This window comes from Phoenix dactylifera, chromosome 4 (genome assembly GCF_009389715.1).
Source record: "Phoenix dactylifera cultivar Barhee BC4 chromosome 4, palm_55x_up_171113_PBpolish2nd_filt_p, whole genome shotgun sequence".
In the NCBI taxonomy this organism is placed as follows: domain Eukaryota; kingdom Viridiplantae; phylum Streptophyta; class Magnoliopsida; order Arecales; family Arecaceae; genus Phoenix; species Phoenix dactylifera.
In genome coordinates, this window is record NC_052395.1 from 10,390,496 (window position 1) to 10,453,852 (window position 63,357).

At 40.7% G+C, this 63,357-nt stretch overlaps 3 protein-coding genes and 1 long non-coding RNA gene across 5 annotated transcripts in view; all 4 read left to right on the forward strand.

Moving 5' to 3' along the window:
* Positions 1-17,797, forward strand: part of LOC103707370 (la-related protein 6A) — a 22,715-nt gene extending 4,918 nt beyond the window's left edge. The window contains exons 3-11 of the mRNA XM_008791822.4: positions 6,669-6,763; positions 6,971-7,042; positions 7,130-7,209; positions 7,298-7,382; positions 9,368-9,415; positions 9,517-9,585; positions 9,664-9,801; positions 10,326-10,416; positions 17,398-17,797. Coding sequence (XP_008790044.1) covers positions 6,669-6,763; positions 6,971-7,042; positions 7,130-7,209; positions 7,298-7,382; positions 9,368-9,415; positions 9,517-9,585; positions 9,664-9,801; positions 10,326-10,416; positions 17,398-17,534 — 815 coding nt within the window. The 3' untranslated portion in view covers positions 17,535-17,797. The remainder of the gene's footprint in view (positions 1-6,668; positions 6,764-6,970; positions 7,043-7,129; positions 7,210-7,297; positions 7,383-9,367; positions 9,416-9,516; positions 9,586-9,663; positions 9,802-10,325; positions 10,417-17,397) is intronic.
* On the forward strand, positions 2,704-5,071 carry LOC113462741. Its single transcript, XR_003385791.2, has 2 exons — positions 2,704-3,868; positions 3,969-5,071. It is a non-coding gene; the product is annotated as an uncharacterized LOC113462741 (long non-coding RNA).
* A 13,944-nt stretch (positions 17,798-31,741) lies between the features above and the next one.
* On the forward strand, positions 31,742-40,831 carry LOC103707371 (phospho-N-acetylmuramoyl-pentapeptide-transferase homolog). Of its 2 annotated transcripts, none has more exons than XM_008791823.4 (8): positions 31,742-32,476; positions 32,589-32,666; positions 32,852-33,084; positions 35,133-35,583; positions 35,720-35,784; positions 36,664-36,857; positions 38,404-38,612; positions 39,971-40,831. In XM_008791823.4, exons 1-8 carry the CDS (start codon positions 32,357-32,359, stop codon positions 40,151-40,153), a joined length of 1,533 nt encoding a protein of 510 aa, XP_008790045.2. In that variant the 5' UTR covers positions 31,742-32,356; the 3' UTR covers positions 40,154-40,831. The 2 variants fall into 2 exon arrangements, with proteins under 2 accessions (XP_008790045.2, XP_038981446.1); XM_039125518.1 differs by having other exon boundaries at positions 35,436-35,583.
* Positions 40,832-45,096: 4,265 nt separating this feature from the next.
* Positions 45,097-45,921, forward strand: LOC103707372. The gene has a single exon (XM_008791825.4). It carries the CDS (start codon positions 45,206-45,208, stop codon positions 45,698-45,700), a length of 495 nt encoding a protein of 164 aa, XP_008790047.2. The 5' UTR covers positions 45,097-45,205; the 3' UTR covers positions 45,701-45,921.
* Positions 45,922-63,357: the final 17,436 nt, after the last annotated feature.

The following is a 63,357-nucleotide window of genomic DNA, read 5'->3' on the forward strand; positions in this document are numbered from 1 at the left end:
GCGGGCAAGTGGCTGGTGAATATGGAATTACCTTTGGTCTTGATTTACCCAGCGTATGGAGAGTCCAGAGCATCTAATTATAACAAAGAATGACGAAGAATTGTTGTTTATCAGGATTCAAGTGCTATAGCAGCAAATGGTTGTTTTTTTTCTTGCTTAAGTTGAACCAATAAAGCACATATTTATTTTGTCACAGTTTTGTTTAAGAATTGGTTGTCTTTTGACTTTATTTGGATTATACTGTTGTTAAAAGAGCAAGATTTTACTGTTTTTTTTTTTTCTTAATATCTTGATATATTCTCAAATGGGCGGTAGACTTTACTTGGTTATTATGTTTCTTCATGCTTTTCTCTTTTTTTTTGTTTGTGTTGGCCGTATTGCTGGAAGGAGTCATTTAGTTTTGTTTTCTTCTGGTTTAACATTTGTATTCTTGTCAAGGGAAGAGCGAATGCAGATGATCTTGTAAAAGATGACTGTCACCATGTGCTGTTGAAGGTGGCTGGTCACTTTGCTTTCTTACTAAGATGTGGTTTCTCACTTACTCTTCCAAGACCATCACTCAGTATGCTCTTATCGAACATACATACATGCCTGATGCATGCATGCATGCTATACACAGACATGATATATATGTATCTATATGTATTTTGTGGTTGTGTGTGCATCCTTAGGTGCAGAGGTGGGCAGTCTTCTGAGTGTAGTGTTGGCATGGTTGGATGTGTGCATGTGCGTCTTTTAGTTAAGATCATGTTCTGAAGAATGGAGATGAAACTGATGAAATAAAGCAGGTACTTATGACAGGTTGCCTTTACTAGATGATTCTCCTGGTGCAGCTATTGAACAGTTGTGCCGAGCATCTAGTTTAGGTGTGAATGACTTTCAACCAACTGCTATCTGATTATCTCTGTTCTTAGGAGCATTTATGGAAATTCAAAACGAGTTTTTTATCGATAAGATCTTAAGGTTCTTACCGTATTTCTTTCAAAGGTTTATTATTCTTATGACATCATCATTTTCAAGAATTATTTTACGTGGGTGGTTGATAATGTAGTGTTGTTTGCTTTGAGCCAAGAGAATCTGAAATTGCTATTTTCAATTTCTTTGTTTTTTACTTGTTATTTCCTTACATTATTGTTAAAAGAGCAGTCTTGTCAATTTCTTGTTATTTTTGTGCAAATTAATCTAGTATTTTCTTCTTTTTTTGTTAAGTTTCACTTCGTATCCTTTTTCTATATTGCTGATAAAATTGTTGTCTAGTTTCTCCTCCTTCTCGTCCTCTCTCACTCTATCTCTATAAGGGATTTTAACGTATTTGTCCTTTCTCAGCTCAATACCTACATGGTCCTCTTTTTTATTATATGACATTTGGACCTAACTTATTTATGAATGACAAAATAGTCCCTGTTGTCCAATTCTTGTCAATTTCTTGTTATTTTTGTGCAAATTAATCTAGTATTTTCTTCTTTTTTTGTTAAGTTTCACTTTGTATCCTTTTTCTATATTGCTGATAAAATTGTTGTCTAGTTTCTCCTCCTCCTCCTCGTCCTCTCTCTCTCTATCTCTATAAGGGATTTTAACGTATTAGTCCTTTCTCAGCTCAATACCTACATGGTCCTTTTTTTATTATATGACATTTTGACCTAACTTATTTATAAATGACAAAATAGTTCCTGTTGTCCAATTAATAACTGATTTTTTTGATTCTTTATAGTTAAATGGTAATTGTAACTATGGTCTGCTGTGTCGGTATCTAGCCCCAGACCGGTTGCCCGGCTGCACGGGTCGGTACGGGCCTGCGCCGTGCCGTGCCAGGCCTATACTGTCGCAGTAGAGGAGGTAGGGGAGAGGGTGAACGGGAGAGAGAGAGAAGAGGGAGAGAGAGAAGAGGGAGAGAGGGAGGGAGAGAGAAGGAGAGTGGTGGAGGCCGGTGGAGGGTCGTCGGAGGCCAGCGACCTGGGCAAGAGGCGGAGGAAGGCTCCATGGTTGGGTTTCCTATTTCGTACAAAATAGGGCCCGAGCCTCTTTTTAATTTCGCGATATTTAAGTGAAATTGGCAAGCGATTTGCTAATTTCACTTAAAAATCGTGAATTAAAAAAAGTGGCCCGGAGGAGCATTCTCCGCCCAGCTCGCCGACCTCCACCTCCCTCCCTCTTCCTTCCTCTCCCTCTTCCTTCCTTGCTCGCTCTCTCTTTTTCTCTCTTTTCTTCTTCTCCCCATCCGGCAACGGGTTTCGTTTCCGTTGCCGGAACCGTCCCGGTCTGCCGTCGGAACGGCTTAGTACGACTAGAATGGTTCCTCCGACCCTGATTATAACATTAACCTATTCTACCATATAATCTGAAACAAAGAGAGTGGATACATAGATCATTGGAGATGTTTGCATTTTATAAAAAAAAGATCAATATTATATTTAATATCTATGATGAACTTGTTAAAGGAGTTAATTATTAATGGGACAATAAGGACTATTTTGTCCCATTTGTGGTAAACTACAATCTTTTGTTTTCTTTAAAAAAAGAGTACTGCTATGGATTGTGTTGAAGGAAAGAGACTAAACCATCAAAATCCCTCTCAATAACCCCCCTTCCTTTTTCTCTCTTGCTTTTCAGTGCCTTTTCCATCTTCTATTAAGGGACAATGAAGATACAACGTAGCTGATCTTGTAGTTGGTGACTGTTGCCTAGCTTTTGCTAAAGGTGGCTCATCAACTCAGTTACTTCCAGGAAGTGATGTCTCCCTTACTCATCTGATGTCCCTTCAGTATTTTATCATTTCATGCATATATTATGTGCCTTGGTAGGTGGCTCTTGTGCATGGGTTCATGGTTGCAAACATGCATGTATGGGTTATTCAGTAGGTGCCTACATGCATTGATGTACTATTATACTTATGCATACAAGAATGGGGACTAAGTTGATTAAGGTTTAGTTAGGTAATTTTAATGGGCTCACAAGGTTGGGGTGAGGATTTACCCTTGAGGGGGGCCCAAAATAATATGCCAACTCTTAACCCTGTAGGTTCAGAAGCAGAGAACCAAAACGGAGTCATGCCGGAGAAAAGAAAGAAGAAAAATTGTTGAACCATTATAAAATTATGAATCATTTATAATTTAGAAGGGTAAATTTCAAAAAAAAAGTAAATATATTATTTATTGCTTACAATCTTTTCCTTAATTTGATAAACAAGTAAACGCATTCCTTAATGTCAAACAAAACTTGAAATGCATAGAAATTTTGAAGTCATATCACATCTTGAAGAAGAGCAGCAAAATGAATGATTGTTGGCCGACTGCTATTTTTTCCAAAAGTAAAAAGAAAAAATCAAACAAAAACAAGAATAACATAAGTTTGTATTTTAAAGTAATCATAAATGATCATAAATTCCGTAATTTTTTTTAAATATTCTTATGAGTTGCAGGTCACAGCCAAAATTTCATGAATTTACTAATAGTTCATACTCAAATGTTGAAAAGTGCAAGCCATTCACATAAATGAAAGCTGCAAACGAAACATATAATGGCACATTATCTGTGGATTTCTAGCAATGCTGTGGATGGAAACCATCATGAAAGTGTATCAGCTCATTATCTGTGGATGTTCTAGCAATGCTCTTTAAACTTGGAAGATGCTGAGCTCCTCCACTCGATGTCCCATGGGTGTGTTACTTGGACTTGTGAAACATGTGTCAAGTGTCCAGAAGAATCTAATATGCGGACCTTTAAAAATCAGATACATGGACATACATGTCTATTTCTTATATTATTTATTACTACACAGGTAGCAAGCTGGACTTATTGCTACTTTAGATCAAAAATTGATAAAAGATTTGCTGGTTGATATGTCAGACCTCCTTCAGTTCACATAATTGGTAAAATATTTGCTCATTGATATGTTACACTTAATAACTCTCATGTAGGAGTACCAAAAGTAGCAATGTAAAATGATGACAAAATGATTTCATGGTGCAGAGTGCTGAGTGTCATGAGGTGCCCGAACTATCGAGTATCCTATACACCAAAAAACCCAACATTTGGATTTTGGAGTGTCTAGGACATTGCCCCTGGGTACTTGATGTACATTTTAACTCCCATAATATCTTTAGTTGCATTGGATAATCTTTTTTGGTATTCTAGTTGGATGGAGTTAACCACATAGCTATTTTCAGCAAATAAAGAGCCTTTTATGATTGAGTTGGGGTCCTAATTTGGAAATGGACAAGAGTATTCTTGTTTGCCAATGATGGATGTCTGTGTATGGCACAGTGGCTGTGATTGAGCGGGCCCCTCATGCTTTTGTCATAGCCTTGCTGGGCCCACTCAATCATGGCTACTGCACTAGACATGGACGGCTGTGATTGATAAATAAGACTTCAGTCCAACCTGAAAAGATAGGATCCAAACTCTTTGATTTCCAAACTTATCACTTCCATTTATATAGGCAATGTTAATATGGAATTTGACTAAGTCTATTACAATGGAGGTTTGTGCCTTACTAGCTGGAATCTTCTTCCTAGGTGACACACCCGCTTTGGAATTTTCCTGGACCCCAAGTATCCCTGCACCAGCACCTGCTTCCAAATTTGGCGACTAAGGAAAGAACTCAATGGGAACATATGTATCAAATCTAGGGAGGGCCACATGGGAAGAAGGGGGGCATGCTAATCTGAAAAAGGCTGGATTATATGGATACAATAAGATTTTTTAAAAATCTTGGTGGAGACTCTCCCTCCCCCCAAAAAAAAGGAAAAAGGAAAAAGAAAAACACACACGCAGAGTCCACTTGTGGACTTGTTTGTTATCCAATGCAGCTACTTTGCTGTCTGCTAAGCATCTAAGTTAGGTCAGAGTGGCTAATTAGTCAACTACAACCTGATTCTCTTTTCTTAGCATCGAATGTTTGTCACTTAATTCCTTCTGGAATTTGTTATATTTGTTGATGTCATTTCTTTCAACATTTACTTTTAGTCAGTGATCTAATACAGCGGGCATATAGATATAGTCTGGTTTTATGGGTTTAAGATATTTTAATTCAAAGCTTAAAGGAGTTCACAATATGCTCCTATAATCTTTAATTCTCATTCTTGTGCCTATTTTTTTATGTAATGTCTGTGGCCTGATTTCCTTTCTACATTTATGATTATTTTAAGCAAGTGACCTTAGCTTCCAGCCATTGGTGTAAAAGTGTGGTTATTCTGAGCAAAGTTTTATGTACTCAATGCATGTAACCTTGTGGCAAAAAATGAGAAAGTTTTTTTAATTTATGATGACAGAAAATTTAATTTAAAACATTTGTGGGAACTTAATAATTGCACCAGCAGAAAGGAACTGTTGGGATTGGTGGATTATGTGTGGTAAGGACCAGAGATTGTCTGAAACTTGTGGTTTAGGATGATACCTTAAGATAACTATGACGGGCATTGATGAGAGGATTTGTGAGGTGTCATGTGATCGAGTGCATGACAAATAGCTGTTCACTTGTGCCAACATGCACTGGTTATTTATAATTTTAGGCAACACGGATTGTGATGACTGATGTGTATTATCAATTCTTATGCCCTTCCATGCATTTCAGTTTTAGGTCATAAAAAATTAAAATTATCTATATTACACCATGCACCAGCATTCTAGGTTTGCTACATGCTGGCAACATCATTAGACTGCAAGGCGGATTTTGTTATTTTGAAGATGAATTGTATATGCCGGTTTTTTGTGCTTGGGGGTTGTATGAAAATACTCAATCTATAAATGGCATTTTTTCTAATTTGGAGAGAAGTTATCTTTGCCTTTTTTTCCAAAAAATAAAAATTTGCAAGGGAGAGATGTCCATGGCATGAGGCACGCCAACTGTCAGTGAACCTGAATGTCTTTGTGTACATGGATGAGTATGTGTTTGCATGTGTGTGTCTCTTTATGTGTACATGCATGTGCACGAGTATGACCTGTTATACAATCTTAGTCTATATTTTTTAGTCTAAGAAATCCTAACACTTCTAGAATATTAGTGGCAGTTTGAAATACAAGCTCTTGACTTTACTCTCCACCCGAGATTAACATAGAACCCTCAAGAACTCCATACCAAGTAGTCTTTTTTCTCAATTTATGTTTGTACGAGAATATGTCATATGGTAAATTCAGATGGCACAAGGATTGTCCGTTTTCATTGATTTGATGTACAAGGGACGTTATGTTGTTCTTCTGATAAATTGACTTGGAATATTAGGATAAGCCCTACATGTGTGAAATGTATCAGTGCCTACAGTTTTCAAACTTAAATTCATCTCAGACTTGTTAATGCAAAGCCGGTGTGGAGGTTCATTCACATATGGAGAATTCAACTAACCAACTAGATGATTTCATTTTAAAAATATAATGATATAAGCAGCATAAAAACTTATGGAATAGGAAGGTATTAATCTTATGCATGAAAATTAGAAATGGACACATAAAAACCGCGATTATTGTTCAATCGAGAAAAATACAGTTTGTATGGATTTCTTTTTGTAGAAGAGAATTTTTTTGAACCTTTTTGTTGGTGGAATGTTAAATTGCTAATCCAGTTGTTCTCTTCACCGAAAAAAGGAAAGGAATCAAGTTATTTCTTACGTCGTTTCTGAAATACATCGTAAGGTCAAGCTGTTTTCAGTGGTTAATGGTATTTTGTTGTTGCAGTTCCTATTGCAATTATTGCATCCTTTAGAAGAATGAAAAAGCTTGTTCAGGACCTCTCTTTGATAGAGGCTGCGCTCAGGACATCATCCCAGCTTGTGAGTTCTCATACATGGTTTTAAAATGATATTGGTATGCAATACTTGTTGGATATCTTTTTTGGATGGAAAAGGTTGGGTACTTTATCAAACTTGCATAAACTCTGTTTGTTGGGATTGTATTCTGGAGGTCATTTTGCAGACTAGCAGCTGTCTATCCCCTGGAGCTTTGCTCTGACTGTATTTGCATGATACCCTTATATGCAGGTTGTTAGTGTCGATGGGAAAAAGGTGAAGAGATTACATCCATTACCAGTTACTGAAATTAAGGATACAAAGGTATGTCCTTCATACTTTATTTGCATTGTCGTCTGTTGCAGTTAGAGATTGGTCTGAACATCTAAGACGTGATCTTATTACCTTCAGCCATGCACTGTTTTAGTGGAGAATCTACCAGAGAATTACTCAAAAGATAGTATCCAAAGACTCTTTGGTAACATTGGAAAGTATGTCATTTCAATATATTCTAGCCTTAAATTGACGTTTCATTATTTAAAAGAAATTTACAAACTTACTTTAGTTTTTAAATTTCAGCATTTTGAATATTACCATTCATGATCCACATTCAAAAGAGGAATCTGCAACAGCCAGGAAGGCCGAAATTGCAATCAGTAGTAAGGTATGATCATTAATACATACACACTGTTTCTGAAACTTATCTTTAATACATCGGGCCCTTCTTTACTAGCTTCTGGAATTTTATTGCTTCAGGTATAGTCTCCCCATTATGAAAACATATTTATATTTTGTGTGTCCCAAGTCTGGTCAACTTAAGACATTTAAGGAATTACATAAGCAATCAGAAAAGTTATTTTGTAATCTTTGTCGAGGTTGTTAGAGGTGGCCGCTTAGGCACCTGGTGCTTCCAGGTTGCCCAGGTGGGCTGCTTCCCAGGCACTCGACTGCCTGTAAACTGCTAGTTTTCCCAGTGGGTTCCTACTTGTGATTTTATCTACCTCTTCAAATTCCAGCCTTTTTATATATTTTATAAATTCTATATTTTATCTAGTAATGTGGATGCATTCATTGAACCTTTGTATTAATCTTCATATTCATTTGTCGTCATGTCGTTTGTTATCTATATGATCATATTTGTGTTCATGTTTTTGTGTTTTGTCATCTATGTGACTTCTATGTGGGCATGTACCTTAATGTATTTCATCATCCATGTCACCATCTTTTTGGACGTATGCTGTCATGCATTTTTTTTTAACCTTTCTGACCATTTCAGTGAACACGTGTTTTTAGTCTATGCGACTACCCTATTCAAAAGTACTGTTTTGCTGTTTATAATCTGTTTTAGAAGATATACAGATGGATGCTAGATCATATTATGAATAGTCCACTAGTAATGACCTACCATTTATGAATATGGCCTCTTTTTCGTGCATGTTCTCTTTGAACGAAATATGTCTTGTGATAATTTGATGGACAAGGCTATTATATTAACTTCATTAAATCTCAAACTTTTTTATAAAAGAAACTATTTTTTATAATTCCATGTGCCTGCCTAGTCACCTGGGTATTCTGCCTGGGCATTTCAAGCCTCAAGGGGCTACTTTCTAGAACCACTTAGGCGTGTAGACAACCTTAGTCTTTATCAATACTTGATTTGAATGATTTAGCATTATTCTTGAAGCTCAAGAGGAAACTATATTTATTTGTATAATCTTTTTCTTCATGGCCAGGAAATCTTTGAATGATTTAATTTCTTTTCTTGAGCACTTGGCTGTGGAACTTGTATCATTGATGAACTGTTCTTCTGCAATGCAATCTTCCTTCCATGAACACTTCTGGATCTTGTAGTTCTTAGTTTGTTCATGTTTTAGATTTCTTACCCTCCTTATGGCTGGACGTAGATGATCATAAGGTGCACATGAGCCATCTGAGCAATTCTTGCCTTGTTGGTTTTTTTAAACCCAGGTCCTCTATATCATGTTTTATTTCCATCACTGAGGGGTTCTTTTCCGTGATTGCTTTCTGGATCTGATCATTGATCACCATGTTTATGCCTGTCACTTACTCCTAGATTTTCTAAGACCTCTGTTAGGTCACCCCTATAATACAATTTTCTGCTTGAACCTACATCACTTCTGATGCAATTTTCATGTTCCAGTTTATCTCTGCTAATGCTTTATTGTTGTTGTTGTAGCATGCCCCCCAACTAAATCCATCATAATGAATTAACAAATCTGGCATTTTTTGGCGGAATGGTGTAACTGTGCTTTACAAAGCGAATTGGACTATTAGTGACATTAGTGAAAGAAAAAAATTCCCAATTTGTTGTCATGTTTGCATACTCTTTTTCCCTTGAAAGTCAGTTGATGCCCTTATGCTGCTCGTCCAATTGTGGCACCAGTCTCAATGTCTTGTTTGAGACCGTCAAAAGATGGTTATGCATTGTTTAAACCAGATTTACAGCAAAAAAAAAAAAAAAGAAAAAAGATGGTGAAGACATAGATCTTTGGAAGCTTCTTTATCCTTCTCCTTTGGATCTGATGGCTTTTTTTAACTTACCAAGAACTAGCTTGTCTCTATGTTAAGTAGAGGGATGTTGCTATAGATAATTTCTTAAGTTGTTCATGGTGTGTTCTGATTGTACAGGTTCATGCCCTTGTTGAGTACGAGACAGTTGAAGCAGCTGAGCGTGCTGTGAGTGTCATATATCATGTGTTGCAATAGTCGGGTGCTGAACGTCTTGCGAAATTAGCATCATATGAGAAAGAAATATGACTCTTGTTATTCTGACTCAGGTGGCCACTCTGAATGATGAAAAGAATTGGAGAACTGGAATGCGAGTTGAGCTTTTGCTCAAGCGAATGGTAACATGCAGACTGCCCTTCTTCTTTAGGGTTTTCTTTTTCTTTTTCTTTTTTGCAATTAAATGTATTTTGTTTCAGGAGAAGTATGGACTAGTCCAGCAAGGACACAGAGGGACCTTTTCCGAGAAGAACAATGATATTCAAACAGCAGAAATGGCTGGAAATGGGAAGAAGATGAAATCTGTTGACTACCATGATGAGATGGCTGAGAAAGTGGTTGGTATCTTGTGATTTTAATTATGAGCAATTCATGATGCTTCTTTTGTATGCAAATCCCAGTTTAACTGCAATGGTCCTTCTGATTGGTATGAAATGAAGCTTTTTGCGTGTTCACTTCATATGGTTGTAACTGAGCGAGAACTTTTTGTGACATCACAGTTTCAGGGAAACAGAATGCTGAAGAGAAAAGTTTATCCCATTGAAAATGGTCGAAGTTGATTTTCTTTTTCTTCACTCTTTTTGGTTGGCATATAGATTAGTTAAACATGAACTGGTTCTTTGGCTCTTTGCTTTAAGAATAATTTGGTGCAACAACCAGGTCCAAAAAATAAAAAGGAAATGAAGACATAAAAATGTTTTACCGGACTATTTTGATGTAGCTGTTCTATTTCTTCTGTTTTGGTAATAATATCTTGATGTAACAGTCATTGCTAACTATTATACATTCTCAATGTGCTTTCCAAACATCCTCTTTTGAATAATTATGTTCTTCTAACATTTCCAAATTGTTCTCCATGTAGGAAGAGCAATCTGCTATTGTCAAAGGCGGGCGGAGGAGTCGGTACAAGAATCGAGGAAAGGATCACAGTCAACGAAATGATGATGGGCATGGTACCATAAAATAATTTTCTTGATTACAGATCTTTAGTTTATTCTCCTTATCTGACTCTATTCTACTTTGTAATCTTTTGTCATATTTTTCCAATTAAGAATATTCCATGAAAGGATTAAGCTTCATTGATGAGTTTGCCAACCAAACATCAATATTGAACCAATTCTGCCAGCATTCTGCTCATAGGCTAGGTTCGTGGGTGGGATGAGAGACCAGATGGGGAGCTCTTGAATTGGGATTACATATCAGGATTCCACCGGACCATTGTCTGACCATTAATTCTATAAGAAAAGCCTCTTTAGATATTCCAGTCCATGTCCATTTATGTGATATTAGGCCTACCACCCTTCAATTTCTTTTACAGGCCTGTCCCTCATCTAGTAGACACTTTCTTTTGATTTCATCAAACTATATTTCATGTATAAGTAAATCTAGGGATGGAGCCAAAGGGAGCAGCTCTGGGGGTGGGGGTGGGGGTGCGGATGGTGCAGGGGCCATGTACCCCTTGCCTCCAAAAGATCACATATTATGTTTCCTCTACAATTCTTGTGTGAAACCCTGATAAATACTGTGCTCCCCTACTTAGAGCTCTACTATCTTAATCTAAGGTACAGGAATTGACCCCTTTGTTATGTTCACTATTTCCTAAATAATAACCAATATATAACTTCTGAGGAAATCTCTCCACGTCAAGTATTTGATTCCTATTATAACTCCCAGTAGTACAAAGAGGCTTCTTATAGGCTGTTTGGAAGAACACTGCTTCATAAAGAATATTAAATGATACTTCTTTAATTGGCTTTCTGTGCAAAATGATATATTTCGAATTATTTGTATGCTGTTGGATGTTCCTTTAAATTTGGATTATAAATAATACATTTACTCATCATTATTCTAGATATATATTTTGTTTTTCATTGATTTTAATATAGTACTCGTGTACTCTTTTAATTTTTTAAGCTTAAGAAAGCAATTGAGGAGCTTAAGAACATATATAATCATGGTCTGCCGTACCGGTCCGGCCTGGGACCGGTACCGGATCAACGTGGAATCCGGTACCGGTAGTTTATTGTTGAAGAACCGGTACGGGACTGGTTCGGACAGGTTCGGACCGGTACACCACCGGTACGGACCGGTTTGGACCGGTACGCCACCAGTACGGGACCGGTACCAGTATGGCGGACCTTGTATATAATGACAAGTTGATATTCAATAGAAATGGATTAAAATTCTATTTTGTCAGTTTAATTGGTGAGATTGTTCATCTGGAACAATCCTTGAGAAAATACTGATACAATTTTCTATCATATTTGGATTTGCTTTTCTCAACACTATATTTTTGTGCCCCCTCTCCCCACAAAAAAGAAAGAAAAATCTTGGCTTTATGCCTAACAAAATCACATCCTTTACTCATGCATCTTATAGGCTTTCTATGGTTTCTTTTCATTTTTACTGCATATCCTCCTCAACTCCCAAATCTTTTTTTGTTTTACTACAAATCCACCTCAAATTGCAATCTTTACTACTATCGCTATTTGTATATTTACTTCTATTTTTCAAACTTCAAAGACTCCAATCTGGTGTTGTTAAAATTGCCCAATCCACAATCTGGTTCATAAAAGTACAAATTGATCCGGATCATATGCCGAGATTGATTTTTGAAAAGATCAAATGATCCAAATTGGAGCATGCGATCCAAATCATGGATCAATAGGTGCCATGGATCGTCCGATTCACTAAAAAGGGCCTTCGGATGCCTATTTCGGCACGTCTCTATCTTTGTTTGAAGCATGAAACAAGGATGCCTCATTGTTTTATGTGAATAAAATCTGACACCCAAAAAGTTTATCTTTTATTTTTATTAGAAGTTCTAGTACTCTCTCTTATCTCTTCGGTTGCCATCTAAGCACTTTTCAAATATTATTGTTGGGCTTTCTTTCTCTGCAAGAGAGTTTTTTTTTTTTTTTGGGGGGGGGGGGGGGGGGACGGGGGGACGGGGGCTCAAAATTGGATTGAGCAAAATCGTGGTTCCTTTGATCCATGGATCATCGAATCCACTAAAAAAGGGTTTTTTGTACCTATTTCACATGGAGATAGAGAGATGCCTCACTATTTCACATCAATAGTGCATGATGTGCCAAAAATATTTTTTATTTTTTGTTTAAAAATTCTATATGATTCCCTCCCATCTCTTCATCTGCCCTTTAAGCACTTGTAAAATATTATCTTTGAGCTCTTTTCTTCTCCAAGAGGGAAAAAAAGGTTTTGGGGTGGGGAGGGGGTTGGAAGAGAAGAGGGTTCAAATCCGAAGGTTTTTTTGATCCTAATCCGCAAAATATTCTTTCCATGTGCTTCTACATCACGGGAGAGCCAAAAATATGTGCTTGGTGAAAGATTTGGCTTAAGTTGGGTAAACCTACCATAACCTTAAGTAACTAAGTATTCTTACCATTATGCTAGTATTGGCTCATGTTCTATTTTGTTCTAAAATTTTTTTTGCTTGTTTTGTTCTTGGACTCTTTATAGTGATTTGTATCTTGTTTTGCCTTTTGCTTTTGTTGTCATGAATTTTGGGTTGTGAGATATGGGGAGAAAGAAGAAGAAGAATGATGATATTACATGAAAACAAGGTCTCTCATACCGCCCAATATGGGATGTACCATACTATAATGGAAGAAAACTGGTACGAAACACACATTCAAGTCGATAAGCCCTGTACCGCCTATACCAAAGTGCATACCGAGGCGTACCATATCATACTGTACCGAACTGATAAGGTACCGATACGGTACCAATATCGAGATTGCGGACCTTGCATGGGAACATTGCAAGCAAGTTAATCCTGATAACAAAAAATATTTGCATTGTAATTATTGTCATGGAAAGTTTTGGGGAGGGTTTTTCTGATGAAACATCATCTTGCTTGAACACATCAAAATGTTGGAGAGTGTTTGAAAGCAAGTGATGAAGTTGTTAGTGGCTTCAAGAAGCCTTTGCAGGTTAATCAAAATGCAAAAGAAGGGAGGAAATAAGATATGTTGTTAGTTGTCCAAATTTTTGTTACAACAATAGGGAAGTTCAAGTGAATGATAAAGGGAAAAAATGTGGCAATGGATGACTACCTTGTCCTAGACAAATAATGTTGGAACAAGAGGCATTCTACACTTAATGACATTTGAAGAGGATAGGGGATTCGGTTCTGGTGCAGTTGGAAGATTCTTTTATGCAAGGTCCATCTCTCTTAATGTTGTTTGAAGTCCTTATTTTGTAAAAATGATGGAGGGTGTTGCAAATTTCTGAGAGGCACTAAAACTACCAAGCTACCATATGAGGTTAGAAACAAGTATCTTGAAAAATAGTTGAGAATGTGGACTCTTTGATGGCAACACAAAAATGAATGGGAGAATTGCAATATCATATTGGATGGTTATGTGGGTAGAGCTAATAAATCAATTATCAACTTCTTGGTGAATAGTCCATGTGACACATACTTTCTAAGGTTGGTTGGCACATCGAATATCTCCAACAATGCGGACATCGTGTTCCTTCTCTTGGATTCCATTATGGAAGGAAATGGGGAGGAGAATGTAATGCTAATTGTAATGGATTGTGCAGCAATGTTGTTGGAGAAGCGGAAAATGTTTTCTTCTTCTCCTTGTGCTGTATATTTAGTTAATCCAATGTTGGAAGATATTGAAAATTGGATGTTCATGCAGCCACCATTGCGGAAGTCTGAATCATTATAGTCTACATTTACAAGCATTCATGGGTGCTCAATTTAATGAAAAAATTCACCAAGGGATCTAATTAGACCCACCATGACATGCTTTGCCACAAGTTTTCTCACTTTTAAGTGTGTTCTTGAACAAAGTGTTGGACTTAGATCCAGGTTTGCAACTAAAGAATGGGAGACTAGTCCTTATGCTTAAAAGGATGATGGAATGAAAGCTAGAGATATCATATTAGGTAATACAATATTTTGGCCTTCCTTGAAATATTGTATTAGAAGTGTCGCACCTTTGGTAAGAGTACTAGGAAAGGTGGATTTGGATGAGAAGCTGGCCATTCCCTACATGAATGAAATGATGGATAGAGCAAAGGAAGCAATTGCAAAAAAAATTAGATGGTGTTCAAAAGAGGTACATGCCCATTTGGAATATTATTGATGAGTGGTGGAACTACAAATGCATCGTCCACTACATGCAACAGGCTACTATATAAACCCGGCTTTTCACTATGAAGATAATTTGGTGCGGATAGTCAAGGAAAGGTTATATGATTGTATTGAAAGGCTATGGCCTACTTTCCAGGGGAGAATGAAAATTGATTCTCAACTTGGTTGCTTTCATATGGCGTTAGATAATTTTGGTAGAGGGTTGGCAAAGCTAACAAGAAAAACCAAGCACCAGTTAATTTTATTATCTAATGAAGCATGTTTTTTTTAAATATTAAAATAATAGATATCCAAACTAATCTTTTGAACTATGTTCTAAAAATCTAGATTTATGGTGGGAAAGCTATGGAGGCTAATGTCCCAAACAAAACTTGGCCATTCATATTCTAAACCACACACGTAGTACTAGGGTTGTGAGTCCAATTGGAGCACTTTTGAAATGGTAAACTCATTAGTTATTATTTGAAGATTTTCAATATCTCATTATTTCCAAAATTTATGAAACCAAAAGAAATCTATGGAGATACTTTCAAGAAAAGAAGTGTTGGACTAGAACAAAAGAGATTGAATGTTCTAGTCTGTGTGAAGCATAATCTCAACCTTAGAGGCAAAAGATTGAGGGAAGCTAACAATTCTTTTGTTCCAACATCGAGAAGGAAGGCTCCACACTACCAAATGTTCTAGCATGGATGGATATGGTGAAGTGATTTGTAAAATCTAGATGTTGTCATTAGCTCTTCAAGGAAGAGAAGAAGTGTTTCTAAGTTAGCCATTAGTTAATATAGCGCACAAATTTGCTAAACCATCAAATTTAAAATGCATTTAACAATTTCATAAAATTTTAATTGTAGGACCAAGAAAGCTCGCATTTAGGAGGCCTAACAAGATTCAAGTAGTAGATGATGAAGAGGAATATCAATTCTCTCATGAAAGTGAATAAAATGATGAAGGGTTGATTCAATATGTGGAAAGCAGTGAGGATGATTATCATGATAATTTGAGCACCTGAATGTTTATAGACTTTATAGTTCTTTTGACTACATTTTTGCTATCCTTTTTGGGTTGATGGCTTGATATGCACTTGTGTTTGTATTTGTCTAATTGGAGTTTAGGTTATTTGACTATATGACTCTATATTTAAGCTATATATGATTGTATAGACTTTTGTGTTTTGCCTTTTGGAGATATATTTAATGGCTCAAATCCTTGTGTGACCTATGGATATACAAATACAAGGCAATGACAGTGTTGAGTAATTATTTCTATAGTGATACAAGTATGCTATAGCTTGGTAGAGGTGTTCTAGACTTCTTGTCCTCATGGGATTCAAAGCCATGACCTTTGGCTTTTGGCCACTGCTCTAACCAACTGAGCTATGGGACTTTAAATCCTCATGTTTAATTGCATATTATAGCTACTTAGATGATGATTCTCATATTATTTAGTTTTTTGATTTATTATATTTTTTCATATTTGTAACATATGTGAAAAGGTCTTATAACCCACAACCTGATCCAATCCTACCCCCTCTGCGATTTACGATCTGAGACTAATCTTAACAACATTGTTCTAATCTGTAAAACATAACCAGGCCATGACCAGGTTTTTAGTTCCCTTGTATAATTTTGTCAGTCAACCTAGGTAGTGCTCTTTTATTTCACCCAGAAGTATCTAATTCTCATGAAGATATCTTGATCTATTTCCCTCTGTATGACATTTTTAAGGTCATGGAGATCATTAGTGGATACTTGATGTTCATCAGCAGATCACCTATGTAAGCATGCATGTTTGCATTCTATGCTGTCATCTGGAATTCATTAATCATCGCTTGACCCATAGGTTGTGCACATTATTTTTTTGTGCTGTAGTACATTTTTTTTGGTATAAATAAATATTTCATTAACTTAATTTAAACATCACATTTACACAAACAAACTTCTGATGTACCACTAAGACTGGTGGTTAGGCCAATCATGCAATCTCAAAACCAAACATACCTGCCGTAATTATCTATCTTGCCCTTGGACTACCAGTCAGCTACTTGTTTGGCTTTCTGCCAACCTTTGCGTTAACACAGTCGACTTACTGTTGCAATATTTACATTTTCAACTAAGCCATGTATTTTTTCGTCTGTCCATTTATCTCTGCATCTAGATGACTCTGTACTTGTGGAGAAACAGCCTACTTTACTCTCATGCATCTACCACACACATCACTAAAACCATTTTGTCTGTCCTATCTAGATATTTTTCACCAATGCTTAAGCAAGGAAATTTTTCGCCAATCAATTTTGCTGTGATGAAGCAAAATTGGCTTATCATGTCTTAATTTTTGACAGGTCGCGCGCTGCCCCTCACATAATCTTTGTTCTAATATTTTTTGCTTATATTATTAATTTTCTAAATATATCTGACCAATTAGTCAGAATCTTGTTTACGATTCCAGCTCTTTGGAAGCTGATAGATCTCTTACATGCTGATACTATGTTTACAATGTTCATAATTAGGTCTTACTCCGCCTTCCTCTCATAGGGAAAAATGTATCTGAACAACTTATTATAAGAATCTTCTAATACAGCTCCTTTGCCTTTTTAATTGCATATATAGATTTTCTACTCTTTTTTCGGTAATTGGTAGCCTTTTATCTTTCAAACAATCAATATTATTGAATTAAAGCAAGACCATAATGGTGCTCATTAGTGAGTCGAGCTTCTGTCTTTTCATATGTTTTTAGCTATAAAATTGTATATTTATTAACACAACTGAGGTTTGGAATGAATATAATCTTCATTTGTTTGTATTCTCAGGACCTGGAAGTGTGGCAGCCGGCTCCGGCTGCGAGTATATGAGCAAGCCCGTTCCTGGGCCGAGGATGCCAGATGGAACGAGGGGTTTCACGATGGGACGGGGTAAACCAATTGTTTCAGATCACGAATGCACATAGCATGATGTATGAAGGCGTTTCAAAACTCTGACAACGATGAGGTTTTCTTACAGTAAAAAAAAGGCAACGATCAGGTTTTCTTTGGATATCTCGTGACAACCTTTGGATGAAGGGGTGGTGGGGAGTGGGGGACAATGTAAATACAGTTGTTAGGTAGACTGTTAGATTTGATGTTAATGAAATTATCGTTTCGATTGCAGCAATAACTTTTGGAAAGATCTCACCATGTTTCACCTGCAGCAATAAATTAAATTTTAGAAGGATCTCACCATGTTTCACCTGGAAGCCAGCGAATGGGGATGGCAATGGGTCGGCGAATACCAGTGCCCGCCCCAGAAACCTCATACAACACGAACCCGCCTCGTACCTGCCTCGAGTCAGGTCGGGTCAGTAGGGAAAAAAGCAAGAAAAAGGGAAACCTGGTTTTGGGGCAGCGGTCCTCCTTTAGGTTGGTGCTTTCAGAGCGCGTTTCGTTCGTGAGAAAAGAAAGAAAAGTATGGTCCAGAAAAAAATAATGAGATGTCTTTTGTTTTTTTCTTCCTTTTTTTTCTAGAACGGACATTTCATACATTACAGGTACGTATACACCTAATAGAATCAGAAAACAAAAGGTTCCGAAGTGCTCTGGACATATCTCTCTTCAGGTCATAGGGTAACTTCTGAGTGGTTCGCTACATAAGCTGTTATTCAGTCGGCCACTCCATTGGTCTCACGATATACATGTATAGCCTGGAATGTGACACGCTTCCTCACCATCTCCCAAATGTCGCGAAGCAGGGGATGATCTCCTTCATAACTGCACGGGCCTCTTCAGACCCAGCTGATCACCGTGACCGAATCTTCCTTCAGTAAGATTGAACTTGCCTGAAGCACTCGCCGCGCGTAATACATACCCATCCAGGCCGCCTGCAGCTTTGCCCCAGGAATCGAGGTATCGAAGATCTGACAGCCCCCCACTGCCACCGCACAAGAACTCGGCCCCCTGATGATGAATTCAACCCTACCTCTCCTACCTCCATCTAAGACTGAGCCGTCAAAATTGACCTTGAGGAAACTCGGGGGTGGGGGCTTCCAGGTAAAGAATACCGTACGTGGAGCTGCCGAAGCAGTATGGGAGCCTCAGATGTTCTGAGCTGTCAAAGGTCTATGAGCTGGATCCACATGTATGATCTCTACTGCCTGAGCTCTAACCCGCTCCATCACGAACCTCGGTGATGGGATGCCCTCATCAAAAATTCGAGCGTTTCTAGCCAGTCATATCTGATAAGCTGTACAAAACGCCCAAATAGCCATGCAACGCATTTGAGGGCTACCAGCCCATCGCCGAACTTCCTCCAAAAAATAATCCCTCTGACTCCAAGTGTCCCTCGGGATCCCAGTCAGACTCCAAGCACCTCTCGCCCATACGCACTGGAAGAGCACATGATCCATCCACTCGTCCACCCCACAATCCTAGCATAGGGGAGAAATGCCCACTTCTCATCTACTCAACACTGAGCTCGTCGGCAGACGCTCCCAGGCCACCTTCCAGAGGAAAAGAGCAACCCTCTAGTGTAGCCTAAACCCCCACACCCAGCCACAATCTAAACCCGGCTCTGATCTTTGCTGAATAGCCCGGAAAACATCACCGACCTCGACACTAGCTCTCTAAGTACTGCTCTAAACCTTAACATCTAGACCTGCAGCTCTCGGAATAGGGAGCGCCCGCACCCACTCTGCCAAATGCTCTCCAAACAACTGGCCCGGTTTGTCTCCATCCCACTCCGCCGCCTCCGGCCTGAGAAGGTCAGAAACCTGGAGCCCTTCTGCCTCCGCACCATTAATCATCGTCGGCTATAGTCTTAGTGGGAGCGCATCCACCCACGGGTCCTCCATCACATTAATGCTCCGTCCGTTGCCGATCAACCATCTGGAATGCGCCAATGCTATCGGCAAGTACCTCTTAATCTCTCACCACATAAAGAAACACCTCCGGCTGCCTACCGCCTGCGCGGTGAATCCAGCTCGACCATATCTAGTCGTCATGACCTGACTCCAAAATCCATGCGACTCCAAAACAACCTGCACTGCCCGCCATGCTAGAAGAGCCTCGCGCTGCATCAAAAGTGATTGCACCCCTAACCTGCCCTCCCGCAGAGGCAAACATACTCTCTCCCAGGCCACCAAATATACTCCATAACCCCCTCCATGGGAGCCCTAGAGGAAACTCCTCATGAGCCACTCAATCCCCTCCAGCACCGTCTTCAGCACAACAGTATGTGCCATCAGATAAATGAGTATAAAACATAGAACTGTCCTGATCAGCGTCAATCTGCCCATCATGGAGAGTGATGATGCTCTCCACCCCTCTAGTCTACTCCGCACTCTTTCCAACAAGATAGAACACTCTTTCCTCTCGACTATAGTTGAATGGAAGTTTCATTTCCAAAGTCTCAAATAAATTCTTTTATTGAGTCGCCCGGCAATACTGACTTGAACCGGCTCCCGCTTTGAAGAAAGTTGGAGAGGAAGATTCGTCATTCCCGTAGCGGTGACCGAGTCTCACGATCGGGCATGAGTGTCCGGAAGTTTTCATTGTATACTCCCGCGGGTCGGAAGGCCCGCAGTCTCCTCCCTGTAAGGGGAACCCGTAGGTAAACCAATGCCCCCTCCTCCTCCTGCATCCCCAGAATCGCCCTGACATCCCGTCGCACCCTCCGCTCCGTGCGCGGACTGAAATATATAGCTGATTTTTGGAGGTTGACTCTCTGCCCGGACATCTCACAGTACTATGTCAAAACACCCTGAAGGGCTCTCGTGTCCGTTACCCTCACCCTGGCGAGCAATAGGCAGTCGTCTGCAAAAAGTAAGTGAGAAATAGGGCGGGCGCTAGGGGTTGGACTATAAGCTGCCAACTTCCGGTTCCCACAAGCAACATGTAAAGCATGCGAGAGTACATCAGAGCAAATGATAAATAGATACAGAAAAAGAGGACATCTCTGACGAAGCCCCATGTGGCTTGAAAGAATGGCGATGGCGTGCCATTGACCAAAATGGAAAAGCTAGGCCCCTGCACACATCCTAGTATCCAATCAATCCAAAGCTGGTGGAATCCGAAGCTCTCGAGCGCTCGCCGAAGAAAGTCCCACCGAATTCGGTCATAGGCACGCTCCATGTCCAACTTCACTGCATCAAGCATCGCCTCCTCGAGGCTCGCAGTAGGTCCCCCATCATCTTCCGAGCCAGCAAAATGTTATCAAAAATACTCCTCCCTCCCACAAAAGCTCCTTGCTCCTGACTGATGACCCTCAGTAACAAATTCTTTATCCTTCCCACTATGATCCTCGCCACCACCTTGTACATAGTAGTGCATAAACTAATAGGTCTATTGTGACTTGGCTCTGAAGCATCCTCACGCTTTGGTATCAATGTGATATAAGTGGCCTTCCAATCATCTGCCATCACCCCCTGGCTGAAGTAAAGCTGTACTGCCTCTACCACTCTCCTCTGAATAATACACCAGTACCTCCGAAATAAGAAGGATGGGAATCCGTTCGATCCAGGGGCCTTATCTTCGACAAGACTCCATACCGCCTCCTGCACCTCCATCTCTGATACTGGATGAATCAAAGCTGCATTCTCTGTCTCCTCAATTCTGACCGCCGGCCTGGGGAGCTGACCTGTGACATAAGTCCGCCATCCTCCGTCCACCTAGATCTGAAAAACTCCAATAATACCTGTCTCACTGCATCCTCCTCCTCCACCCACTGGCCTGCCCCAACCCTCAAGGAGCAAGGATCTGAAATTTCCACTCACCATCCTTAACCCACTGTACTCTGAACTTTTGTCTCCAAAAGATCTCCTGCTGGCGTAACAATGAGTGATGAGTAGCTAGGGATCGCCGTAAGTCCGCTATATCTACCTCCGTAAGCTCCTCTCCCTGATCCTCCCGAAATCCACTATCAGAGCCTCCACCTCCTCTAATCTCTGGAAGACATTGCCGACTACCTCCCGGTTCCATCGATGAAGATGCCGCTTGGTGAGCTCCAGCCTACGCGACACCCTCTGCATAGCATCACCCCGTACTGGCATACCCCAAGCCTCTCTGCCTCTTGTTTGGTTGGAGTTTTTAAAGGAAAGAGACGGAAAAATTGTATTCCCATGGGAATATGATTTTCACGCTTCATGGAAAAGTTTTTTCCATGAGAAACATGGAAAAATTACTTTTCCGTGAGCTGGAAATCACTCCGTTTTTATTTTTTTCCAAAAAAGTCCTTCAGCATTAAAGAGACATTAAAAACCTAATTTTTATTATAGATATAATAGGACGCTCGACGCGTTTGGGGCTTCCTGACTCATTAATCTCATGGTCATAACTCAGGCGCTTCCTCTAGCACCAGAAATGTTGTGGTTCAAATCTGGCCCGAGGGTGACCACGCCGGAGGAGTTGAGGGAGTTGCTGGTCGTTTGGAGGATGAAGAGAGGGGCCACCTCCTGTGCGGCGGCAACGACGGACCTGCACAAAGCCTCACCGCTATTTTCGATGAGGGCCCTCCGACGATCAAATGGGTCCAACCAAAAGTTCCTTAGAAGTTACTTGACCGGGCTATTTATAGACCCGATGGAGAGGCCCAAGTGGCAGAGGCATTATCCGCCCTCATCATAAGAGGGGGTGGCTCTAAGTCGAATAGCGCGCAGCTAAAGCTGCCGGTGGTATGTGGTGTTGTCTACTCTTGAGAACGGCAAAGTGTTGACAGTCGTAGCAGGGTATGGCCGGAGTAGTCATGGTATTGTCCTTTGACTGTCGAGGGCCAGCTATCGAAGCGTGGCGTGGTGGCATTGCAATTAACGACCACGTAGGAGGGCATGGGTGCGGCTGTTGGCGAGCTCAAACCCATTGAGAGGTCATATCATGTGTTTGGCAAGGTCGGCTAAATGGGTGCCGAGGATAGCTCGGCTCTCCGGGTTCCGAGGTGTGCTCGGTGGAGCACCCCGAGCTCGAGGATCAGGGCGTACTACTGAAATGGGCACCTCAAGCTCGGTTGGGGCGGGTCGGCGAATATTGGAGATGCCCCGAACTTGGTCGGGCGAGTCGGCGAATATCCGAGGTTGATGGAGCTTTTGGCGGAGTCCGAGGCCACGCTGATTCTGGGCAGAACTGAGGATTCAACCGGTCGGCATTGGCGTTTATTGGGCCAAAACTGGGCGGCCTTTTTGCTATGGGCTAGATGATCCATTTCGTCCCCCATCATTTGCTCCCCACTTCCGAGGTCGAGTTGCCCTTCAGCTCGGGCGAAGGAAGTAGCCAAACTATTGATCGTCCAGCGCTTCAGTCGAGTGCTCAGGAAGAGGTTCGTACCGAGCTAGACATACCTTGGTGCATTTCATAGCTGGGAGCTCTGAATCGGGCTTAGGTGGCTTGAGCCGCCGTATTTTCCTAAGCAGGATCCGCCGTAGAACTTTTCGGTGTTCCACGTGGGCATTCTTTTCGGAGGGGTTGCTGGAAAGGAACGAGAAGGGTTGACTATTAATACCCCATCCCCTGAAGCATCCCGCCTGATGGAATGCGAGAAACCGGCCATTAATGCTCCCTTCTCCTAAGCGTCTCGCTTGATGGAATGCGAGAGGCAAGCTATCAACGTTTTGATCTCCAGAACACCCTCCATAATGACCAGCATTTAGTGCCACGATTCGGAAAGATTTGCTGAAGCCGTTTTGAGGCCCGCCATGTGGCGGACCCCGGCTCATCTGATCGCTCGAACTATCCACTTAGAGCCATTGTATTGGGTTATATAAGACCTGAGAAGGGCCCTAGGATTGTTATTTGATCTTCTTCTACTCCTGGTTCTTTTCTCTCAGCCGCCATTGCCGTGGTGTTCAAGCTTTCCTTTGGGTGTTCCGGGAGCTTTTCGTTGACCTCTGCATCGGGCATTACTTTCACCCGCCAGCAGTCATTCTTCTTCTTTTCTCGATCGTCTTCTTTGGCGAGCTTTTGGGTAGGCATTTTATCCTTTTCTCGATCCCTCGAAGAGTCTTTTATTTTCTCCCTCTTTGTAATCTTGTTACCAAGGCAATGGATTCGCCCATGAGGGCCTTAATATTTGGTGCAAGTCCGTTCCGAGCCCAGGCCTCTTCTGACATGGGGGAGGCTGAGCTCGAGGCGGGCCCGAGCCCATATGGGACCGGCTCGCTCATGAGTGATGAAGATCTGAGCTCGGTCCAAGCCCGATTCTTCATTCCTTTGGAGTTTGTCCTTGAACTTCCGGACCTCGGAGGGCGAGTCACCAACCCGCCTAGTAGTTGGATCGAAGTGTACGTAGAGACGCTCCGAGCAGGGCTAAGATTCCCTCTGCACGGGTTCGTGGGGAGCTTCTGATGGCTTATGGCCTAGTGCCTGCACAGCTCGCCCCGAACTCGTGGAGAATGATTATTGGCTTCCTCGCCCTTTGCCTTGCACACAGTCTATCCTTCTCGGTGAACGTCTTAAAGAGTTGCTTTATATTAAAAGGCAACTTCGTGGACAAAGGGTGGTGGTACTTCTCCCTTAAGAAGGTCTCAAGCTTTTCGGGGGCATGCCTACTTCCATCCATGGGTGGAAGGATGACTTTTTCTTTATTTTCTCCGAGCAACTGTAGGGATTTAATCTGACCTGGAGCTTTCCGCTGGCTTCGGCGAGTAACAGACTCCCGCGGTTGTTGCAGTCCGAGCAGGGGGTCTTAGATAGTTTGCTCGGACTGCGAGAAATTCCTCGGCTCCCTGACCTACTCAGCGAGGAGGTTTTAGTGAATCTTGGCCTGAGCCCAGCTCGTCCCGAAGGTAAGAATAGCTTAGCCTCTTCTTTACCCTTCTCATGCTAGATTCTGATAAGATCTTTTGTCACTAGACATTGCAGGGATGATCTTTAGCACTGAGACACTGATGGCCACATACGGGAAGAAAAAGGCCGCCCCCGAAGGGGTTCGACCTGAAAGGAGGCCAATGAAAGCTAGAGTTGCCTCTGGCTCTGAAGCTGAGCGGGGAGAGCTTGAGGTCGTCGCCCCTATTCGTGCCGGATTGAGCCAGGGCCTCGTGGTAGAGGTCGAGGTGCCCCAATCAGTGGTTAGAGGAGATCCTTCTGACCAAGTGGCGGTCGCACCCGCCGATCATGTCCCAGAGGTCGGAGCTGTTGCCCAACTATCTGAATCGGATCTCGGGTTCGGGAGCAAGCTTGGGGCTTCGATTTCCTCCGCGGCCCCGACGTGTGCCAAGACCACGACTTTCCCTGAGGTTCTGGCTTCGGCAGGGGTCAAGCCTATCCTTTCCGAATCTGGTGGGGGGCAATTGCTGCGCCAGCGTCATGCATCTAAGGACGGCACGGCCCTCGAGTCCGAGGACGTTGCTCACGAGCTCGTGCGCAGCATCATGCTCTCGTGAGACCGTGCTCTAATGGAAGAGAACCTCGGCGACTTCGTCCATCACGTCTACTCGGCGAGTGTGCGGGTGAGTAATGCGGCCCTTCCGTTCCTTATCTATTTTCTTTGCGAATGCTCAACCTTTGCTGACACTTTGTCTTTTCATGCCAGTCTCTTCATGTGGTTGACATGTTAATGTCCAGCATGCTCGCCGACCGAGAGGAGCTGAAGGCGGTCAGGCCGAGGATGGGGCGTGCCGAGCTTCAGGAGCAGAAGGCCAAGGCTTGGGGGGCAACTGCTGCGCAGCGGCAGCAAGAGGCCGAGGAACGGGCGGCGGCCTTCGAGCGGCAGCGGTGCGAGGCCGAGGAGAAGGCTACAGTTGCTGTGCAGCGGCTTCGAAAGGCCTAAAAGAAGGTACGGGCTACCGAAGGCCTGATAAGGGACAGGCTCGCCTAGATCTAAGATATGGAGGCCGAGCATTCCCGGGCTTGCTCATCTGCCGCAAGCTGCATCTCCGAGCTCGAAGTCGCCGCCGGGATAGAATTGGTAGCCATTTCTAAAGCCGGCATTGAAGCTGAGGTCGCCTCCAAGGTCAGCGGGGACGCCGCTTCTGGGGTTGCGATTGGGATAGAGGCCGCATCTGACGCCAATGTAGAAGTCGTCCATGTCAATTAATTATCATTCTTATTTTTGTAAAGTCGGCCGTTTTGGCCTTTTATAGTCATTCCGACCTCAAAGTCGGACACCCTTGTATTTGGCTTTCGGCCTTTGTTGTCATCAATGAAGTCCAAATTCTTTTCAGCATGTTGTGCCCTTGACTAAGTATTTGAGCTCGTCCCGTTTCACGCTCGATTATCGAGATTCAACCTGTGTAGCTTAGGTCCGAGCCTATCTCGCATAGCAGGAGCCGCATTTGGCATTTGCCGAAATCCTTGGGCTCGACATGTGCCTTCAATTCAGAGATAATCCTTCCGTAGGACGAGCTTGTAGCTCTTTATCTAATATCACGGGTCACTTTGAACCCCACCCAGGAAGGCAATGTTGGAGGAGAAAAGAAACTGACTCGAGACTAGCTTGAGAATAGGAGCCCGCCCGAGGGTCAACGCCAGCTCGGGAATAGAGGTGAGCTCAAGAATAAGCATCCACCTGAGAGTAGAAATCCGCTGGAGAGCTAATGCCGACTCGAGATTAGAAGTCCACCCGAGGGTCGACGCCAGCTCGAGAATACAGATGAGCTCGGGGATAAGCATCCACCCGAGAGTAGAAATCCGCTCGAGGGCTAATGCCGACTCGAGATTAGAAGTCCGTCAAGAGACCCCGTTAATTGGTGCGGCAGCGACTGTAGAAATTCTTCGAAGAGTCATGTCGATGTCCCGAAGTTAACTCGAGGGGCGCCGTAGTAGATTCCTGCGGTCGTAGAAGCTCTGGGGCTCGCGATCGACACAATGAAGGGCGTCCCGAGCCAGACTCAAAGGACGACTTTATAGATGCCCCCCATCCAGATCGGGGGCGTGCTTGTAAAATTCTGCGGATGGGTGTGCTCTTCCTTGGCTTCCTGTTGACACCGCAGGATATTCCGAGCCGAGCTCGAGGGATAACTTTGTAGATGCCCTCCGTTCATATCAGAAACATACTTGCAAAATCCTACGGACGGAGGTTCTTTTCCTTAGCGCCCCGTTGACACCGCAGGGCATCCCCAGCCGAGCTCGAGGGATGGCTTGGTACATGCCTCCTGCTCATATCAGGAGCGTACTTGTAGAATCCTACCGACGGGGGTGCTTTTTCTTGGCTTTCCGTTGACACCGCAGGTCATCCCGAGCCAAGCTCGAGGGATGACTTTGTAGATGCCCCTCGCTCAGATCAGGGACGTACTTGCAAAATACTACGGACGGAGGTGCTCTTCCTTGGCTCCTCGTTGACGCCGCAGGGCATTCCGAGCCGAGCTCGAGGGATGACTTTGTAGATGCCCCCCGCTCAGATCAGGGGCGTACTTGCAGAATCCTACCGACGGGGGTGCTCTTTCTTGGCTCCCTGTTGATGCCGCAAGGCATCCCGAGCCGAGCTTGAGGGATGACTTTGTACATGCCCCTCACTTAGATCAGGGGCGTACTTGCAAAATTCTGCAGACGGGGGTGCTCTTCTTTGGCTCCCCATTGATGCCGCAGGGCATCCCGAGCCGAGCTCGAGGGATGACTTTGTAGATGCCCCCCACTCAGATCAGGGATGTACTTGCAAAATCCTGCAGACGGGGGTGCTCTTTCTTGGCTCCTCGTTGACGCCGCAGGGCATCCCCAGCCGAGCTCGAGGGATGACTTTGTAGATACCCCCCGCTCAGATCAGGAGCGTACTTGCAGAATCCTGCGGACGGAGGTGCTCTTCCTTGGCTGCCCATTGACGCTGCACAACATCCCGAGCCGAGTTTGAGGGATGACTTTGTAGATGGAACCTGCAGTTACGAGGCCCTCAAGCTCTTGCTAAGTCCTGCAGGGCGCCCGAGGCAAGCTCAAGGGGCTACTTTTTAGAAAGATCCTACATTTGCGAGGCCCTTAGGCTCTCGCCAAGTCTTGCAGGGCACCCCGAGGCGAGCTCGAGGGGCGACTTTATAGATAGAACCTATAGTTGCGAGGCCCTCAGGCTCTCGCTAAGTCCTGTATGGCACCCCGAGGTGAGCTCGAGGGGCAACTTTATAGATAGAACTTGCAGTTGCGAGGCCCTCAGCTCTCGCTAAGTCCTACAGGGCGCCCCGAGGCGAGCTCGAGGAGCGACTTTATAAGTTTATCGGTATATAACTCGTGCCGCCGGGGCAACCAGAGCGCGTCGAGCCCACTAGGGTGTTTCAGAGACGCCTTGAGGAAATTCCAGAGGGTAACTTCATTAATTGACAGAGTCTGGGAAAAAGAAAACCCGACCTAGAGGGGCTAAGGTCCTTTTCAGGAGGAGTAATTTACATCTCGAGTCGCCGGACCCGAACTGATGAGAGTGTGGCATCTTCCCTGCCCCTGAAGCCAGGGTGCCATTAATGCATAAAATGCGCGGACGAGGCATTGATGGTGCCCACACTGGGGCGATTGTCGTCGGGCCCATCAGATGGTCCTGAACTCTGTCTGTTGAGCTCCATTCTGTCGACCGGCCCATAGATGAAGTGACTCAGTAGGCCTTGGTGGACAATCACTTCAATCTTATCACGGATCTAGTAACAGTCCTCTGTGTCATGACCGTGGTCTCTATGGAAGCGGCAATATTTATCCAAGTGCTTTCGTGACTTGGATGGTCGCATCTTTGGCAGAGATCGGTGGTAGCCACAACCCTCAATTTTTATGAGGATCTCGGTTCGAAAGGATGTGAGAGGAGTGTACTTCTCGAAACTTCAGAGGGAGACGTGCCTTCCGGACCTCCGGGGGGACCTGCTCCTCGATCGATGGCGCCCCTCGTGGCGTTCCGTGACTCGATTCTAGAGCATCTGGATTTGTTGCCCCGCTTTCTTGACTTTTCTGTCAGTTCGACGATTGATGAAGCTCCGGCTGGATGAAGGCTTTGAACAATCATGGCAAGAGCTTGGACTTGCTGGGCGAGCAGATAAAACTGCTCTAGCTAGACCGAGAAATTTGGTCCGTTGGTGCAGGCGTTGCAGGGGGTGAACTTTGAAGGGAACAATCAGGCGCTGATTTCCGGCCGCTCGACGTGTCTGGAGCTCCCTGACTTATTAATCTCATGGTCACGACTCAGGCCCTTTCTCTAGCACCAGAAATATTATGGTTCAAATCTGGCCCGAGGGTGACCACTCCGGGGGAGTCGAAGGAAGGGGCCACCTCTTGCGTGGCGGCGACGGCGGACCTGCACAAAGCCTCACCGGTGTTTTGGTGAGGTCCCTCTGATGATCAAGTTAGAGTGGGGTAAATTGGGTCCAGCCAAAAGTTCCTTAAAAGTTACCTGACCGGGCTATTTATAGTCTCAGTGGAGAGGCCCAGGTGGCAGAGGCATTGTCCGCCCTTATCATAAGAGGGGGATGGCTCTAAGTCGAATGGCGCGCAGCTAAAGCTGCCGGTGGCGTGTGGTGCTGTCGATTCTTGAGAACAGCCTGTTGACAGTCGTAGCAGGGTATGGCTGGAGTAGTCATGGTGTTGTCCTTTAATTGTCGAGGGCCAGCTATCAAAGCGTGGCGCGGTGGCGTTGCAATGTACGACCACGTAGGAGGGCGGGGCGCATACATGGGTGCGGCTGTTGGTGAGTTCGAACATGTTGAGAGGTCATATTATGTATTTGGCGTGGTCAGCTAGATGGGTGCCGAGGATAGCTCGTCTCCCCGGGTTCCGAGGTGTGCTCAGTGGAGCGCTCCGAGCTCAAGGGTCGGGGCGTACTACTGAAGTGGGCGCCCCGAACTCGGTTGGGGCGGATCGGCGAATATTGAAGACGTTCCGAACTTGGTCGGGCGAGTCAGCGAATATCCGAGGCCGATGGAGCTTTTGCTGGAGTCCGAGACCGAGGATTCAATTGGTCGGCGCTGGCGTTTATTGGGCTAAAACTGGGCGGCCTTTTTGCTGTGGGCTGGACGATCCATTTCGCCCCCCATCACTCACCTTGAATTCATTGTACTTCGGATGGAGGAGCACATCTAGGGCAAAGTAATGGATGGATGGTCAAGGAAGAACAAGAGCTTGTGATTTAAGAAACTAATGGATATATCAAAGATTTTGTGAGACGAGAAACATCAAAAACCCAAGCAAGAAAGCATAAACTCAAGTCCTAGAAATGAAGAAGAAAGGATCACCAAGTGGAGCCTAGAGGTGATGAGCTTTGGATGGATGGAGGAACACGGAGCGTCGGATGGACGGAGGAGCGTGGGGTGGGGAGGGATAGAGTGTGGCTAGGACAAATGATGGGACGAACAACCAAGGCAAATGGGCTATGAGCTTGTAACAGCTATCGAGTGAAAGGCGGGCTGGAGGGAGGAGAGGAATTAGGGTTGTATTACATTGGGTTGGGTTTGGGGCATGCCTCACCATTATTCGCACATGATTTGAATCCACTTCGGGTATTATATCTAAAACCCATATCTATCCTCGAGTTTAAATAGGTCAGGTCAAACCAGTTCCATTAAGATCGGGTCAGGTTGGGTATCCGATGGGTTGGCTAAAATTGCCATATCTACCAACGAAGCTTCTAAACAACCTCCAAATCAGGAGTCTAGAATCTTGTAAAATTTTTCAAACCTTTTGCCATATGATCATAGCATGAAATTTAACCAAAAAAATTTTCTTGGCTTGCAGTCCTTTTTATTTTGAGACATATGCATGCACACCAGGCATATGTTTGCACAGAAATTGGCCAAGAGCAGCATAGTAAAGATGCCAAATTTACGGTTGTTTGGCTTGCATTTGGTTGTAGTTGAAATGCATTTGTTCAAAACAAGTGTTGATGTTGGTATGTTCCAATTCAATTCAAAAGGAAAAATTCTCAAGTTGTAAGTAAACTGCAGCCAAATTAATTGTAGTTTTAACTTTAAATAAGAAATTCCTCAAGAAGGGTCTCCTTACTACCGTTCCTTCTCCTTATAATTAAAATAATAATACTATTATTATAGTATAATTATTAAATTAATATTATATTGTTAAAATATTTTATCAGATCATATTATTAGTATTATCTTACTATAGTAACAGTAATATCATATAATTATAATAATATAATTATAGTATATTTAATATTTAATATTTTAATATTACTAAATATTATAATTATTATTATGATAATGTTATTATTACTAGAATATAAATTACAATATTATCTAGTCATTGTAACATGACTACAAGATTATTATAATATTATTTTTCAATATTATAATATCATTAATATATTGTGATCTTTATAATATTATTATTATAATAGTTGCATTTAGTAAATAATATATAACAATTGCTAGTTATTATAATGCAAATGATAAATAATATGTCTAGTTATCATTAATATGAAATTATTTTAAATTTACACAATTACTTTAGTGTTTATTAGTATTCTTATAGTAATCCAATAATAATTTAATAACAGCTATTGTGACATCCGTCGCTTACTGTATTTTTGCAGAGAGTGATAACTTGGTGTCTTGGAGTGGCTTTGGGAACCCAAAAGTGCAAGCATCATGGCCTAGCAGCTTGTTTGAGCCCTTGTATCTTTCTTTTTCTTGTTATACAAAGGGCGCAAAGTTATAGTTCTAATCCATGTAGACTCATGCTTGCCTAGGTATGATACTTGGAGGACAACGTTTGCGGGGATCGAAGACTGAAGGAACCGTCCATTTGGAGGGCTAGCAATATGGCATCCAGATTGGAGCTGCACCATCGGACTCTCTAGGTATGCTTTCTTTTTAGGATTTTTTATATGAATATCTTTCTAAATATCGAATTTTGCATGAATATCTTTCCAAAATTGATATTTGCATGTATATCCTCGTAAAATACTTATTTTGCTATTCTATTCTTTTTTTTATTTTTGTTTTTGCATATGTACATGCTATCTAACAACATTAAGAAATTAATGGTCTCAAATTAAAATGACTAAAATATCCTTAATGATTAGACATGCAAATAGATCGCAATTTCGATAGCAAAAAAAGAAGACAGAAACAATAGAGTAATTTTAAAATTTTATTTTATTTTTAATTAATATAAATATGATTTTTTTTTTAATACCGTAACCGTCATATTACGGGTATTTATATAATAATAGAGTTTTACAAAAATATATATATATATAAATATTAATTTTGAAAAGATATTCATGTAGCAATAAATTTTTTTTTAATAAACGGAAGCTCCAGGAGTAAAAAGCACAAACGAAACAGAGATGGCCATGCCAATTCGTTGATCTCCGTTAAAAGAACTGAGATTGCAGACATGGAACTCCCAGCCTCCAACCTCAACACATGAAGGAAGCATGTAAAATATATTCCTCTGATCTGGCCATACAACATCTTGCATTTTTTTATGATCAAATTTTAATGCATCATTCCGGATGGTGGCAAAATTTTCCTTAACAGAAGGTTTAAAAAAAAAAAATCGTGCATGAGTTCTTAGACAAGCATACCTGATAGGTTCCTTGAGGGAAGAAGATCACCAATGGCCATCTCAACCAATGACCTGGTCAGGAGATCATTGGTTACCGTCTTGGATGCCCCTCCCACCGAGGCCGACCACAATGCGAGGCCACCATGCCGGCCATTTCCCTTCGTACGACCATCATCAGATCTCGAACGTGTTTCGCACTCGAGATCTCTCTGGCCGCCTCGTTTCGTGGATCAGACCCAGCGAGGCAGCGAGTTACCGCTAGGACGGGCGGGGTCTGGGCTGGGCGAATTTGTTTGAAATCTCGAGGACCTTTGCTCCTATAGATACCCCCGGTTCCTCTCCCTCCAGCCTCGGTCTGACCTCCCTCCGTTTGCCGTTTCCGTGCGCCCTCATGTCTTCCGCAAATCCCCATTTCGTCCGCTTAGGGTTCGAGAAACCCCAAGGATCCTTCTCTTCTCCGACCGCGACTAGATCACTGATCTCCTCCCCTGCTTTTCGATCCGGTCCTCTTGTTAGTGCCTCGAGCTCTCCATCTCGATCCTAATTTTTCTTCTTATATGAACGATTTGAATCATCGCGGTATTAATCTTCTCTCTCTCTCTCTCTCTCTCTTTCCCTTTTAGCGGTCCGGTGGATTCAAATGTGGCCTCGGAAGATGCAGCCTTAAGCGATTTTCCGTTCTCATGCTGGCGATTGATGAGGTTTCTACTGTTTCAAGTTCAAAACTCTCTCTCTGAAAAGAAAAAAGAAGTCCTTTTACCCCTTCTTTTACCATTCAACCATTTCTTTTTTTTTTATTGGCTTACTGTGATTTTTAACGAGTTATTTAGTTCGGTGCAAGATATCAAATTTTTTTTGATATGGGGCTTTTGTTCTATTATTTTAGAATTCGATGGCTGTTTGCACGGTTATCGAAGAGAGTAATGGGATTTCTGGAGGGAAGTCTTCGTGCATGCCATCCTCGAGTGATGGTGGGGAGAGCGACACTGAGCTACTTGTTTATCCTTCTGTGGATGTAGACTTGCCAATAAACAAGGATCGTGTGGAAACACCTGATCCTTCTTTAGCAGTTGCGGGCCACCATGTTGCAACCCTTCAACAAGGACGCAGGAAGAGAAGGTCAAGACTAAACCTCATAAATTTTTTCATGTATGGAATTTCTTGATCACATTTTTTTCATGCTGAAATACGCATGAAGTAGAATTGTAGGGAAGATGTCTTCGATATGCATTGCTGACAATAACACCTTGTACCTTTTTTAACCATTTTCACCAGTAATATCTACTTGTTTGTTAGTATGGGAAGCATATCAGTTTGTTAGTAGATTTATGGAGGGTCTTGACAAAAATAGGAATTTAATTTTTTTTTCTGCAGAAAAAAGTGTCCCTGCAAAACTCAAAGATAAATATGACCCTACTTACAGACAACTTTCTGAACAGGTTTGTCATATAGGTGGGGCTTCAAAAAATGTATGAAAGAGATGGTGGTTGGTGGAGTCAAGGCAACACAAGCCGGAGAGAATAGAGGAGGCAGTTGGATCAGCTGCAGGAATGAGAGGAGAATATCGTTAGCTTTAGAAATCTTTTTGTTCTCTCTAGTTTAGATATAAGACATAAGATGCGATGTGTAAACAGTGAGAACGACAAAATAGTAGTATAAATTAGGTATGGGAATTTCTCCGCTCGCTTAGATCACCTAATCACTCTTTCTGCCACAATTTTAAGAACCTATTGGGGGCCATCATTGGTTTCTTTCTCTTCTCTACCTCTAATTTAAACCTGTTTCTCTAATTATGCTTATGTGTTATGTAATCCTGAGAATTAATGTTCTTCAGGTTGCCTTTTTTTCCTCCTTTATATACCTTTATTCTTGGAAGTGCACGAAGTAAGTCTCCCGCCCCAGAAGTTACCAAGTGTGGCTGTTGATGTCTCATTGTACTAGAGGTTGTTTGCTCCACCTTATCTCTAGGTTATTGCCTTTCACGACAATTGAAGAGCTAATTAGGTTGCAGCAAGTATTGCACCAACAAATGAAGGGCATCAAGATTCATCTTCTGTACATATCCAATTTTTGGATTCATTCACTTTTCTATATACACATGGAAAGCAGATCATAATCTACATAAAATCATGTACTGTTACAGTGTCACAACTTACTGAGTGAATTCTCATGTTCTAATCCCAGAGTTTGTGATGGGTTGTTTGAGTGTTTTTGTGTGTTAAGAGTTGTAATAATATCATATGGTTTCTATAGTTATTTGTCTATTTGCTGATGCTAGTGATTTGTGTAATATATGTGTGTGGTGTATGTTAAGGACTTCGATCTATTTTGGCTCTGAATATCAGTTCTTATCCTCAGAGCCGATCCCAAATAGTTGGGCAAGGGCTAGAATGATTATACCAGTTCTTATCTGTCCTTAGCAGACCTATATGCATTATTTCTGATTAATGCTCTTCGAGTTACATGTTGTGGATCGCATGAAACTTTAAAACTTAATCTTTCTTCATCCATCTGATTGGTGCTTAACTCCTTTGATGGTTCAAGCATGATCCAAGTTTCAATTAGAAATCAAAGAGCTCAATGTGCTCGTAATGTCCTTACTCTTTCGTTTTACAATCTTTAGATTGGAAAGGCAGGTTTCTTTTCTATTCTCTTATTGCGTCTTACCTTACTATATTTCTAATGTATACATGTGTTTAAGTGATGGTACACTTGCTTCTCAAGTTACAGTTCAACTAGAAAAATGGCATCTAAGACTAAAGCACTAAATTCCCTTTATTCTCCACAGCCTTGCAAATTGTTTCTACCATGGTTCAAGCATGATCAAACTAATTTTCAGCTAATAATTATGTACTTTAAGATACCTGTGCTGTCTTTACTATTACAATTTTTAAAAAGAGAACATCATTCTGTCATTTTCTCTCATCACATGTCTTAGTCACATTATTTTTTACCAGCTTGCGGTATATGATAAAGTTAATGACTAAAGTGTAATCTACCATGTGAGAAATGCCCAAACTAGTTAAGATGCATGGTCATTTTAAATCCTTTATCTTAGCATCTAATTTTGTCTTTATGTTATTGTTTGTTATGAATTGATATGGATATTAGCTCTTCATGTTATCTGGTCACTGACTTGGATTTGTTTTTGAATGTTTTAATGCCAGAATTCAAACAGGAATCTTGATTAATGTGTGTTTGATAGCCTTCTTAGCTGTTTTTCTTTTATTCTTCGACTGGTGTTCATGGCGGATCATTAGACAACCCTTAAAGCCTTTTCTTTTGATGCATCCTTTCACATTATCAGCATTTCTATCAGCATTTGCTGGATATTTATATGTCCCACTAGTTGATTGGATGAAGATTCATCAGATCCTTAGGAAAGAAGGGCCTACTACACACTCCTCTAAAAGGGGAACGCCGACTATGGGTGGACTATTTTTCATTCCTATTGGTGTCTTTGTTGCTAGAGTCATAGTTGGCGGCAATTCCATTCAACTTAATGGAGCAGCAGTAGCAACTTTTGCATTTGCAATAATTGGGCTACTTGATGACCTTTTGAGTTGCATCAAAAGTCATAACTATGGGTTGCCAGGTTGGGTAAAACTGAGTTTACAGGTAATATCTTCCACTCCCTCTCTGCGGCCCCCCAACCCCCACCAGTGCTCCCTGTAAAACATAAATATTTTTATCAAGTAAATTATCAAATACATTTCATAACAATGTATAATGTTTTCAATGGCATTTTTAACAGGTAGCTGTTGGGGCATGGTTTTCTTTTTGGTTGGACTCATCTAATATATCAACACCATACAGCAGGTATAGTTTCTCATAACCAGTAAGAGCAATACTTTGTGCGGTAACATATTATGAATAAATGATCAAATTAATTTACTGGTTTTGTTTTTATTGTCTATAATAGGATAAGACAAATGAGAATTCATAAAATTGTTCTTTGACATTTGCGACAAGGCTGGATAATTAGGATCGTGATTCTTATCGGTCATAATGTCTAAGCGAAACTCACCTTTTACAAAGGGATATGCTGTGAAACAGGAGATTAAATTATTTCTAGTGTGTAATGTTGTACAATAAAATTTATCCTATTAAATCTTTAAGAAAGATGCCCATATGGACACAATGTAGACATCCACACAGTGGTAACATAATAATAATGGGACCAGCATATCTCAAATGCTATGAAGGATAAATGATCTGCTTAAGTTGTTATGCTTTTAATGAAAAACATGATATAAGGATTTCAAGAAGGTCAAAATCAATCTTGATTAACAAGATTTATCCCATTTACATTAGAATTTTAGTGTGACGAAATCAAATGCTACACTTAGACTTGAGGCAGTCAGCTCTGTCGTAAATCATAATACATACAATTGCCAGATACTTCACCTTAGCTGGGGCTGGAAGTATTTGGAAGTTGTTCAATTGTGCATTCAGGGATCGCCATTGGTTATCCTTTGGAGAGGTTAATGCATTGTATCTAGGAGTTTCTTTTTGCTTTGTTGGTGATGGAGCTGGCAAGTCGTATAGTTGGCCAAAAAAGCCCAGGCCTGTTTCTCTTTATTTTTTCTTTCATTCCGATGTTTCTTCGTCTCATTTTTCCTCAACATAAAGCAAAATGTCAGTAGTTACATGCAGCATATATTTTGCTGGTTGTGACTTTTTTCTAGTTCATTGAAGGAAATGGTTGGTGCCTCTTCCTCCACCATTTGGCCTTGTGTCTCTGGGAAAATTCTATCTGATTTTGACAGCATTCTGTTTTGCTGCAATGGGGAATGGCGTTAACCTGACTGATGGACTTGATGGCTTGGCTGGAGGGTCTGCTGCATTGGCATTTGTAGGGATGTCTGTTACCGTTCTTGCTATATGTCCTGGTCAGTATTGATTATATCACAAACTCAATATTATAGATATTGTAGCCACTTGACCTGAATTTCTAATGCATTAATTTGTTAGTCATATCCCTCTCTTTCCAATTGATCCATGCTATGTTATAGTAGCCTGCAATTTATCAGTTTTTGTCAGTACTTTCTTTTTTGTTCATGATTTCATGCTATATGCTTAAAAAAAAAAAAGTAATGGCAAAACATATGGATCAATATGATAAAATGCTATTCGAATGATCATCTGAGGGGCTTAGAAGTAAATAATTTGAAAAATTGTCTTGCAGACTTATGCAAAAAAATCTAGTCAGTGATTTCATGTCTTTGCAATTGGTTGAGCATGGTCTCAGGAAATCACTTTCTCAGCATGCCTAGGTATTAGGCATGGACTCGTGGGCTCCCACTAATTAGGCCTATGCTCCCTTCTTTGTCAAACGTGCTCATCTTAATTCTTACTCTAGATAAATTTTTGAAAGCTAGAGACCAAGAGTAAATTAACCAAAACTTGGATATATCTAAAGAAATTCTTCTTGCAGACTAACTGGAAAAAATTGATATCCTCTTAATCTTCAAAGGATTTGGGAACCATAAGCTCTATTATTTCAACACCAAAATTGAAGTTGGTGTCCAAGTGGCTGTTTCCACTCCTCTTAACTATTATTTACAGCTCGTAAGTGTGCCCTTGCATTTTTTAGCTACTTTATCTGCCTTTCTGTTTAGAGATCTGTAAGGGACTAAAAAGGGTGTCAATTGGGTTTGATGATGAGAAACTCTATCTGTTTGTCTTTTTCTTATGCAAGAGAGTAGCTTTACTTGCACTAGTGACGCCTTTAGCAAACTCACAGAGTAGGTCTTCTGGGATAAGAAATTTCACTTGAACTTTCTTATTCTCTTTTTCATGAAGAATCACAATAGCAGAGGTATTATGCAACATGTTGAAACTTCTATCTACCATTGTTCTGTGGGGAATATTTTTGTACATACATATATGTATGTATACTTACATATATATGTGTGTGTTATATAGAGAGAGCGTGAGAGAGAGAGAGAGAGAGTAGGGACTATCTAATTTTCAGTTATACCCTGACTATTATGTTCATGCATCGGTATTGTTTGGATACCTTGTAGTAGTTGCTTTAACTTACTGATCTTTTTCGCTTAATTGATGTCATGATTTATTGTTAGTTTAGTTCTGACTATGGTTTTTATTCTTTCCTTCTTTTGGTAATTTTCATGAGTAATGCATACATTCTGCTAGTTCATTTTTCAATCTATCAAAATGATTGTTTTCCATACAACTTGTTAATCATATACCGTTCAAAAAGTTTTATATTGTGATGCTGCTATGTCATAGATTTTTTTCATTGACTTTTTGAAATCTTATAATTCATGTGGTGTATATGGCGGATTTCAATAGCCTATCCCTTAAAAATCTAAAATTTTATGACTTACGAAGAAGCATAAATTGGTTGCATGGATAAATTTTATTCTAAATTTTATTGTAGCTAGCGCTTACTATATGCTTATTGTGAAATAGAGCTTGCTGTTTTTGGAGCATCAATGGCTGGAGCTTGTATAGGATTTCTGTTTCACAACAGGTACAAAGCTTCCATATTTATGGGTGACACTGGATCCCTGGCATTGGGTGGAGCACTTGCTGCAATGGCTGCATGCACAGGAATGTTTTTCCCATTGTTCATTGCTTCTGGTATATTCGTCATGGAAGTTTTGTCAGTCATCATACAGGTAAAGTCATATGTCTAGGAAGGCTAGCATATCCACGCAAAGGATTAGCACTCATATTGTTAGATTAAGTTTTCTATTCCTAGACACTTGATAATTTATTAATTTTATCATTCTCTGAATTACTTTATTCATTCGAAGAACCTGGATTTATTCATTTTGAAGGAAGCCACCTAATCTCTTAGGACTGTGTTGTCTAAGTTTTGTTTGGTTCTGAACAGATATAGTTTTTTCTTTGGAAAAAAGAAAAGAAAATGATACATTGGCTTTTCCAGGGTCAGTTTCATTCTTAGCTGTTTAATAGAAAGGGTATCTTTTTGAGAACTCTTGAATCTAACAATCAACTCCTAGGTTAAATGATTGGGCCTGTCGAGCTGTGCTTTTTATCCTGGTGTAGGTTTTATACCTTTCATAGACTAGTTGGGCACTTGGGCTTGGGCTGATAGATATGTTCATTGTCATCAATGCTTTTGAGTGTCAGAGAACATTATTCCACTTTTTATCTTTATTTTTTGGCCTTTTCCCCTATTTTTTTGGAGTATTTTAGAGGGTCTCTTTAGTTTACTTTCTAATATTTAATAGCCCCTCGCTTGATTAATGAAATGTCTTTAATTCTTTTATTTTTGGCGCGGGGGGTGGGTTGAGGTGCGGTGGGGTGGGGGGACATATGGTGTTACTCTGTGTGCAAGTATATTGCACATACATTTATTTATTCAGATGTTATGTGAGGTGATTTCTGGCTTTGCCTCCCAATGGTGGTTTCACTCTAGTCTTGTAAATTTCCAATTTTTGTAAGTGGATCAAAAGTCTAGAATATGGAGCAATGTAGGTCTGTCACCTACATAATAAATTCCTACAATCAGTTTACCTCAAAGCCTTTGGAAGTTGGTTCGCATGTTATTCTTGAAAAAAAAGGCATCCTGATGTACAAGACTCCCACCATTGCGGGAGAGTCAGATGTATGCAACCTACGAACCCACCATTGCGGAGCAACCCTTTGTTTCAGGTCATTCTTGGTACATGGCAATTACGTACATCCATTTTATAGTTTTGACTCAAGACATCTGAATCGTTCCTTTGCACTATTAAACACCTACATTTGGAAGACACCAAGTAGACACATACGGTCATCATTTACCTCAAAGCTTCTGTAAGCTGGTCCGCATGTTACACTCTTGGTGCATGGCAATGGTACACATTCATTGTATAGTTTTGACTCAAAACACCTGAACTATTCCTTTGCACTGATGCTTATATATATGTCCATTTTTTATGCATGTTCTTATTATAGCAAGTTATTGTGACCTTCATAGCTGATGCCGGCTGTATTTCTTGGACTAAAGGGCTGTTATATTTGTCAGGTTCTTAGTGTGAAGATCACCAAAAGGTTGTACGGGACTAGCAGACGAGTCTTTCGAATGGCCCCTGTGCACCATCACTTCGAACTATGTGGTTTGAAAGAACCCATCATCGTTGCAAGTGCATACGTTATATCATACATCTTGGCCTTGCTTGCTGGATATATTGGTTTAATTTCAGCTTGAATTGCTTCCATCTCCAGTCCGTGCTGCTCTCTCATACCACCTACATTTCCTTTCTCTGATTCATAAATTATCATTCTGGTATAATTGGTCCCAGTCTAAGGTGGTTTCTGAGGTTCCAGATGCCAAAGAGTCCTCTTTTTTTTAATATACCAAATGGTTCTGCTTGATAGGTAGGTGGCTTTGGTCCCAACAAGAAAGAGTGGTGTTGTGGGTGAAATGACTGATGTCACAGAAGCCGGAAAGTTGTTACTGAATGGTTGGTAATGGGTATAGCTGAAGTAATTTGTTCGGTGCTATTGACTTGTGTTGAAAGAAAAGGGTAAACGGGACGGCGAGAGCTTGCGATGCATGGATGGCTAGTTTTACCACCATTGTAAGGTTGGAATTGGAGCTGATGACTTCTCAAGGTCATGCAACAGGTCCCTCACGAGAGCTATCTACAGCCCAGTTTAGGGCAGACTAGAGTAGTCTCAATGGAAGCCAAACACACTGGATCTTGCCTTCTTGTATGTCTTGGATCCAAAGTCGTTCATTTATGTTCAACCATAAGTGTAGGGGTAGGGCATGTGTGACGCATTAAGAGAGGGGCATGGATGGTTGTGATTTACCCACTTAGTTGAACTTTTTTTCTATTATGTACATCACTGTTATTTTCTCAAAAATATATATTCACTGTGATAACTCAGGCAACCCAGGGTGAGACATGCACACATTCCACCCCCAACTTTTGATCGTCGATATCATGCTCAGGCGAATGGCATATGAATCTTCCCCCATCAAATTATTATTACATGTAAACTCTTTCTATCTGGAAAAAATAATAAAACATATTCCTTTGAATTCATTTGAATGATTAATGAAGTAAAGGGCATAAAGTATATAAGATTAAATGAGGAGCATCCTTATGTGCTCCATTTAATTAATCTTGATCAATGGTCATTCATCAGATGCTCTCTTTTTCAATAAATCAATGCAACGCACTTACGGAACACTAGTGATTTGATAATATTTTTGGCTAGTTCCAGCCGACAGGGTGTATGATACCAGGATTTCTACAGGTGATTTAATACATGAAAGGCAGCTCATGAACCATTCAGGATAATATGCTCCTTTTCTTGTAGCATAGGGTTTAAATCTGGCTGGGCTGCTTGAGCCTTCACACCCAACCTAACCCGAAAATAGAGAACTCAGGTATGGTTCAAGCTTGTATCCGCTATCACTCCTATCTTTCTTTTTTTTTTTTTTTTTCTTCTTTCTTTCTTTTTCCAGCGATGCTTGCTGTCACCGGAAAATGGATTTTTTTTTTTTTTTTTTGTCATGACCACTATGGGTGCACCCGCGCGCGGGTTGCGTGAGGCACCGTTGTATCAAAAAAAAAAAAAAAAAAAAAAAAAAAAACAAAAAAAAAAAAGCGCCTCAACTGCAAACACTGTCGCTCACTAAAAGATGGGGACAATCCATCTAGATCAGTTCAATTGACTCAAAAAAAAGTTATCTTGTGATGAATAAAAAGTGCATGTAAAGCATCGTCCGAGACCATGGAATTTGGTATTGAAGGACGCACCAAGACCCTTGAAAGTGGGTTGGCTTTCACCTGCTTGTCAAGCATTCCACCGTGGAATGCAACTTCCCCTCTAATCATTCCCTTATAAGATCACAAATGCCTTCAATTATTGAGGTAAAATGGGTCCAAAGCAACTAATATGCACCATTAGTCACATCTAATATATCTTGTCGTCCACGTTAAGTTTATATTTTAGGTGTTCCAGGTGTGCAAACAGGAAGTGATTCAGATGTTACCATTTTGTTTTTTATCTTGAGCAAAGAGCATTTTAAGAACCATCTCAATACAGATTAATGAGATATTTCCATGAAGTCTGGACCAACTCAACAAGAACAAGTTTTATTTATATTACTTTTAGAAGAAAAAAAAAAACTTCAGTGTTCTTTGTTGTTACCACTCCATTGCGAGATTAAAGGAGCTCGATTGTAATTTATCACGAAATCCATCTTATCCAGGAATGAGAACCACCAAATCATCTAACAAACATTGAGTAAACATCTCTATCTGAATTTTCCTGGGAAACAAATAGATCTTTGCATTTCCTCAAGCTACCTCCATTCATCTACACTTTCTAGATGGATGGAATTGATTCTATTTCCAAAATGAATTCTTTTTTCTAGAACCAGCATGTTGCATGGGAAACATATCTTCTGTCGTCGACTATTTTTAATTGAAGAGAACAGCAAATCTTGGTTCACAGCAATGGCTCAAAATGTCGACAGTCTCACATCACTATCTTTTTTTCTTTTCTTTTCTTTTTTTTTTAATTATTGTTGCTGCTGCTGCTGCTGGTAGAATCACTTCATTATCATCTTTGAAAGTGGGTTGGCACCTGGCTAAGTATCCAAACTCAACCTTCAAAGCTTTTGGTCATCATACGCATTAAATAAGTAAGTGAGAAAGTTGTGCAACCTTTTCTAATCGTGTTCAAAGCCAAGACAAGGTCCCCTGCCCTTAGTAGCACACTCATTATTCCCTTTAAAAAGTATACATCCAATGGGCCCTTTCTCCACTACACAAGGTAAAGCTATGAAAATGCCCACTAAAATGGAGTGCTATAGATTTTTTGACAGAACATACCTTTGTCACTTGTCTAATTACAAAGGGCCATGAGGCATTGGGTTTGTTTAGTTTCAAGGAAACATAATGGCCATTGCATTACTAGCCATGCCATGGCCAACATGGAGTCCTGCACTTACAATTATTTGCCATGATGGTCCACAGTCCATTCAGTGGGTTCACCATGATGAGACACAAACCCGGACGTACGCTTGAGGGCCATTAGTGAAGGGCCCTGGAGGCCTACATAGCAGTACTGGATCCAAGTGTTGAGGCCATTGGAGTCATTTCCTTGAACCAACATGATGAGATTTGAGTTGCATGTGGGGTTTGGTTTGGAGTCCAGACTCCAAAGAACCACCTACTAAGGATAAGGAGGCGATTGGGAGAGATCATAAACCCCACCCACCCCCCCAACATCACCATGTGCTCCACCAGAAGCATGGTCAGAACTCAGCCACCGACCCATTGAATAATGAATGTAAAGAGGTTGGGCTCGATCGGCTCTATCCAATTGCATACCGGATAACTTACTTAGGTTTTCATTATTTGGTTTGATCTAGATTCAATTCAGTATATTAGCCGATGTTCCAAAGAAGCAGAATGCATGTATCTTCACAATTGTCGATCGCTCTGGCACGTTTGATTTTATCACATATAGCTGCATAAGAGAGAAGCAAGTCAATTTAATTACTAGTATGTTCGTAACTCTTATCTTAAAAATAAGATGGATTTTGTCTAGATTTAATTTATAACAAAAAAAAAATGTGAATGTGTAGGTAAGGTATACAATATATATGTTGGCGTATAAGAAGTTTCAGCAAAGATATTTTCTTTAGATGAAGCAAACTCCGACAACAAATCTGAAGTTATTGAATGATTGATTATTTGATGTATATATTTTCTTGTTCTATATACATTCACCTTGCCAGCTTTTTCTCTTTTTATCTCATAGAGAAACAAAAAATGCGGAGTAAATAAAAGGAGCAAAATCTCATTTTTAGCATGAAATCTAAAATATCTTAATGTCGAGATCGCAGCCATTTGTGCTGTCCCTCTTGACTACAGCAAGTGCACAGTGCTAATAGAACAAGATGTTTTTTTTCCCATCTTGTTCTACTTTTGAATTAAAGTTGCTGGTTTGATCATCTGCCAACCATGCACTAATTAACCATAGATAATTGAACCGGTGACAAGAAACACCCACTATTATTTGATTCGATCCCTATAAACTATTGTGTGGATGAGCGGTGAGGAATCCAGCTCTCACAACATTAATTGAACAAGATTTGAACTCTCCAATAATTAAGCAATATATTATAAATTAATGAATTAATTTCCCCCCTTTTTATGGAAACGATACGAGATCTACCAGATTACTGAGAGAATAAATCTACCTTTAGTCCGTCACACCCCATCCCCTATCTGGAAATGATGAGAACCTAAAAGATTTTTTTTTTCTGCGGTGATAGAGGGGATCTGCGAGCGACCCTCTGAGTAGGACGGGCAGCCCTTGCTCTTTGACATACGGTGGATGGCAGCGGACTGCGACTCCTTCAGGACCTCGCATGTGTACCGGAAGGCCAACTCAGCTGCTGACCGGGTGGTCTCCTACGCGGCGCATCACTCGGAGGAGTTCCTCTGAATGAACCAAGTGGATGTTTTCCTTTCGTTTAGTTTGCTTCTATCTTTTGATTTCCTTTACTGCACTCACATACGCACAGTGTGAGGAACCGGTGTACCAAAAAAAAAAAAAAAAAAAAAAAAAAAAAAAAAAAAAAAAAAAAAAAAAAAAAAAAAAAAAAAAAAGAGGCAGAAGATAGATTAAGGATTTGGTTAATGGGTTATTGGTTTGACCAACCCAATATGCTCATCATTTCCAGTTTTAAGATCTTAGCTTGTTCATTATGTTGCAACACCCACGCTCGGACTATGAATCATCATTTACAAGCACAAACCCTCCCTCTAATTATGACATCAAGCATTCATATCTCCACCTGTCCATCAGTCTTACTTACCCCACCTCTTAAAATAAAATTAACTTTGCTTCCTGAGTCCTGACGCTCCCTCTCCCCTGGTCCCCTGTCCTTGTTTCCCTTGCCTTCATTTCTTAGCTGGAAAGTTAGGTTGGTTTGGTTGGCCAGGCGCGCCTCGTGCTCCAACTCTGCGCCGCGCCATCCATCCACATGGGGAGCCGGTGGGTTTGGTGCGACATGCCTTCAGGTGTGGCCTTGGAAGTTATCCATCACGCCTCCATGGAATATCATATCCCAACCCCCTCACTCCCCGCGTGTATATATACATATATATATATATATATAATCCAACCCTTGGGAGTTGGCTGTCACCAAGCTCCTCCTCACCTTCTCTTGCTTCCCGTAGCGCTTTTAGCTTCACCTTCTCTTTGCTTCTGAGCATTTTTCTTGGCAATGGCATCCTTGGCGGCGGAGTGTTTGGAGAGAGCCAGCGAGGAGGGGATGGACGTGCCGGAGATCGACAGCACCCTTCTCATGGAATTACTAGATGAGTCTCACCTTGAGGAGCCCGAGGACGATCGGCTCGGCTGCGTGATGCGGTCTCTCGAGGCCGAGATCAACCCCCCCGCCGCCGCCGCCGCCGCCGGCATCATGGCGGTAGAGTCTATCCATGCTCACGAGGAATGTGAGGATTGTGGGCTGGATGACATCCTGTCAGATCTCGACAGCCATGACTGCTCGGGATCCCCCTCGGCTTACCTTATCGATGACCCGTTTGATTTGGTGGAGATGGAGGTGGTGGCTGCAGGGTCGCCTTCGGGTGGCGACATGGGTGGTTGGTACGTGGATGAGGGTGGGATGGTTGGGTATGGAGATGTGAGAGAGAGCTCTTTCTACTTCTATGGGGAGTCTTCCATGGAGCAAGCGTACAGTCCCTTGTGGGAGTGAGCAATTCAGTATATCCTCTATTTGTATTGCCTTCCTTGTGCTACTTAACAAGCTGGGTTTTGTTTGGATTAGAGAGCCAGTGGATGCTTGTGAGACTGAGTTATTAAAAAAAAAAAATGTAGAAATGGTTTAGTCATTGTATTTTTTCAGCAAGTGAAACAGAGTTACCATCCATTAGTACAACAATATTTGATTTACTAAGAGATTTTTGGGGGAAAAAATTATCAGCAGCTCAGCCAGCTCTCTAATTTATATTGTCTACTGGAAAGCCTGACTCACACAAGGCACCAGTCATGCTCATCATACAACCATACAAGTCGCCCCTTGAAACATTAGTCTTCTGAATTATATACATTCCCTTACCAAAAGAAAATAATTAATCTATGATATATAATTTGCATGCGTTGAAGATGCCAGCTTAGCATGGTGGTGAAATGTTATGTAGCCAATTGCCCAGAGCTTCTATAAATTGGAGAAGAAGAAATTGCATTGCTGCTATAACTGCTGTTACAAACACAAATTGTGATTACAAATACTTCCCTTTTTTTCTTTTTTTCCAAGATTTGGAAGCTTGTGTTCTTAATTAGCAAAGTCAACAGAGAGTAATGCTCCTTGTTCATGGCATTAGTGATGCTATTTAGCATTTTTCTCAAAATAAAAATGTCGTTGCAGCACAGAGCTTGCAGGTGGTGCATTTCGATCCTGTGCTTGTCCTTCTGGCATGTTTACAATGACTCAAGATGCAAATTACGATCAGTTAAATAAACTTATCGCGTGTTTTGAGTTAATAGAATTTAAGTTTTAAATCTAACTCTAGAATCTAACTGGACTGGAGAACTATATATGTACAATCTGGCATAGCGGTCGAAGTATGACACTGGAAACTCTCACATAAATTTTAATGAATCTTTGAAAATTCCGTGAATCATCATGAACACAATTTCCAAATCATGCATTAAGACACGGGTTAGAGATATCGCAAACACGCATACAAACATATATAACTCGTATGATTTATGTCTGGAAAAAGCATTTTATTTCATGAATAAATGCGCATGTTAACCGCTGGAGCTTATCATGAAATCTTTTGGCAGCCTATAAAAGAAGATATCTTCCAAAGATTGGTGGACACCTACTCATCAGATTTCTATTTGGCATTCCTTTATGCAAAGGTGACTAGTTTTTTTTTTTTTTTTTAAACTACTTTTAAAAATTCTTATTGAAGAATAAGGAGCCTAGGCATCTAGTCAAAAAGGACCCATCATAGGAATTGTGGGTCCAAGGACCCTGAGTTATGGCTCACTGGCCTATACTAATATTAGTGCTGGTAATGATATGCCAAAATAAAAGATTTCCCTGCTTTACATAAGTCATGTCTAGTGGCAAACTTTAAGAACCGGACATCCATGGGCATTTGGTCGTAGCCACTATTCTCCAAACTGGCCTACCAACCTTAATCTACAAGTCTTGTACCATCAAATATTAATTTTATATTAAATATTGATTTATCGAACCTATAACCAACTCTAATATTTGTTAAATTTGATATACAATATTGATCCATTCTTTATATGTTTTAAATTTTTGGAGTCACATGAACGGCTAACATGGTATTACAATTTGGTTTGCTAGACATTACCAGAAAACATGCATATAGTGACAGCGATTCCTGTCACTATACTGTGTTTCTGGTTACTAATACGGAATTTGTGACCAGAGCTTCCGTCACTAAATTGGTTACAAAAATACGCACCACTAAATTCTCAGTGAGGCGGCGATTTCCGTCACTAAACTCTGTGACAGAACCGCCGTCACTAAGCCGTTACAAATCCAAAAATCAAATATTTTAAAAATTACGTATTTTTCATTACTAACCAGTCACTGAGTTAGTGACGAAGGTAACTTGGCCATTGATTTAGTCACAAGTTTGGTCACTGATCTGTTACAACCTTCAGTGACAAATTTAGTCGGGTTATAAATTTTGTCACTAAATTTGTCACTAATTTCATCACTGACCTAGTGACAAGGTTACCTTCACTAATTTGTCACAACTCACTGAACAAAATCAATTTTTAGTAACCAAAATCATGTCACTAAGTTTATGGCTGCTTGTCATAATACTTGGTAAATAATTCAGTAACCAAATTTGGTCACTATTCACATTCCAATAACCTAGTACATTTAGTACATTGATTGGTTCATAATAATAATAATACATTAATAGCAAAAGCATTCAACATTACGCAAAAGTTATTTAACATGTTATTCAAAATAGGTATCAACATGTCCTAAATCGATCAAATTCAAAGTCAAAAAGTATGTCATAGAGATCAACAAAGATTATATTCCTCCTAGGAATGCAAAGACCTATTATCTAAGGCAAAAGCAATCATAATGAAGCATAATCAGTAGAACTAGAATCACCATTACTCCCCTGATCTGCATGCCTTGGTCCAAAGCCAATCTCTTCTCTCATCTTTTGAAGAACCTCCTCTTGCCATTTGTTCTTTTTGTGCTCAAGAATACTTAGAAGGTCTTCACACATGTAAAGCTCTGGAGCTTGACTTGTAGAGGTGGAAGAGGATGATGATTGCCCAATAATTCCAGTGAGATCCTCTAGGGGACTAAAGCCATAGACATGGCCATGAGTTGGGACACCAGTTGCCTCAAACCACAAGTTATAATCACGTGGTGGAGCATCTGAGGTGGAGGCATCACCATATTTTTTGGAGTATTCAACTGAATACTTTATCTGCCAGTTAATTTGAAAGAAGAGAAAAACATTATGGTGGATCAAACAAGAGATAAACATGAGCAAGCTCAATAATATTTATGAATCATAAAAAAATTATGCTTACCATGACAGCTTTACTTCTCTTTTCCACATATCCTCCCATGTCTTGCTTTGTCTTATGCATCCGATTAAAAGATTCAACTATTGTTGGCTCCCTACCGAACTTTATTTTCTACAAAAGAGGAAAAAAAAATTCATTAACATATAATGGGCTGATTTGAGATGATTGAACAATAATATGAAAATTATTATAGAAATCTAATTGAATAAAGATGTGTACCAATTGTTCGTCATGATTGATAAATGCAATTGATCCTCCACAGTGTTTAGAGATGTGACCATTCTTCATGGTGTTTTTATTTTTTTTATTGGCTTCTGATTTCTTCTTTCATTCTGCAGAAATCCAAATGTTAATTAGCTTATTCCAATTTTCTTTAGAGATCCAATCAGGGGGTTTATCACGGGCTCTATTTAAATCTCCTTTTGATTCCACAAGCTTTTCGCTTATGACCCTCCCTAATGAGGTTATCAACCATCACTGACAATGCTTGTTCCAAACTTAATGCACATGATGCAATTATTTTGAAAGAATTGTGTATATCTCCTAATAATATATAGGTCGCAAATAATCAGACTTACTAATTGGCAAGTATAACAAGGGCAAAAGTTAATGATAAGAAATATAAATTAATTACATCACCTCAAACTTGTTCCACATTCCAACTTTAGCATGTGCAGGGACCTCCCTCCATGACAACCAAGGACCATTGAAAAATTGGCGCATGATAGCAACAACTTTATGACTGACCTCATAATCAAGAAACCTGCAATTTAAAAAATATTTATTAAAAAATAAACTAAATACTTTAATTGCAACAAACACATAAATTCAAGTTAGTGATGAAAGAAAGTGATATTTTCATATATTCTTTTTGTGCACCTAACAACCACTTTTCCATTTGCATCAATAAAGGCTTTAAGGGTTGGCTCGCGGCCATTGCTCTATCTTGGATCAGCCTCAAATTCATCATTCATTTGATCCCCATTCATTGTATCCTCATGATTTTGCACTGCACTATTCATCTCATCATTTATTTCTTTATCTGTATCCACCTCTTCATCCATGTCCTCATCAGGGATGTAGTCATCATCATCATGACATTCCTCGACACCCTCAGGCAACCTAGGAGGTCGAGGAGAAACTTGAGTAGCAGCCCGAGATTGAGTAATAGCTAGTACTAAAGCCGCTTTTCCATTACCTGTTGATTTTCCTTTTCTTTTGGCCATAGCTGCACAACAATAAAAAGTTATAGTTATTTTCCAATATGAATGTCAACAAATCCAATCAAACTAAAGAGCAATCAATGGATCTGTTGCTTTCCCTTTGCTCTTTCCCTTGTCTGCACAATTATAATTTATAAGTCTAAAATTAGTTATATTAGCATTCATAAATATACATGTTGTATTTTAATCTTCCTCAGCCTCATGCTCCTCTTCCTCGGTTTGTTCATCTTCAAAATCTTCTTCTTCATCCTCAAAGTCCTCTTCTATTTGGTTAGCTGTCAACTCAATTTCTGTTGTATCAAGTTCTTCTGCATCTCTATTAACACCAACCAAAATGTCTGGATCATCAAGCTCATCTGTCATCGAGATTGGGGTAGGAATCTTGTGGTTCTCTTCTTGATAAAAATCAAGAAAATTTACTTCTGTCCCACTAGAAGGAAACCTACGTCTAGCTTTTGTCTTAATTACTGCCCACCACAGTCTTCAATTCTTCTTCTTACCTAGGTAACCAGTGTAGAACACCTGATGTGCTTGTTGAGCTAATACAAAAGGATCATTGGTTGAAAGTCTTAGTTTGTAATTGATCTCAACGAGGCCATGTTGAGGATGCACTTTCATACCCTTATCCATATCATACCAATCATATTTGAATAACACTACCTTATTACCAAACCTAAAATAGTCTAACTCGATTATGTCAACCAACATCCCATAATAGTCACTCTCAAAGTCATTGTAACTGTTTCCCTTAATGCACACACCACTATTGAAAAATTGGCACCCACCCAATCCATGTATTCTGTGATCGGTCTATCACTAATTTGTCACTAAGTTCACACCACGGTGACCAAATTCCTGTCTGTCACTAATCCGTCACAAATAGTGACTGATAATGGGCTATCACTATGCGCTTGTTTTGTGGTAGTGAGATATCATGAGTTTGTATTCTCTCCAACTTAACTATTTAGTTATCTAGATTTTATCATACTACATCTTTGAAACTTTTGAATAAAAAAAAGTCCTCTCAAGGTTGCATGGTTTTTTTTTTCTTTTTAACTATTAATTTGTGTGTTTTGAATGAGAAAAGCTAGACTACCTGTGGCTTCTCTTTGGAGATTGCCGATGGCTCGTGCCTCATCATCATCATTTCTTGCTAACATTGGTTTAACTTAGTGTAATGTGTGACTACAGTTGAATATGGAATTGTCGGGCTAGTATTATTGGCCTAGAGAAATTTTTGGTGTCTACTTAATATGCAGCTGAAAGCATTTTTAATCTATATTACATATATCATATATGTGCTTGTCTACCTAGAAGTAAGACCATTATTCTTGTATTTGTATTACAATATATAATTGGTGAAATTAATTCCCCACCCTCCCCATGACTACACCGTAACAAAAAGTGTCTATTAACCCAAATAGAGTTTTCCAGTCCAAGAATGAGAGATAATCTTAATTACTGGTCCTTAATAGAGGTTTGTTTTTTTTTAAATTCTGAAGATGCCCTTTCATTGCCATTAAGGTTCAAAACTTGCGGAAATGTTTGGGAAATGTTCCGCAAATAGGGCTTTTGTTTCCGCTCCCTCTTTTCTGTTTCCTGTAGCCGAAAAAATAGAAATAAAACCTTATCTATTGGCAGAGGGAAGAGTTTCTCCATTGGTAGCATGGCCAAAGAGAGTTAGAGTGTTATAGGTGAACCAAAGAAGAAATAGAAAAGAAACTCTCTATTTCCTATTGCAGAAAATTCAGATTGCTTGGTTTTTTTTTCCAGAGTCCTTTTTAATACCTTATCTTTTTGCAGAGATTCGAGGAGAGTTTCTCTATTGGGAGCGAGGCCAAAGAGAGTTAAATGTTATAGGTGAACCAAAGAAGAAACAGAGAGTTTCTTCTCTGTGAGTTGCCGAAAATTCAGATTGCTGAGAGTTTCTTCTTTGTGAATTGCCGAAAATTCAAATTGCTCCTTATTTGTTTGCAAAGTCCCTTTTGATCTTTAGCGGCAATGGTGTTGCCCAAGGAGACAACCCAAGAGGGGGGGGGGGGGGTGAATTGGGTTTTAATTAAATCTTGACCAATTAAAAGTATAATGAGTAATTAACTAAATCTAATGCAAGCAGAATAGTTAGATTACTAGATGCAGTGAGTGAAGGGAGAGAAAGAGACAATTAGCCAATGCAAACACAGTAAAATTTATAGTGGTTCGGAGCCAACTCTTGCTCCTACGTCCACTTCTCAAGCCGCACTTGGGAGTGTACTATAATCCCTAGGATTACAGCCAGTTGTTTTACAAGCTCACAACCCAACTTGTTATTTTCATGAGTTTACAATGAACTCGGTCGGTTTTCACAGGCTCACCGACTAGAACCATCCGATTATTTTTTCGGATTCACAATCAAACCCAGTTGGTTTTCTCCGGTTCACCAACCACAACCTTACACCGTTGGTTTTTTCTTTGGCTCACCAACAAACCTTACAACCCTTAATTCAATCCCCTGATTGAATCAAGTAAGAAAAATAAAGTTTAGGATTTCACAAAGAAAGCTTCTAAAAAAGCAGATGTGAAAACAATAAATGCAAAGTAAAGTTAGAATCCCTCAAACAGATTTTAGATGGAGAAGTAGAGGGCTTCTCGATTTCTGAGTCTCCTCTTGAAAGGACTGAAGATTGGAGGACAGTAGTAGAGCCTTGAATGCGAAGGAAGTACTTCTCAGATTGAGTTGAATGCACCTCTTCCTTTTTTTTCTTGTATTTACTCTTAAGAAGCTCTTGGTAGGTGGAAATGCCTTTTTGTTTGAATGGAATAGCTCTCTTGTTGTCTACTACTGTTCATTCTGGTTATTTAAGTGGTTCCCTTTGAAAAATAGCCGTTAGAGACTGATTCATAGCCGTTCTGTCTCGTCTGCACATCCTGACAATGTATCCGTTGGGATCGGAGTCGACTCGTGCGATCTGGAGTCGACTCGGCTGTTGCTGGAGTCGACTCGCTCTTTACAGAAGACGACTCACCCACTATTCAGGATGAATTAAAGTGCTTGTCCCGTCCTGGAGTCGACTCGGACCAAACTGGAGTCGACTCGCCAACTTCTGGAGATGACTCGGGCACTTAGGAGTCGGCTCGTTCTCAGGGTTCCAGAAATCCATCTTTCTGTTTTTCATCCTCGAGTTGACTCGAATTTTCTTGTAGTCGACTCGGCTGTCTTGAGAGGCGATTTGAGATCTTCTGGAGACGTCTCGTTCTCAGAGGTCGAAAAATTGATTCTCTGTCTTTTGAATTGAACTGCCTCGGAGTCGACTCGCGCCTTGTTGGAGTCGACTCGGCTGACTTGGGGGTCGACTATGGAACTCTTGGAGTCGATTCGTTCACAGGGTCTCTCAGATTAGTTCTCTTCCTTTCAGACTGCTTTCCTCTGGGAGTCGACTCAGACATAACTAGGAGTTGACTCGCCAAACTTCGGAGTCAACTCGTAACCTTCTGGAGTCGATCAGTAATAGGGTCTAAGATCCAACATTCTGTCTTTCTGTCTGTTACCTTTTGGAGTCGACTCGGAACCGTCGAAAGTCGACTCGGCAAGCATCGAAGTCGACTCGAAACCTGTTGGAGTCGACTCGGTGATAGGGTCCAAAATTCTTCTTTCTGTCTTTCTGTCTGTTCTCAGTCGGAGTCGACTCGTAGTGTACCGGAGTCGACTCGAGCTTGTGCCAGAACCTTTGAAGCACATGGAGTCGACTCGTAATCTTCCGGAGTCGACTCGAGCTTCAGACTTTGGTTCAAATTGAGTTCAACACTTTGCCAAATTACTTTGAATCAAGGCTTGAGGCACTTAAACAGAAATTCACATATATTTGCCTGAAACACTAGATTGAATTCATTAGAACAACATAAAATATACTCAAATGTTTTGAGCTCATTAAAATCAAATAGGGGTATAATCAATCACTCCACAATCTTCTCCTTTTTGATGATAACAAAACATTGAGTATTTGTAAAGTAAATTGCTCATACAAGAAGTGATTCATAGTAAAGTTTTAAAATGAATTCAAATGTCTAGTTATTTAATGTATCCAAAAATTGAAAGGTATGAGTCAGTAAATTCTGAAATTAAAGCTCCCCATTTCATTTGGAATTATATAAGCCTTCATCTCATGCAATCAATTGTTTGGCTTATATATTTTTAATGAGTATGCTTTCTTATAATTTCAGATTCTCCCCCTCAGCATGTGCATTCAATTTTGTTTAAACTTTGTTCAAGTTTTCTGAATTTTCTTTTAATATTCTCTTTTATAGAAGGGAAAATTTGTATCACATTTGGCTTAAAGAATTTCTTGTTTAGTGATTCCTTTTACATTTTACATACACGTATCATACTTTCTCTCCCTTTTTGTCATCATAGCAAAAAGGTGAAGTATCAAAGAATCAATGTAGAAGCACATAACACACAAAGTCATAACACAAAAGACAGAATGCACAATTTGTCAGAAAATGACTTCAGTTCATTGATTACAAAATTTGAATACATGATGGAAAGTCCAAAAGAACTTTGAATGATAAAATAAAAGTACAACTCTAAGGACTTTTAGCAGAAGAGGATGATGCACCCATGCCTCGCCGATGAGCCTGCATAACCAGGCTTATTCCTTCAGACACATTTTCTAGTTGTGTAATAATCTCTGAGGTTGCCGTAGCATGTGTCTGGGTCAGTTGGGTCACACTTGCATTGATTGTATCCAGCTTATCTATCAATACATTTGCGAGCCTTTCTGCACCTTGACTTTGTGTTAGCAGCTCAGCTCTAATAGAGTCGCGCATTTCCTTTGTGTCTTCCTTAATAGCTGTGAGGCTCAAGTACTGACCCTGAACTAGACTTCTCAGACTTGACAGCTCCTCTTTTACTTCAGCTATCATCATGGAGACTGCTACTGTGAAAGGAGTGATGTCAGTGGAGGGTGCACTGGAGGTACCTCTGAGCTCCCTCACTATGTCATCCTCAACTCTCGAAGCTGTTCAGGACAAATCCTAACCTCTAGGGGCTGCTGAGGTGGTGGAACTGTAGAGGGTCCAGCTGAAGTAGATGGCTCAACAGGGAATGAAGGACCAGATGTGGATGGGAAGGTGGAAGGATCTGTGGAGTGGTCTTGGTCATGGTCAGAGATAGGTGAGTGATGAGTAGTGGGGTCAGATGGTGTAGATGTGAATGTCCTCCTAACCCAAACACCCTCCACCTTGTGGAAACTCATTCGGTGGAGAGTCCCCTCACCCATGTGGTATGTGTGTCTGAGGGAGCGAGAGGGTTCTCCCTTAGGGATAGGAACTTCTAACTCCCTAAAAATGAGTGTGAAAAGCATACCATAGGGGAGACTCAACCTAGGTTTGTCTAGGGGTTCACAGATATAGCTGTAGATAAGTTTGGGGAAGTTGATGGAAGTGTCATGTAGAATGTGGAACATCAAGCCTAGGTCTCTCTCAGAAATGATGTCAAACCTTCCGGTCTTAGGAAAGAGAGTCCTAGAAATGATACTTAGGAGGAGTCGCATTTCAGTTGAAAGCTGATTTGCAAACACCTCCTCTATGGGGGATTGAGGTGGGCTCCCTAAGATGGTCGTAAGGGCCTCAGTCATATCAGTGAGATGTGTGGGAACAATCTCCTCTCGGGAGAGATGGAGGACTCGAGCAATGAAATCCTCCGAAATGAAAATAGGAACATTTGCTACAGTCCCTTGGATACCACCGCCACCCCGTGTGACGGTCCCATAAAATTTTCTAACCAACCCTGGGTATGTAGGGAGGTCAAGTGAACAAAAATACTCTAAACCCTGTGCCCTAAGACAATGCCCTAAGGTGAAACCTTCCTGGGAGAGGAAGTCAAAGTTGACCTTCCTTCCGGTGGAGACAACCCTCCCAGCACACAAACACGAGGGAGTCGGCCTAAGCGGAGAGGGAACCGGAGGTGGTGGCCTCACAGGTTCATTCCGCGCCTTGGACCGTCTCTCGGTGACGCTCGCGGTGAGAGATCTCTTCCGGCTCGGGACAACGGCTTTTCTAGGCATTTTTGACCTAAATTCGAAGGAAAGACAAGAAGAAAGGGAGAAAATAAGGAAAAAACGACGAGAAAATGGGTCGGCGACGAGGTAGGAGACGACTCTAGGGCTTTTATGAACAGTGGCGGCCGAAATAGAAGTGGGGAAAAATATTTCGATTAGAGTTAAAAGATGGATTTCCGACCTTGAGTCGACTCTGGAGTTAACTCGACCTCGAGTCGACTCCTGAAAAAACGCGAGTCGACTCTTAGATTCATTCGAGTCGACTCGAACTCTGGCACAACCAAAAACTCAGTTAATTCCGTGCCAAAGGAGAGAGATATAAAAATCTTTAGAACTTAAAGAATGATTTGATGACCATAGACGAGAAATCTTATATCCAACATAAGCTAATCATCAAAATCAATGAATTAGAGGAGAGTATCACAAGAATGGATCAATCACTCCTAACCCTCTTCTAAGAATACAAAATCGATCTTCACTCAAGGATTTTGTGAAGATATCAGCAAGTTGATCATCAGTACAAACAAAGTCAAGCATCACATCACCATTTAACACATAATCTCTTATGAAGTGATGTCTTATCTCAATATGTTTAGTTCTTGAGTGCTGAATTGGATTTTTAGTTAGATTTATGACACTTGTATTATCATAATTTATGAAACTGTTATCTTGTTTAATGCCATAATCTTCAAGTTGTTGCTTGATCCATAAAATTTGAGCACAACAACTTCCGGCAGCAACATATTCGGCTTCCGTCGTAGATAGTGCAACCGAGTTTTATTTTTTGCTAAACCATGAAATTAAGTTCTCTCCTAAAAATTGATATGACCCGCTAGTGCTTTTTCTATCAAGTTGACAACTAGCGAAGTCGGAATCAGTGTACCCTATTAAGTTTATGCTTGATTCTTTAGAGTACCATAGACCTATGTTTTTTGTTCCTATTAGATATTTAAAAATTCTCTTAACCGCAATTAGGTGTGATTCCTTAGGATTAGATTGATATCTAGCACACATGCATACACTAAACATGATATCAGGTCTACTCGCTGTAAGATATAATAATGATTCTATCATACCTCTATACAGCTTTTGATCTACTGATTTACCTGATTCATCTTTGTCTAGCTTGCATGATGAGCTCATGGGAGTGCCAATTGACTTGTTTCCATCCATATCAAACTTCTTTAGCATTTTCTTGATGTATTTAGCTTGATTGATGAAAATCTCTTCCTTAGATTGTTTGATTTGAAGTCCGAGGAAGTAGTTCAATTCTCCCATCATGCTCATCTCAAATTCACTCTGCATTAATTCAGCAAACTCTTCGCAAAGACGATTGTTAGTAGCACCGAAAATAATATCATCTACATAAATCTGCACTACTAATATATCTTTATTTTCTTTTTTCAAAAATAGGGTTGTATCAACATTTCTCTAGAAAATTAATGGCCTAATAGAAATTTGCTAAGTCTTTCATACCATGCTCTAGGGGCTTGTTTTAGACCATAAAGTGCTTTATTTAGTTTATAAACATAATTGGGGTATTGATGATTCTCAAAACCAGGAGGTTGTTCTACATAAACCTCCTCATTAATATACCCATTCAAGAAGGCACTTTTTACATCCATTTGAAATAATTTAAAATCTTTATAACATGCAAATGCTAGTAACAATCTAATTTCCTCAAGTCCAGCCACAGGAGCAAAAGTCTCATCAAAGTCTATACCTTCTTCTTGATTATAGCCCTTTGCTACTAGTCTATACTTGTTCCTAACCACAACTCCATTTTCATCAAGTTTATTTTTGTATATCTATTTAGTTTCAATTATTGAGTATTTAGTGGGTCTTTCAACTAAGTTCCATACTTTATTTCTTGTAAATTAGTTAAGTTCCTCTTGCATAGCATTTATCCAATTTACATCACTTTCAGCTTCTTCAATATTTTTAGGTTCTAAATGTGAAACAAATGCAAGATGATTATTTAAGTTTCTAAGAGAGGCTCTAGTTCTAACAGGTTGAGATGGATCATCTAAAATTAACTCTTTAGGGTGACCGTGAGCATACCTCCAAGCCTTTGTAAGCCCATGTTCGGCAATTATCTCTTGGCTTGTTGAAGTTTCTTCAACTTGCTTGGGTTCATCCTCTTGTAGAGTCATGTGATCCATCTTTTCCTCAAGTATTCCTGCATCATCATCAAAAGCTATTCTCTTGCTAGAGGAAGCTGATAAGTGCTAAATAATGCATAAATTAATATCCTATTCATAGCACTTATCATTATTTTAATTCACATATTTTGTAAATGTAACTAAAAAATGTGTTACCTTCACCATTGCATTTTTATAAACTATCAAAGTTTGATTTGATTATTTATTAAGTTTTATATATGCAGGTCAAGTCAAATCCAATTGAGTGATTGCCTAAGCCCACACCCCAACCGTGTTCCCAGCCATATGAGGTTAATTCCATCTTCCTAGCCAAACCACATTAAAATAAGCTCAACCCCTCACCCGGCCGACCACACCCATTCATAGTTTAGCCATGTTCTTCCGCTAGATCCTAACCCAATCCCATTCTTTCCATGTCCACATCCTCATCCCAACTTTATCATCCCGTTTGTGAGTTCGTTCCAGATCAGCCGCATGGATCCAATTCCATCCTCCCAGCTGCTCACCCATGGATTAACCCAACGTCCACAAATCACTCCTTAGCTTCATCTTCCCGCAACCAATGCTCCACATCACAGCCGTATCCTTCTTCCAAACCATACGCTCGTGATCTATCTCCATCCCATGACCACATCTGAATCCTCAGCATCTTCCCTCTCCCTCAATTCATCCTTATTTTCCGATTCTTCCGGCACCTTATCTAAGTCGTGAACAACACCCCAACGTTCACAGTTCCGCATCCCCTGTTTTAGCTTCAAAACAGAGCCATGCTCATCCCGATTGCCTTCCACGATTTTCTCTTTGAATCAATCCAACTCCTTCCGAACTCTCCTGCATTCACGGGATCCAAACAGAATTCATCCTCATCACCCGTTCGCATATGCTGTGAATCTCCCCTGTTTCGGAAACAGAACAGGCCAATCTTCCCTTTGCGATCAACCTTCCAGCCGTTCCAAGCACCTGAATTCATTCTTATCCACAGAATAATCTCAGCATCCCTTGCATCTTGGTCCACGTCCTCGCCATCACCTGCAGCCGAAGATCAAGCAACATCCCATGGATCACGGATCATCAACTTCTTCCCAACGTCTGCTATCATCCCGATTAACCCCAGCTCCTTCATTCTGTTTTCTTCCCAGTGTCTATATCTCCACGGGATAAAATCAAATCCCACAGACTTCCCAGCTTCAGCCGAGTCCCAAACTTCATCATCTCCCAACCGTATCACTCTTATCTTCACCTCGTTCCAATGCCTCCCCAATCTGTGAACGCGTCCCAGCATCCCGCTTCTTCTGGATCATCTCCCATTCACGGACGTGATTCATCTTTATCCAAGCAAACTTCAGGATTTCATTCCTCCCAACGGCTTTCTTCTCATCTTCCTTATCCCACCGCGTCCAAGGATCAAGGAGCAGATTCATCTGCCTTATCCCATAGCTTTTCATCCTTATCTGCACTCGGAACAGGGGAGGAGAGAGGGCTGGTGAAGGCTATAAAAGGAGGAGGAGACGGACCCCTTGAATCCCATCTCTCCTCAGAGGCCAAGTTCTCCACCGGGAGAAGAAGAGCTTGGCTCTTCTCAGGGAGTTCCCACAAGAAATAAAAAAAAAGCAGAGGAGGGAGAGAGGTTTGGCTATTTTGGGAATATTTCAAAGGAGAAAGAGAAGGAAGGGATGGGAGCCCGCTGCTGTGCTGCTGCTGCCGTCCACCACTCCATGAAAGGCTGATCTTCTCTAGGGCCGGATGTAGCCCTAATAAAGGGCCAAGGGTTTTATATTTTTGATTTCTATTCTTGGAGTTGTATAAACTTTATTTTGTTCTTAATGAATATTTTATTTCATCTCATATTTAATTTTTGTGATTTTAAGTATGATGTTTATACAACTGTTTTTCATGATCACTAAGTAAATATAAGATAGTCCATGCCTAGGGAAGATGCGATGTGCTGCCACCTTAGATTAGGGTAGACATTTCATGCCAACTGAAGATGGATTATGCCTAAATTACTTTTGTGAATTTCTATTCGAATGCTTATTAGGCTTGTAGCCAATTTGCATGTTAATCCAAGAACGAAATAAAATATAAATAACCCTTGTTCCGATGTTAGTGGTGAATTCCTTGCCCTAGATTCCCTTAAACTGATATCCTTTTAATTGCATTTTCTTTTATTAAATTGCTTAGTTTAATAGTCTTCACAAATTCATCCTTTTAAATATTTTTATTTTTAAGAAAACAACTATACCCCAATCCCTGTGGATCGATACCCGTAATCACTATCCTATTAGATACGTGCTATTGCGTGGTCTTTAAAGTTGACTATCAATTTTTGGCGCCGTTGCCGGGGATTGGTAGCATAGTTGTTTTTCTTTTTATTAAAAAAAATTTTCAATTTTTTTTTCGAAAAATAAAAAAAATAAAATAAAAATAGTTTCTATTTTTACTTTCCTTATCTCCTTCTCCTCTCTTACTAATTTTTGATTTTTCTTGGTATCATTTGATCAGGAACCAAAGAGGAAGTTTGGGACATTCAGAAAGGGAACGACTGAAAAAGGAATACTGTAGAGGTTTGCTTTGAAATAAAAAAAAATTGCTGGGGAAATTCCCTTTGGTAACATCTGAACCTTTCTTATTTAAATTGATTTCCAATTAGCCTGAAATATTGTGGTGATTGTTTGATTTTAAATTCAGCAAAAGTGTGAATGCATGCCTGATACACATACACAAATTAATCCGCACATAGTAAGGGCAATCACCCCAACAAGATAAGAACTGGATTTCATCACCAGATTCTTGCCCAAATTAGGTGAACCAATTTGCACATAGCTATCACCTTAATTAAAATCAATTAGACGTTGGCCCCTAGGGACATTCGAGCTCAATAGGACGAAAATCACCGAAAGTTGCACCAATTTCGCTCTGTGGCTCAGTTGATGTCTAGGCAAGCTTTGTCCTAAGGGAGATAGTTCATCTGTTCGAGGCAAGTGGTTTTTAAGTGGGACCTTTGCAACGCATCGTGACCCCCCCACTTACCTAGGAGCTTACCTGGTCAGCTCAGTCATTACACCGGATTGGAGGCTTAGGTGCCCTCTTCAAACCAGTTAGGAGCTGTCTAGTGATTTTAGGGTGAACTTAAGGAATTGATGTATTTTTCTTTTTAGTGCATGCTTGACTGTATTTGACTAATCAGAGGAGTCTTAGTGTATGCTAGGGTGTCGTTCTAGGTCTCCTGAATTAGTACCTTTTGACTCTGAAATAGAGCGTTCTATTAGGACCCTTCGAGCTAAAATCCGCACTTATAAAATCCTAGGATCTGCTTCACCTATCAAGATGGCTGAAGAACAACCCAAGCTGTTAAAGGAGTACTTCACTCCTTCCATTTATACCTCTCCATCTTGTATCCAACTACCTGATACCACTGCTGCTGTACAGTTTGAGATTAAGTCTAGTGTCATCCAAATGCTTCCCTCTTTTTATGGACTCAACAATGAAGACCCATACAAACATTTAGATGAGTTTCTTGAGATCTGCACTACTGTTAAAATTCAGAACTTCACTGATGATGCTCTGAAACTTAGGCTGTTTTCTTTTTCCCTTAAGGATAGAGCTAAGCAGTGGCTACATTCATTAGAAGCCAATTCCATTCTTTCATGGGCTCAAATGCAACATGAATTTCTAAAAAAATATTTTCCCATAGGAAGAACAAACCAATTTAGGCGTGCTACAACGAGCTTCTCCCAATCTGATGGGGAAGAATTTCATGAAACTTGGGAAAAATTTAGAGATTTACTCCGAAAATGCCCACATCATCAAATACCCAAGTGGCAATTAGTGCAATGCTTTTATGACGGACTATCCGAACGAAATCGTCAAATGGTTGATGCTTCTTGTGGGGGTACTTTCATGCTTAAAAGTGAGCATGAGGCATGGCAGATGTTTGAAAACCTCAATGAAAATTCCCTCCACCATGCCTCCTCCGCTCGTCAAGCACCCCCGAGTTCTCAAAGAAAAGGGACCATATATGAAGTTAGCCAGTCCATAGGTCTATCTGACAAAGTAGATGCACTGTCCCGCAAGTTGGACCAGCTAATGTCTAGAGAACAGCTTCCAAATTTTTCCCAAGCACAAGTCTGTGCTCTTTGTTCTAGCCCGTCTCACCCTATTCATGAATGCCCTTCGGCAGCACAATTCCCTGAATTTGTGCAAGAGCAAGTAAATCTGCCCAAACACAGTCCCGACCGGGTAATGATCCATATTCTAACACTTATAACCCGGGGTGGCGCAACCATCCAAATTTCTCTTGGAAGCAGCAGACTTCCAATACTTCCCAGCCTTATTCCCAAAACTTTCAACCATTCCAGAATGTTAATCCCTACCGTCCTTTGACTCAATTTCAACACACTCCTCCTTCACCCCAAAGAAACACAGCCTTTGAGGAGAAAGTGTTGACCTCCCTTCAAGGTTTGGAAACTATTACACAATTGGTGCACTCTCACACACAATCTATCGCCAAGCTAGAATCCCAAATGGGGCAACTAGCTAATACACTGAACAAGCGAGAGGAAGGAAAGCTTCCAAGCCAACCAGTGAGTAATCCTAGGGGACAATACATGACTCAAGAAAATCAACTAAATACAATTCATCATGAACAAGCCAATGCTTTGACTACCCTAAGGAGTGGACGTGTAGTAGACAATAAGATTGGGGAGGATAACAATAAGGAAGGTAAAGAAGAGGATAGAAATGTGTCAAATGAAAATCTAAAACCTTCTTCTTCTTCTTCATCTAGTCCACCTTCTGCCAAAACTCATATCCCAAAGGCCCCATTTCCTGAAGCTCTTAATTCACCCTCTTCCTTTGGCAAAAAGGGAACTTCACTAGAGGAGATGATGGAGGTTTTCGAACAAGTCAAAATCAACCTCCCGCTTCTTGATGCTATTAGACAAGTTCCCTCCTATGCCAAATTTCTCAAAGACCTTTGTACCCAAAAGCGAAAATCTAGGACACATGTGCCTAAAAAGGTCTTCCTAACTGAGCAAGTGAGTTCTATTCTCCAACACAACACCCCACCGAAATTCAAAGATCCTGGTGCTCCCACCATCTCCTGTGTCTTAGGAAATAATTTCATTGATCGAGCACTCTTAGATCTAGGGGCAAGTGTCAACCTTTTACCTTACTCAGTTTACGAGAAACTTGGGTTAGGTGAGTTAAAACCAACCTCGGTATCCCTTCAATTGGCTGATCGATCTGTGAAAACACCACGTGAGATAATTGAAGATGTTCTTGTCAAGGTAGACAAATTCTATTTTCCAGTAGATTTTATCGTCCTTGATATGGAACATGAGCCTAATCCTAAGAAACAAATTCCCGTGATCCTTGGAC

Excerpts from the sequence above, each read along its gene's own strand:
- LOC103707371 (XM_008791823.4), top strand. The coding sequence starts at position 32,357 with ATGTCTTCCGCAAATCCCCATTTCGTCCGCTTAGGGTTCGAGAAACCC. Across the intron at positions 33,085-35,132 it reads CAAGGACGCAGGAAGAGAAG|AATTCAAACAGGAATCTTGA; the intron begins GTCAAGACTAAA and ends TTTTAATGCCAG. Across the intron at positions 35,785-36,663 it reads ATATCAACACCATACAGCAG|GAAATGGTTGGTGCCTCTTC; the intron begins GTATAGTTTCTC and ends AGTTCATTGAAG.
- LOC103707372 (XM_008791825.4), top strand. The coding sequence starts at position 45,206 with ATGGCATCCTTGGCGGCGGAGTGTTTGGAGAGAGCCAGCGAGGAGGGG.